At 49.0% G+C, this 70,105-nt stretch overlaps 2 protein-coding genes across 7 annotated transcripts; both read right to left on the bottom strand.

Moving 5' to 3' along the window:
- Nucleotides 1-5,895: 5,895 nt before the first annotated feature.
- Nucleotides 5,896-23,782, bottom strand: ZNF250 (zinc finger protein 250). Of its 4 annotated transcripts, none has more exons than XM_082720342.1 (6): nt 23,245-23,782; nt 18,298-18,393; nt 17,917-18,058; nt 17,623-17,736; nt 17,367-17,429; nt 5,896-7,273 (listed from the first exon to the last, which is right to left on the bottom strand). In XM_082720342.1, exons 2-6 carry the CDS (start codon nt 18,337-18,339, stop codon nt 5,949-5,951), a joined length of 1,686 nt encoding a protein of 561 aa, XP_082576468.1. In that variant the 5' UTR covers nt 18,340-18,393; nt 23,245-23,782; the 3' UTR covers nt 5,896-5,948. The 4 variants fall into 4 exon arrangements, with proteins under 4 accessions (XP_082576468.1, XP_082576470.1, XP_082576469.1 ...); XM_082720344.1 differs by having other exon boundaries at nt 17,917-18,043; nt 23,245-23,779; XM_082720343.1 differs by lacking the exon at nt 23,245-23,782 and adding an exon at nt 18,485-18,568.
- A 15,276-nt stretch (nt 23,783-39,058) lies between these two features.
- Nucleotides 39,059-56,765, bottom strand: ZNF16 (zinc finger protein 16). 3 transcript variants are annotated; one of them, XM_082713820.1, is made up of 4 exons: nt 56,429-56,765; nt 53,473-53,677; nt 42,160-42,256; nt 39,059-41,214 (listed from the first exon to the last, which is right to left on the bottom strand). In XM_082713820.1, exons 3-4 carry the CDS (start codon nt 42,197-42,199, stop codon nt 39,368-39,370), a joined length of 1,887 nt encoding a protein of 628 aa, XP_082569946.1. In that variant the 5' UTR covers nt 42,200-42,256; nt 53,473-53,677; nt 56,429-56,765; the 3' UTR covers nt 39,059-39,367. The 3 variants fall into 3 exon arrangements, with proteins under 3 accessions (XP_082569946.1, XP_082569944.1, XP_082569945.1); XM_082713818.1 differs by lacking the exon at nt 42,160-42,256; XM_082713819.1 differs by lacking the exon at nt 42,160-42,256 and having other exon boundaries at nt 56,436-56,765.
- Between the last annotated feature and the right edge of the window lie 13,340 nt (nt 56,766-70,105).

Genomic DNA, 70,105 nt, shown 5'->3' with positions numbered 1-70,105 from the left:
ATAAAAAAAAATAAATAAATAAAACCTTTAAAAAAAAAGATTTTATTTATTTATTTGACAGAGATCACAAGTAGGCAGAGAGGCAGACAGAGAGAGTGAGAGGGAAGCAGGCTCCCTGCTGAGTAGAGAGCCCAATGTGGGGCTCGATCACAGGACCCTGAGATCATGACCTGAGCCCAAGGCAGCGGCTTAACCCACTGAGCCACCCAGGCGCCCCCCAGGAGAATTTTTTAAAAAAGGTTTTATTCATTTGAAAGAGAGCATAAGCAGAGGAGAGGGAGAAGCAGTCTTCCCACTGAGCAGGGACCTCAACATGGGGCTCCATCCCAGGGCCTGGGGTCATGACCTGAGCTGAAGGCAGACGCTTAACCAACTGAGCCACTCAGGTCCCCCAGGAACAGGGAAAAGTTTTTAAAGGACATTGATGTAAATGCTTTCCAGAGTGGCTGTACCCAATAGATGATGTCACCAGCAGTGAATCATTGGAAACATTCACCTTCCATGTCAGGATGCAAAGTTGAGTGGAGCACAGTCTGAGTCCCGCACAACCTCCCTGTACTGAGTCTTGTAATTTCCACCTCTGCTTGCTAATTAAATGGGTATGACTCTGGCTGGTATTGCATTCGACTGGTTACTCGGGAAACTTGCATTTCTCTGTGTTGGTTTTAATGGGAGCCATCTTTCACATGCTCAGCCTTATCACTCTCTGCTAATGGCCCTGATACTTTCTCGTTGGGTTGTTTGTTAGGGACTTCTGCTCTGGGAGTCCCTTCCTCCTATTGGCATGGGTGTCCCTTCAGCCAGTGGCACTCCCAAGGGATTGTGCCCTTGAAAAGAGCCCTAAAGCCCCAGGTGAGAGGCTAGGGGGCAGGGAGGTGTGGTGGGCAGTGCAGTCTGAAGAAGCGTATGTAATGGAAATACCTGGGGGAAATACGCTGGTGGTTTTCATGGCGCAAAACTAGAGAACATGGTTTTACAAGTTTTCTTGGCTGTTTGGTTTTGGCTGAAGAGGGCTGGCACCATCCATTGGTGACGCGCTTGACAAGTGTCAAGCCCATCTGAGGACTGGGGTTCTCAACTGGATAGTCCGGTGTCCGGTGGGTTAACTCCTTGCGGCTGTCCTCGTGCCACCTCGGCTGAGCTGTCAGCCTGCGGTGACAGAGAGCCTTTGGGAGCCTGGTCATCTCGGCCCACAGGAGACTGTTAGGAATCGTTAATAGTTGTGGGCAGTAATAACCCGTCAGGAGATGAACTACTGGTGTCAGAGGATCAGACAGCTGAGGCCTGTTAGGGCAGCCTTGAGTCAGCACCTCTGGGTACAACTGGACACAGCTTACCCCAAACGTCATGGTAAGGCCAGGTCAGGTCGTGCTCACAGTGTGTGGTACCCATGCCCACATCTTTGTGGCTGCACAGTACACACCCCTGAAGCAGAGGGACCCAGGCAGAGCATCCGATCTGAGCCAGAGCGTCCCAGAGCTGGAGCTTTCCATAAGGGCTGTCCCACTCCTGTTCTTAGGGGCTGGGCCAGTCTTCACATGCCCCCTGGCGTTGGTGTCCTCTAGGCTGTCCTAGAGTCCCTGCTGGAGGAGCTGTGTGGGCTCTCATGCTGAGGAGGGAGTGGGTGCTTGCTCAGGGCCAACTCTGCCTCGCCTAGCCTGTTGCCTGCATGGTTTGTGTGACCGTGGGCTGAGCTTCTTCAAGATCCCTTGGGGCTGGGGAACGTTTCTCTCTCCTTGTGGTGAGTGAGCGGCTCCCCCGGCCTGTTGTTCTCCGTATGGCCCCTGCCTCCTATGACAGCTGCACCTGTTCAGTCGTGCTAACTTCCAGCACACAGACCACACGGAACTGGATGCCGGGCTGGTCTTCCTGTAGGTTTCACTTCATTTTCCCAGCCGCTCTGTGATGTCAATGGTGATATTCTCCTCTGCAGATCAGAAGCTGAGGCTGAGGAAGGTGACTGGACTGAGCTCACAGAGCACTTGGAGGTGGGCCTGGGATCTGACACCCTCCTCACCACTTGTGCAAAAAGGATTACCCTGACTCCAGGGGAGGGATGGTCTTTGTCCCAGGCTTCTGGGCAGCTGGACTGTCCTGCTGAGAGTCTTTGTTTACTCAGCTAGAGCCAGGAGCTCTGCAGGATCAGCAGGGCAGGGGCGTTTTGGCCGTGTGGGATCTACTGAGCCCGTGGAGAGGCTGGAGACTGGGTCAGTTATGAGGGTGGCCCTCTGTGTCCGTGTCGCCAAACCCCAAGAACTCTGAGGCTTCCCTTGTTGGCAGTACTCTGTGCACACTGTCACACATCAGAGGCAAGGCAGCAGTGCCGTCCGTGACTTTACAGAGGGACTCTGTTTTTTACTTTTCCTGGATTCTGCCACCATGCAATCCCTTGTCTGATTTCCACTGTGGTATTCCCTGTAATACACTGTAACCAGGTGTATATCAGGTTTCAAGGCAAGTTCGAGGAGTCCTAGCAGCAAATTATTGAACTTGGGAATCCCCAAATTCGCGACTGGTGCCAGAGGGGAGGGCAGCCTTGGGGCTCCTATCCCTCACCTGCTTTCTCAGCTCAGGGACTTTGAGGCATGAAACCATGTGTTCCCCAAACTCACCCAGGTGGGGCAGCACTACTCACACCCCCATCCGGGGATTTTCTGTAGCCCTAGAGCAAGCCCGGCTCCTGCAAAGGACCCTCATGGGCCTGTCCTCTGGGAGTGCTCATGCCTCCCTCAGGGCCATCTGTGGTCTGCATGGCACCTCAGTCTGGGTCCTGCTGCGCAGGTGTCTTTCTCCAGAGAAGCGATGGCTCCGCCCATGTCCCGGACTCGACGCAGCTGGGCTGGACTGTACTACCAGCGACACACGAAAGCACCTTCGTAGCTCTGTGTTGCTGGGTCACCTTTACTAATGGATCAGGAGGTGGAATGTTTTTGTTTGAAACGGGCACACTTCAGCCCTTTCCAGGCTCTCATTGTACTTCCCTTTATTGGGAACGGCCAGCGCATGTCCTCTGGCCACTGCTTCGTCGTCGATCCTTACGGCAGCCCCTGATCTCCCTTCGCCCACAAGCAGGTGCTCTAGTCAGTCCTTTTTTATTGGACAACGTCAGATCATACATAGTACACGGAAATAAAACTCTGGGTGTTTTCTAACTTACAGAAAATTTGAGAACTAAGTGTCAAATTCTTGGTAGCAGTAAGGAAAAATAAGAGAAGGATTGAAATGCGTAAGATGTAAAGACTTCCAAATAAAAATTAAAAGGTCCAAAATAAGCATGGAATGCTGCTGACCAGTGAGAGGTGGGCAGTAACGGCTGGCAGGCTATTAACAGGTGAAGGGAGGGGCACCTGGTGGCTCAGTGGTTAAAGCCTCTACCTTTGGCTCGGGTCGTGATCCCAGAATCCTGGGATCAAGTCCAGCATCGGGCTCTCTGCTCGGCGGGGAGCCTGCTTCCCCCCACTCCCCCTCTGCCTGCTTGTGATCTCTGTCTGTCAAATAAATAAAATCTTTAAAACAAAACAAAACAACAAAAAAACAGGGTGAAGAGATCCCAAAGGTCATTTAAGTGCCTGAAACCACTTCCAAACATGCAGACTGCCCGTATGTTCCAGCAGTTTCTGTGCTACGTCCTGATCCTTGGAGGGGTGAGTGACAAAAATGCATGGCCCAGGGATCCTCCCCAGGGAGAAGGGCACTGAGGCTCATCTCCCAGCCCCACGGACACCTGAGCCTGTGCACTCGCCAGCTAAGGGGTCAGGGACAGGTCAGCAGGAAGAAAAGGCAGAGTGGTAGTAGGTACACTTCTTTTAAGAAGGGCGAAAAGCGAACTATGCATTTTGCAGATTTCCCCAGAAACCCTGTATTTGGTGCATTTAACAATCCAGAATGACTTGTACCATATCACGTACGTTGTCCTGTGGCATATGCGGCATTTTCCCAAACAAGTATTTCTGTACATTGTGTTTACCTGAACTCTTACTCTTGTCTTGACTAGAACATGACTATTTCTTACTGTAACTCTCCGCAGGGTTAAGAATTGTGCCCCAAGTAGTGGTGGGCTCTGAGGGGCAGCCGCCAGCTACAGACTCTGCCAGCGGGGGGTGGCAGCTTGCCCGTGGGCCAGTGACTTCGGCTACTGTCTACACCTAACACCTGAGGACCTGAGGGATTTAGCCCCTCTGCCTTGCACCAGCCTGGACAGCATCTCCTTGGAGGTTCAGCCATCACGGAAGGAGCGTCTCTGTGAGTTCATCTTCTCTCTAGCATCTCCTTAGTGATCCCAAGTCCTGTCTACTTGTGGCTTTAGCGCCTGTTGTCCCAGCTGCTCTGCTCTACACATCAATGATGTCGACTCCTTTCAGGAGGAGCCCGTCTCCTCTCTGCAGTACGCCTGCTGCCTCAGCTTCCAGAGTTTCACCCGTGACGATGGCTCCTCCCACCTGCATCACACAGAGGGGAGTGTCTGTGCGTCAGTGCACCGCTGCGGACCTAAGGGTCACAGTCCTTCATTTCTCCCGAGAAGCTGTTTCCGAGAGGAAAAAACTTAAAAATTATGAATCAACTAGAGATGTCTGGGTGGCTCAGTCCTTAGGCTCGGGTCATGATCCCCGGATCCCAGGATCAAGACCCGCATCGGGCTCCCTGCTCAGCGGGGAGCCTGTTTCTCCCTGTCCCCCTGCTTGTGTTCCCTCTCTCGCTGCCTCTGTCAGATAAATAAAATGTTTTTTAAAAATTAAAAAACATTTCAATGTTTTTTAATGTGTCTGGGTGGCTCAATCGGTTAAAACATCTGCCTTCGGCTCAGGGTCCACCCCCAGTCCTGGGATGGAGCCCCCACATCGGGCTCTCTGCTCATTGGGGGGCCTGCTTCCTCCTCTCTCTCTCTCTGCCTGTTTGTGATCTCTGTCAGATAAATAAAATCTTTAAAATATTATGAAAAAAAAATTATGAATAAGGGAGCCTGGGTGGCTCAGTGGGTTGGGCTTCTGCTTTCGGCTCAGGTCATGATCTCGGGGTCCTGGGATCAAGCCCCGCATCGGGCTCCCTGCTCAGCGGGGAGTCTGCTTCCCCGTCTCTCTCTGCCTGCCTCTCTGCCTACTTGTGATCACTGTCAAATAAATAAAAATCTTTAAAAAAATTATGAATAAACAGATTCATTACAGTATATGAAAATGGATACTAGACACTTTTGCAATCAGGAGTAAAAAATAAAAAAGCCCTCAAATATAGGAATGGAAATTTCAGATAATAAAAAAGCAATTTGAATGTGATAATTTTAGGTTTTAAAAATATGTACCAAGGAACTGTCTTTTGAGTAACACAGTGGCTATGAGGTCTGGGCTCTGAGTGCAGAGCTCCCCTGCAACCCACACAGGGTCTGGAGGCCCCAGACATCCCACGATCTCCGGGGCATACGGTCTGTAAATCATAAGGCTAGGTTTTGAGGCAAAGATCCATTTCTGAGTTGAATTTTCACTTAGGACATTCCTTCTGATCTGGAATAAAGTTCAGACGCCAGCTGAAGCGTTTTCTGAGTTCACATCATTTCTCCCTAATTCCTCCTTAGGCGGTTTCCTTTGTTCACACAAAACAAGTGGTTGCACACACGCAGGGTTTCCAGCCGTCTTACACGGCGACGCTCGACGGCCATTCTTCATCCACACAACACTGCGGTGGTCTAACAATAGTGCAAATAACCCAAACGTTCGCGCAGCAGTTGGAGCAACTGTTGTCTTTAGAAAAGGCATGTCCTCTTGGGAGCGCGAACTTTACTCGGAGGCGGGAACGTGCTGCTGCGGCCCGAGCCTCACGCTCTCCCGCCAGCGCGGGCACCGACGGCGCCCGGGCCCGCACCCACGAGGGCCGCGCGACAGGCTCCCTCCCGCTCCTCCGCCCGGGGCGGAGCCCTCGGCAGCCCGTCCCGCGCGCGGGGGGCGCCCCCGGGGGGCTCAGGGCTTCGCGTGCACCTTCTGGTGCTGGATCAGGTGGCCGTGCTGGTTGAAGGCGCGGCCGCACTCGGCGCACTCGTAGGGCCGCTCGCCCGTGTGGATGCGCTGGTGCTGGATGAGCACCGAGTACTGGCTGAAGGCCTTGCCGCAGCGGCTGCACTCGTAGGGCCGCTCGCCCGTGTGCGTCCGCAGGTGCACGATCAGCGTGGCCTTGAGGCTGAAGGCCTTGCCGCACTGCGCGCAGCGGAACGGCCGCTCGCCCGTGTGGATGCGCTCGTGCTGCACCAGCGAGCGCCGCGCGCTGAACGCGTGCCCGCACTCGCCGCACACGTACGGCTTCTCGCCCGTGTGCACGCGCTGGTGCTGCGTCAGGTGCGAGTGCTGCACGAAGGCCTTGCCGCACGCGTAGCAGCCGTACGGCTTCTCCTCCGTGTGGATGCGCTCGTGGTTCATGAGCGTCGAGCGGTGGCTGAAGGCCTTGCCGCACTCGCCGCACTCGTACGGCTTCTCGCCCGTGTGCACGTTGTGGTGCTGGATGAGCACCGAGCGGTCGCTGAAGGCGCGGCCGCACTCGCTGCACGTGTAGGGCTTCTCGCCCGTGTGCACGCGCTGGTGCTGCAGGAGCGTGCGCTTGACGCTGAAGGCGCGGCCGCACTGCGCGCACTCGTGCGGCTTCTCGCCCGTGTGCACGCGCTGGTGGCTGCGCAGCACCGTGCTGTGGTTGAAGGCCTTGCCGCACAGCGCGCACACGTACGGCCGCTCGCCCGTGTGGATGCGCTGGTGCTGGATGAGGTGCGAGAGCTGCGTGAACGCCTTCCCGCACTCCAGACACTCGTGCGGCTTCTCGCCCGTGTGGATCTTGTGGTGCTGCGCCAGGTCCGAGCTCACGCGGAAGGCCTTGCCGCACTCGTTGCACTCGTAGGGCTTCTCGCCCGTGTGGATTCTGCGGTGCTTGCTGAGGACGGAGCTCTGGCTGAAGGCCTTGCCGCACACGCCGCACACGTAGGGCTTCTCCCCGGTGTGGGTTCGCTGGTGCTGCAGCAGATGGGAGCTGCGGCCGAAGCACTTCCCGCACTCGGTGCACTTGTAGGGTCTCTCCCCGCCGGGGACAGCCTGCTGCGCGGGGGCAGGCCCACCGCGGCTGGGGACCCGAGCTCCAGGAGGGCCGCCGGGGCTTGGGCTCACAGGGCGGCTCTGCTCGGCTTTGCACGGTCCGTGATCGGGCTGGCTTGAGGGTGCCCCCCCCAGGACCGCGGATCCTTCCTCGGAAAGAAACGGCTTCAGACTCAAATCCCTCTTCGGGTTCTCTCCCTTGTTCTCATGCTCTGAAACAACAAACCCAAAGTAAAAGTTAACTGCCCACCTACTCAAAACAGCAGAGCGCACGTCCCCAGAGGTGGCCCCCAGGCTGCCGTCCCTGAATGCACACGCCCTGTGAGCTGCCGTCGGGGAGAAAACTCACAACTGTGTCCAGTAACTAGAAACGTGCCCAGGCAGACAGGGCAGTCGGAGAGGTGTGAAAGGGCACGAGGCTCACAGCGGCAGGTGACAGGCCACTACTGCCCGAGTCCCACTCTCCCTGTCATCTCTGTTTTCTAAGATTTCCTGTATTTGAGAGAGATCAAGCGGGGAGACGGACAGAGGCAGACTCCCTGCTGAGCACGGAGCCCGATGCGGGACTCGTGATGGAGCACGGAGCCCGATGCGGGACTCGTGACTGCAGCGGGAGGCAAATGCTTAACCCACCGAGCCACTCAGGAGCCGCACCCTGGAGTCTTGACATGCAGAGCTTCCAGAAGCCGTCATCAAACCGGAACCCCACCCAGGACCACAGAATAGACAGCGGGCAGACAGCGACAGGAGGGCAGGTGGAGCTGGGAGACGAGCGTGTCCAACACACACAGGGCCCTAGGACTCGTGCGTGGGCAAGTGGGACCTCCTCTCCGCAGAGAATGCACCGGGAAGCCCGAGGAGACACACAATGGGAGACGTGCCACAGCTCGGCTGGAATGTGGCCTGCAGAGCAGCAGTGAGCACTGCAGAGATGTTTTTCGTGTCAGGTTGGGTACTCTCTACGGTGCGAGTGGGGGAGGACAGGGTGGCTTCCAAATTTCCCCCCCCTTTGGGGAGAGCTCTACGCCCAGTATGGGACTTGAACTCATGACCCTGAGATCAAAACCTGTGTACTCTAGCGTCTGAGCCAGCCAGGCATCCCTGAGAACAAGTGTTTCACATCTTGGAGACCAAGCCATTGAGAGGACAGGATGCCGGTCAGGGAAGGACCAAGACTTCACAAGGGACCTCAGGGCTTTGTGGGAGGACAAGACTGTGCTCAAGGAGTGGTCCTTACCAACGACCCCCAACAGGTGGCGCCGATACCATGTCAGGGCCAGAAGCAAGAGCCTGACTGCTGGCCCAGGGCGAGGCCTCCTGTGGGCCCTGCAGCCTAGGAGGCCACCTCCAAACACCCAGCTGCCACCCCCGGCTTCCCAAAGACCTCGGCCAGGAACAGCATTAAAAACGGGTGCACTTGGGGCACCCGGGTGGCTCAGTGGGTTAAGCCGCTGCCTTCGGCTCAGGTCATGATCTCAGGGTCCTGGGATTGAGTCCCACATCGGGCTCTCTGCTCAGCGGGGAGCCTGCTTCCTCCTCTCTCTCTGCCTGCCTCGCTGCCTACTTGTGATCTTTGTCTGTCAAATAAATAAATAAAATCTTTAAAAAAAAAACAAACCACAAAAAAACGGGTGCACTGGAGGGTCATTCTGGAACGAGAAGCCCCCGGGCAGAGGACGGCTGAGAATTCTCGCAGACGCACTCAGGGTCTACGACAGGCGTCGAGGGGCCTGCAGCCCTGAGGGCAACGTAGAGGCTGACCCAGCCATCTCGAGACGACGAGCTAGGACGGCGCCCAAATGGGCACACACGTGGCGTGCTCTTCGCTCCCCCTTCTCTCCAGAACTCACTTCCCTGGTTCAGAGGGCAGACCTGGGCATTCCCAGCTCAGAGAGCTCTGCTGTACTGTAATACAGCTCGCTCTGTATTGCGCTCTGCTCCCTCGTGCTCAGAGGCCGTTCCCAGAACAGCCGCCTGTGGTGGTCCTTCGCCTCCATCTGGTGGCAAGTATGTCTCGTTCTGTGGTTCTTTATTAGAAAGCGGAACAGAACCCAGTTGTTTTCCAACAGTGTCCTATCTAGACTAGCAAGTTCCCCACACCTTGCTGGTCACAGCATACTGAGATACAAGCTTCACTCTTTAATTAGTTCATGACTTGGTCCGGGAAGACAACTGTTACATAATGCGCCGTAAGGGAGTTCTGGCTGGGGCTTGGAGAAAGATTTGGGCCAAGGTGGTCAATAAATAAAATATGCTTGTTTTGATCTGTGTTGCCTTTTGGCGGCGAGGTTACCTTGGCGGGGGCAGGAAGACCTACCAAATGTTAATGCTTCTTGCAGAAGTCAGTGGCAGCCAGATGGAAGCAGACCCTCAGCAGAGGGTCATCTGAGAAGAGGCAGGAGAACAGAGTTGGAGACTTCCCTGAGCTAAGGGCTCCTGTAGAGGCTGGAGTCCCACTCCGGGCTTGACGAACGGGCTCTCCGCACCCACCCCGAGATTCAGCTGCACTCTAGACACGGACAAGGACCCCTCCATCTCCCAGTGCTCTCCAGGCTCAGGTGGGGGCTCTGCTCACCTCGCCATCTAGATGGCCCACCCGCACATCCGTGTCAGGGGTCCAACAGAGAACTTGGCTCCTTCCTCCCAGAATAGGCTCCTACTTCTCCTGGCTGGTGGGCTTCAGGATCCACATCTCTTTTTTGATTCCTTATCTTTCTTTTTCCCCATCAGTGTTCAAACCCCTAGTTCCTACGGTCAGACCAGCATGTGACAGCTTAACTTTTTTTTTTTTTTTTAAACCTTTTAATTTTGGAGAGAGAGGGAGAGAGAGTCACAAGCAGACTCCATGCTGACATGGAGCTTACTGTCATGTCCGTCCTGCCCAGCCCTGCCTGCTCATCAGTGACACGGGATGACTCCTCACCATGACCGACAAAAGCGCACAGTCTGATACAGAAAGTCAAGTGGAAACACTGACCAATCCAGTTACATTTCCCATGTCCCTTTTACTGTTAGTATCACTACTATTATACACGATGGAAAGCAGTGTTACTATACTAATTATTAGTTACATATTAACTGGAATGCCCCAGGAGGAAGAAAGCCGGGAAGAGTATCACTGCCTCCCTAACAGCAAGAGAAAGTCAGGTAACCTACAAAATCGTAACTTTCTTGAATCTGTCACAGAGCCGAGGTCATGATGGCAACCAAGTGACCTGAACCTAAGGAGAGACAGGTGTCTGCACGGGCAGACAACTGCGCTGAGGTGCCCGGATGAGAGGTAAAAGATGGAAGACAGGCCACCACCCCAGCAAGGAAGCAGCCCCTAGCTAAAACAGTGAATTTCCAAAGAACCACAGATGCAGGGCTCCTGACTATGGGCTTCTCCCCTGAGGGCAGGTCCAGAGGATGCCGCCTGTGGACCCACCTGAACCCTCCTCCTCCGCAAAGCAAATGCTGCCAAGTCTCTGCGCGAGAGAAAACAAACTTCTCATTTTAGGGCACAGATAAAAATTCCAATGGCTGGGGAGGGCAATCAAAATGATGCTCTACTCCTGAGGGAGAGGCAGGAAAATGATCATGAGCCCAGCAGGGAGAAGTCCGCTTCAACTAAGGGAAGGGCTGCGACCCAGGAACACAACAGTGGCGCACCCTCTCGTCTGCCCCAGCCTCTGGCCCAAAGGCCAGCAAGCCCCCGAGTAACCAGCCACTGCGTACTACTGCCTGGGTGGGGGTGGGAGCACGAAGAAAACCTGCTCTCGTGGGCACACCTGGGAGACAGGGGTCTCCCAGGAACCTCTGTGGTGTGATGAAGGCCACTCTGGGAAGAACAGAGCCCAGCCCGAGCCCTGACTAGACTCAGGCTGTCACACTACCAGCCCAGCAGGTCAGGTTGTTTGCAGAGACGGCTCACCTTGATGTCTACTGTCCTGACAGCTGACACTTGATAAAAAGTTACGAGACACCCAAGAGAAAGAAGACACACACACAGACTCCGAGACCAAGTGATCGACGGAACTAGAATTAGAGGTGGCCCGTTTGCTGGAACAATGTGAATGACCAGGTCGGGGGTTTCCGCAGACAGACACTGCGGGAGTCCAGCCGCAAATGCCCGATGTTGAAAAACACAGCCACACAAGGACGCCTCTACTGTGCTCATCAGTGGACCCAAGCCAGTGAGCTTGAAAATGGGCCAACAGAAATGATCCAAGAAGAAACAGAGGGCTGTTTAAATGGATTAAATGTTGTGTCCCCCACCACCAATTTACAGGTTGAAGCCCTAAGACCCCATGTGATACCTGGTTGGGCCTTTGGGAGGTGATCAGGGTTAGAGATCACAAGGACGGGACCCCCATGATGGGGTTAGTGCCGAAAAAGAGACACCAGGGAGTTTACTCACTTCCCACCTCCCCTGCCCCAGGCCTGCACAGGCCCAGAAAGGGGCCGTATGGGCACCAGAAAGCTGCTGCCTGCCGGCCAGGAAGAAAGCCCTCAGCAAAACCTGACTGCGGTTTGTCTCAGACTTCCAGCCTCCAGAGCTGGGAGAGTAAGATTTCTGATGTTTAGTCACTCTGTCAAAGACCTTTTGTTGCGGCCGGAGCAGACCCAACCAGTGCACGAAGTCTTAACCTACTGTGAAATGGCGTGAACTTCGTCTGAAGGTACTTGGTGGCTAGAGACGTGTATGTAAGCCCTAGAGCGGCCACGAAACATCGCGGTTCGGGACCTCTTCCTTCTCCTTTAAAAAAAATTGTTACTTTTCATGGTTCTATTTGATCTCCTTTCTTGGCTTCTTAGTTATAATACTTCTTTTGATTATGATGTAGTTCGGGGTAATTTTATCATGTAGAGGTGTAGAGTCCTAGATCTGAGTTTATACTTTTCATCAAATTTGGAAAAATTTCAACCATCATTTCTTAGAATACTTTCTCTAACCCCCTCTCCCTGTTTTGTTGGCGTCAGCTATACAGTAGGCCATTTCAGACTGCCCCCCAGATCACGAACACCCTGTAGACTTTTTTTTCTTCTGTTTCAGGACTTTCTAAATGACTTTGTTTTCACTAATCTTTTTTTTTTTTAAGATTTTATTTATTTGTCAGAGAGCAAGTGAGCGAGCACGGGAAGGGGGAGGGGAGAGGGAGAAGCAGATTCCCCAACGAGCAGGGAGCCTGACGCGGAACTCGATCCCAGGACTCTGGGATCCTGACCTGAGCTGAAGACACCCAACAGACTGAGCCCCCCAGCTGTTCCTCACTAATCTTTTCTTATGCAATGTCTAATCTGCCACTAATTTGACCCACTGAACTCTTCATCTCACTGTTTTCATCTTTAGAAATCAGAAATGGGTCTTTCACAAATCTTCCATGCTCCTACTTAATATGCTCAGTATTCCCTCTAGACCTTGAACACATGGAATAAATTCTTTGTTTGAATAGCCTTGTCTTCTATCACTGATGTCATTTTTGGTCAGTTTAATAGGACTTTTTTTTCCTTCTAATTATGGTTGTATGTGTGTGTGTGCTTTAAGATTTTATTTACTGGGGCGCCTGGGTGGCTCAGTGGGTTAAAGCCTCTGCCTTCGGCTCGGGTCATGATCTCAGGGTCCTGGGATGGAGCCCCGCATAGGGCTCTCTGCTCAGCAGGGAGACTGCTTCCTCCTCTCTCTCTGCCTGCCTCTGCCTGCCTGTGATCTCTGTCTGTTAAATAAATAAATAAAATCTTTTAAAATTTATTTATTTATTTGACACAGAGAGAGAGAGAGATCACAAGTAGGCAGAGAGGCAGGCAGAGAGAGGAGGAAGCAGGCTCCCTGCCGAGCAGAGAGCCCGATGCGTGGCTCCATCCCAGGACCCTGAGATCATGACCCGAGCCGAAGGCAGAGGCTTAACCCACGGAGCCCCCCAGGCGCCCCTGGTTGTGTTTTCTTCCTTCTTTAGATGTCTGGTTGATGTCAGATGTTACAAATTTTACCTTGTTTGATGCTGGATATATTTTTTAGAATTCTTTTTTTTTTAAAGATTTTATTTATTTATTTGTCAGAGAGAGAGAGAGAGCGAGCACAGGCAGACAGAGTGGCAGGCAGAGGCAGAGGGAGAAGCAGGCTCCCTGCCAATCAAGGAGCCTGATGTGGGACTCGATCCCAGGACCCTGGGATCATGACCTGAGCCGAAGGCAGCTGCTTAACCAACTGAGCCACCCAGGCGTCCCTGGACTATATTTTTTAAACGATTTTATTTATTTATCTGGCAGAGAAGAGAGAGCAAGCACAAGTAGGAGTGGCAGAGGGAGAGGGAGAAGCAGGCTCCCCGCTGAGCACAGAGCCCGATGTGTGGCTCCATCCCAGGACCCTGAGATCGGGACCTGAGCCAAAAGCAGACATTTAATGACTGAGCCACGCAGGTGCCCTGGTGCTAGAGATGATATACACACACAGATTTTTTTTTTTGGACAGAGAGAGATCACAAGCAGGCAGAGAGAGGGGGGCAGGGGAAGCAGGCTCCCCACCAAGCAGAGAGCTCGATCCCAGGACCCTGAGACCATGACCCAAGCCAAAGGCAGAGGCTCAACCCACTGAGCTACTCAGGCGCCCCTATTTCTTGAGCTTAGGGAGCCTGGATGGGGCTGTTGTTTAAGCGTCTGACTCTTGGTTTTGGCTCAGATCATGATCTCTGGGTCGTGAGATCGAGTCCCACGTTGGGCTCTCTGCTCAGTACGGAGTCTGCTTCAGTTTCTCTCTCCCTGCTCTTCCTCTCTCTAATAATTATTTTTTAAAAAGATTTTATTTACTTCACAGAGAGACAGAACACAAGCAGGGGAGCAGCAGAGGGATAGGGAGAAGCAGGCTTCCTGCTGAGCAGGGAGCTCAATGTGGGGCTCGATCCCAGCACCCTGGGATCATGACCTGAGCCGAAAGCAGACGCTTAACAACTGAGCCACCCAGGCGCCCCTAAAGTAAATAAATATTTAAAAAAAAAAAAAAAAAAAAAAAAAAAAAGGGACGCCTGGGTGGCTCAGTTGGTTGGACTGCCTTCGGCTCAGGTCATGATCCCAGAGTTCTGGAATCGAGTCCCCCATCAGGCTCCCAGCTCCACGGGGAGTCTGTTTCTCTCTCTGACCTTCTCCTCGCTCATGTTCTCTCTCAAATAAATAAATAAAATCTTTAAAAAAAAAAGAAAAGAAAAAATATTCTAGAGCTCAAGTATCCTTGGTTAAATTGCATCTGGTCCTTGCCTTGCACCTTTGAAGGATCAGACCAGAGTAGTGCTCAGGGTGCTTCCCCCACTAGTGAGCTCTCTGATGACCCCATGAGCTACAGGTTTCCTGCTCTCGCTATTGGGAGCAGACAGCATTCCCAGCCTTGTGTGAGCGCTGGACACTCTAAGTACTAGCCTATAGTTCTCTAGTCCTATAGCGCAGGGAGTTCTCTGCTCAGTGTATCACAAGGCTGAAATAAAGCGTTAGTCTGAATTCTTGTGTGGAGGCTCAGGCAATAAATGTACTTCAAAGCTCATTCTTACTGTTGTCAAAATTTAGCCCCTTGTAGCTATGGGACTAAGGTGACTGTTTCTTTGCCACTCTCGGCTCCTAACTGCTAAGTGCATTCCCTGCCATGTGGCCGTTTCACCTTCGAGGCGGCAATGATGCATCAAATCCTCCTCATTCCTGAGTCTGACTTCTGTCTCTGACCTCCGGACCCATATTTAAAGGGCTCTCCATTACTTAAAAGCAAAAGCTTAATATAACATAATCATAGGAGTAAAAGCCGCTTTCACAAACCTGGGGATAATGCACACAGGGCATGGACACCATGGGGCAGGGATCTGGGAGGTTCTGTGTGCCAAGAAAGAGTGTTCTGGTCTCTCTTCCTCTTCTTCCTTTTTTTTTTTTAAATTTTTTCCTTTTTATTTATTTGATAGAGAGATCACAAATAGGCAGAGAGGCAGGCAGAGAGAGAGAGGAAGCAGGCTCCCCGCTGAGCAGAGAGCCCGATGCGGGGCTCGATCCCAGGACCCTGAGACCATGACCTGAGCCGAAGGCAGAGGCTTCAACCCACTGAGCCACCCAGGCGCCCCTCTTCCTCTTCTTATGAAGACACCCTAACAAATCCAGGCCCTAGCCGTGTGATCTCACTCAACCTTAATTACTTCTATCAAGGGTTTGCCAGCAATACATTCACACTGGGGTTTTGAGCTCCAACAGAGGAATGGGAAAGGGGCACAAACGTTCATTCTATTCTGAAGACCATCTTAAATCCTGACTACTGTAGCTGCTACTCCTTCTAAAGAGGGGGCTCTTTCCTGGCACTGGACTGTTTCCATGCTAGTGCCAATACTCGAGGGGTCTTCCTACCGATCTCCAGAGTTCTCTTTGTCAGATGGACGCTTCTGTGGGACTCCTAGCCTCCCTGGTGTCTCTGGTCTCCTGACTATGTGTTCTCAAGTCTGGGAGACCACTGGCCTCTCCCGGTTTCCTCTCCCCACATGGTGATCTTCTCCAAGCTTTATGCTTAGAGCAGTTGTAGGGATCAGCCCTTTGTTTCCTGTCTCTCGGGGATTAATTTCCTTCACTGACTGACATCCACTGAGAGAAAGATGCCCAACACCGTGAGAGCTGTGGTTTCATAGATCTTGTTGTTTTTAGGTTGTTTCAGTTGAGGGGGTAACTCCCATCTCAGTTTACTCTCATCTTGGCTAAAGTAGAAGCCTTTGTGTTTTTGTTTTTTTTTAAATAGCTTTATCTTAGAAATTTGTATCTCTAACCAATAACTTAATTAGGCATATTTATGAGATTTTTATAATATCATAGTACCTGGTGTTCAATTTGTTTTCCTCTCCCAACACTATGTTCCTGATTCATCACATTGTTCCAAAGTAGTTATTAAACCATTTTCACCATGATTTTTTTTTTAATTAAAACACCAAAATTTATTCATGTATCTATTTTACTGCTGGTGGACATTTGGGTCACTCCCAATTTTGCACGCCTCTACGAAGACTCTTATGTATGTTTCTTGGTGCTCACATACAAACAGCCTCGCTGTGCACACCAGAGCGGAGCACTGGCACAGGGACCTGTATTTTCACCTTCATTAGAGAATGCCAAACGGGTTTCTAAAGGAAGTGTGCACAACATTTACACCCTCATTAGCTGCCTTACGGCTTCACCCAAACTCGACAGCCCCCCTTTTACCATTTCCCCCACGTTTTTCATTCTGAAGGTGTGACATGGTGAATCAGAATGGTTTTGATTTCCATTTTATTGATGAATAATGAGGCCGAGCATGTTCTCACATTTACTGGCCCTTTGGTTTTCCTCCTCTATCAGAACCTGTTCAAGTTGTGTGCCCGCTTTTATTACCGGATTATTTCTGTATTTTTTATTCCCTTCAGAACAATTATTGGGTGTATATAGTTACCAGTTACAAAATGGTAACACTAATAGGTTCTTCATTTAAAAAATCTGAGTTTACTGTCCTCTATCTGATAACATTTTGTATACATCTTTTTATTTTTAATTTATTGTTATTTATTTATTTAAAAGATTTTACTTATTTATTTTACAAAGAGAGAGACAGACACAGTGAGAGAGGGAACACAAGCAGGGGGAGTGGGAGAGGGAGAAGAAGGCTTCCTGTGGAGCAGGGAGCCTGATGTGGGGTTTGATCCCAGGACCCTGCGATCATGACCTGAACTGAAGGCAGAGGTTAATGACTGAGCCACCCAAGGGCCCAATATACATCTTACTTTTAAAAGGTTATACTATGTGTTTTTTAAACAGGGAAACACGGTTTAGTTGCTTTTTGACTTCTAAAGTCTCATTATCAAAACATAAAGCTAGTAAGCCCATTTGCACTGAAAAGTACCGTTTCTACCGTCTGAAGTTTCCTGAATAGGTAGTTTCTTCCCTGACGCCAAAGTAACAAGATGAGCAAGATGACCTTAAAAAGTTAAAAAGTAACTGTACGGGAGGTCACTCACTCAATGTTCCGTGTCCTCACACCCACGCATGACCAAACTTTCCTGCTCACAGACAGACTCAGGCTGCTGTCGGTGCGAGGCCGCCCTGTGCCCGCGTGGTGCGGGAGCCTAAGCAGAGCCCTCACGTTCAGAATGGTGGCTTCAGATTTGAGCACAGACTAGGGAAGAGTGTTTTACATGTGACAAGACAAAGGGAGAAAAACAATTGCACTGAAACAGATTTTTAATTTAGAAAACCCCTCCCCAAAGTCAGAACACACTCTGGTGAATCCTGAGCACTAATACCTGCAGGGACTGTACGGGTTAGAACGACGAGACACACACCTACCCCATGGACAGGGTGAACTGTCTTGTCGCGGACAAGCTGTCGTGTGCTCACGCCTGTAGCTGTCTGCAAAAGGAAAAGAGAGCTGAAGGGTTAGTAGGAACTTGCCATCTGCCGTTACAACCTAAGTGCAATTCACTGCGTTAAGCCTCTGCCAGAAGAGGCGGGACGTTACTCTGCTGTTTATCCCCTGCCAGTGCCCACAGCCACTGGGAACTGACTAACCCCGAGGGAAGGAGGGCCAGCTCATTTCACTCACCTGACCGGCCGCTCCCCAGGCCCCGAGTCTCCTCAGCCCCGTGCCCGTCCAGGACCCATGGCTCTTCGCCTCGCTCCAGCTGAGAGATCACACTGGGCTTCGATCCGGGAAGTCCTGCTCACGGGAGGGAAGGCCTTTTGTCAACGCAGTATCTGTGACCACCCGCACCCCACCCTACCCGAGTGACCTGCAGGCATGACAGATGGGACTGCCATTCCTCTAGAGCCCCCACCACAGGGCCCCCACCCCTGGCTGAGCACACAGACACAGAAGAGGCCTGCTGAGGGGCCATACCTAGCGATACCACGTTCCCATAGGTCTCCATCATCACGTGTCGGTAGAGGCCCCGCTGAGCAGGGCCCAGGCGGTCCCATTCCTCCTGGGAGAGGAGCACGGCCACATCCTCAAAGGTCACCTTGGCCTGGAATGACAGGGGCTGCTGCAGGTTGGACTAAGTCTCCACATCCGAGATGGAGTGGATGCAAGTGGAGATGCCCTTGGTAGGGGAAACATATGTGAACAGCCTGGCGGGGGAGGGTGGGCGATGGGGGAGTGTAACAGGAAGAGGCCACGGGGTTCAGACGCAGGGACACTTAGGCAACCACCTGGAGCCCTGGGCATAGCAGGGCTGGGAGGGAACCCAGAGGTGCTGCACAGGCCTCGAGGGCAGCTCACCTGGGGTCCTGCTGGCGGCGGCAGGAGCCTGGCCGCTGCCATGGCTGGATCGCCCGAGGTTTCCGAGGAAGATGGAGGTCAGAGGAGCCTGTGGGGCTGAGGAAAAGGGAGTACATGAGGGGCCCAGCCTTGCCTTCACAGACCCTAGCGCTGGGAGGCCAACCCCCAAACCCCCGCCACTTCTTACTCCACAATTCAGGAACAATGATCCCTGGACTCTGTGAGCCCCGCAAAAATCCTGCCTGAGATGCCTGGGGACACCTGTGCACCCTGGGAACCAGGTAGGCCCCACCGCAACCCGGCCAGGACTCAACAAGAAACACCCACGGGAACACCAGTCAGGACCTCCCCAGTGAGTGCTGGACACAGGTATAGCTGACCCGAGGAGGCACTTGGCTTTTTTTTTTAAAAGACTTTATTTATTTGAGAAAGAGAGAGTGAGAGCGCGCACAAGCAGGGGGAAGGGCAGAGCAAAAGAATCTTTAAGGAGACTCCCCACTGGGTGTGAAGCCCAACACAAGGCCTGATCTCATGACCGAGTCAACACCAAGAGTCAGACACTCAACAGGATGAGCCCTCCGAGCGCTCCTCCCCCTCCTCGTCCACACCCTCCCTCCTCCACCCTCCAAGCACGTTCAGAACGTGGCCCTGCTGCAGCAGGGCTGTTCCCCTGTGCACCCTCAACCCCACTGTGGGAACAGTGGCTGTTGCTGGCCTGAACCCCTTCCTGGCTCCTTCACAGCTGCTTCGAGGCTGGTCAGAACCCCTGCCTGGGCTTCCCTTCAGCTAGGGAGGCTCCTGACCTTTGGCCGGTTCTTGGCACATAACCCTCTCATCGAGGGCCTTCCTGATCCCCAAACCTTGAAGGCCTGTCTCCCGGTCCTGATTCTCCCTTTGTGTCCCAGAGCGGCCAGCAACCCAGTATTTGCTGATTAAGTGAATGAAATAAGAGCTATGAACCCATACTTCACTCTCTTTCTCAGGAAAGCCACCTGGCATAATGGAGACGAGTCGGATAGACCATTTCAGAGTGGGCACGCCCCTGGGATGGACACAGACCCAAGGATGGTGCCACTGCCAAGCCACAGTCCTTCCACACACAGGTCACACACCCCCTGAGAAGGACTTAAGCTGGGGGAGACAGCCAGTAGATGAATGAGACCATGGGACGCAGAGAGCATGTCCATAATGTCCTCCTTCAGAAAGAATGCCTCCAGGGTCAAGAAGTGTGAGTGCTTTGTCCTCACCTATAAAACAGGGAGACCACACCCTTCCTCCGCAGGCCTCAAGAGGCAGCAAGGTGCGAAGTCAGATGCTGCTGGGCTCGTTCAATTAAATTAACTCAAAAACCTAGGCTGTCAATCTGAGTGAGGCATGGAGGCCGGTGTACAAGGCAAAGCGCAAGATTCCCGGCGGGGCGTGGGGGGGGGGTGGAGGGGACAGTCCTAGAAAAGCACTGAAACAAAGGCTCTCTACCCAGGACGACCTTCACACGTTACCATGCAGGAGCACACACACTAGTATACTTGCTACTTTGGTTGAAGATCTGCGTCCTTCCAATGTGCACATGGTGAAACCCTAACGTCCAGCGGGGTCGTGTTAGGAGGTGAGGCCACTGGGAAATGCTTAGGTCATGAGGCCGGAGCCCTCGCAATGGATCAGTCCAAGAACCTCACAGAGCTTCCTCACTCCTTCCACCATGTGGGGCGCGGCAAGAAGTCTGCAACCCGAAAAGGTCCTCCCCGACCACGGAGGCACCCTGCAGCCTGCAGCACTTGAGAACCGTCTGTTTTATAGGTTACTTCGTCTACAGTATTTTACTAGAGCAGCCCAAAGGAACTAAGACATATTCCTGTATCAGATAAAGAAAAAGAACAAATACAAGAAGTGGTACCGACTAGTTTTGAACAAGTCTGTGACTGCACACAAAGATGCGCAAAACACTGTGGCCCCCAAAGCTGACAGCCGTCGGGCAGGTGAACAGAGCCATCCAGGGCCCAGAACTGGCACTTCCTGAGCTGCCCTCTCTTCCACCCTGACCCCCGTGATTCCGATGCCCACACCTCCAGGCTTTGCTCTGCGAAAAAACACAGGAGTTGTTGGTTTGTTTTTTAAACAAGGGAATGGAGGGGCAGGGGCGTGGGGGCGGGGTGGGGAGATTCTTGGGCAGGCGCCACACTCAGCACGGAGCCCAATGTGAGGCTTGATCTCACAACCTGAGGTCATGGCCCGAGGCAAAATCAACAGTCAGAAACAACGGATGGAGCCACCCAGGTGCCCCAACACGGGAGCTGAGACAGGAAGGGAGATTAGGTGGGCATGCCCAGTTCTGTTCAGACGGCCATGCCACCCCCAACACACGGCCAAGTACAAACGCACCCCTGGGGGGCCCTGCAGCAGTGCCCACCCGTCCATCAGCCAGTCATTCCTCAGATGCAGCAGTTTCATTTTTGGAAATGTCCTCAGAGAGCAGGGAGTAACCCCAACAAAACCAGAACAGATCCGTGTTCTCAGCAGCACTGGACGCTTCGTGGGAAAGAAGCCAGACTGCAGAGAAATTCTGTGCCAAGCAGGCCCCGGCTGTCCTGACGGTGGAGCAGCCAGCAACTAAGGAAGGGACCGTGGAGGCGCAAAGAGCTTAGAACTTAAAGTTTTGAGGTTTATGATCACTTTGTTTGGTAAGCTAAGTTTTAGGAACTCGTTGCCCTTACTGAATTCCTCCTGGGCTTGATGGAGAAGAACAGGCACGCCTATCTTCCAAAGACGTTGCCCACAGTGACAGGCCAGGACAGGCGCACCCCCACTCCCTGGTCTGGGCCGGGCAGCTCCGAAGATCTTCCTCCTCTGTCCTCACCATCCTCACCTCACCTACGGGCTTTCCTGCTGGAGTGAGTCCCGTGCCCTCCACGGGGGACGCATCTTCAGGAGAGACCTCTCTGAGCCATGTGTGAACCCAGAGCAGAACCCTGCAATCTTCCACAGAAAACGATCATGCGCCCAGACCCATAGCTTCCTACACACCAGCAAGACCTGGGCAGAAAATACATAGGGAAAAAGATCCTGTTCAAAATGACACAAGAAACAAGCTTAAAATAAACTTATTTCTATAGAAATGAAATGTAAATTCTCACTGTATCCACAAAACCAAGGTGCCCCAAGAGCCAAGTGGGCCTGGATGAAAAGGGGTGACACAGGAACCGGGCAGAGCAGGGCCACATCCGTATACACAAACGGAGAACAGGAGGCACTTCAAACTGCTGACGAAACGGGGTTCAGTAAATGGGGCTAGGACGAGCTAATGCTTCAGGAAAAGTAGAACGGGCCTGTGCATGAAGTTCAGCAGATCTCCCAGAAGGTAGAGGAAGGCCAAAAGATAAAAAAAAAAAAAAAGGGTAGAAAAAAATTGATCATCTCCTATCAAATACTACACGTCTCATGAATCCGGGCAGGCTAACGAATGAAGAGCAGAAATTCTACATCACGTTTTATAGAAACACGTTTATATTATTTCAGGTGGGAAGGGCCTTTTAAGCAAAGCACCAAAAGCAGAAATATGGGGGCAGAGACTTCCAGATCTGCTGCATGAAAATCAAGACCTCATGCACATCCAAGCCACCAAATTCCAGAATGGACCCCAAATCACGCACGAATTTAAGGCACGACAAAGGTGGTTTTCCAAACCCATGGAAAGATGAATCTTTCAATAGGTGGTGTCAGCAGCAGCAGAGAAAACCACGACGCTGGATTCCTCTCACCCCGCACCAAATCAACTCCAGATGATCCACCATTGCACAAGAACCCGAGAAAACGGGGGTTTGTTTTAAAAATGAACCTGGCAAGGGGAAAGCCCTTTACGACAACAAAGCTCGAAAGCCTTCGGAGGCAACGCTCGACCACTAAGAAGCCGAAATCTCTCCGACAGCCCCCAAGCGAGCACACAGGCACCGGAGCCCCGCGTCGTCTGCGGAGTTTCGGCGCCCACGGAGCGGAGCAGGGACCGGCCGTACCGGGGGCCACGAAGCACCCGACGTTTCCACCGCACCCAGCCCCGGGGACGCAAACTCCGACACCCCGCGACCACCGGGCGGGGCGCGCGACCCAAGGCGCCACCCTCCCCGCGGCCGCCCCTCGGCCCCGCGCCCGACGCTCTCCCGCACGCTCGCGCTGCCCCCGACGCGCACCGTCTCGCCTCAAGGCCGGGAGAACCGACGACGCACCGGGGAAGCGCCGGCGACGAGGCCGGAGGAGGCTGGTCTCGGCCCCTCCGCAGCCCCGGGAAGCCGAGCGCGCGGACGAAGACGGAGAAGCTCCGCCCTGGGGCCCAGAGACCCCAGCGCCGCTCGGACGCGGAGCCACGGCCGGCCGCGAGGTGCGGAGGCGCTGCGGGCTTCTCAGCCGGCCCTGGACTCCGGGGGCCCCGCGACACGCGGCTCACGGACCGCCCTCCCGGCGCCCGGGCGCGTCCTCCCCCCGAGGCCCCGCCGCCGCCCTGCAGCGCCCGCGGGGTCCGCGGTCCGCGGGGGAGGGGCCCGGGAGCGTGGCGGGGGCGCGCGGGGGAGTCTGCAGAGTCCCGCGGCCTGCGGGGGAGCTCGGGGCGCGGCGGCGGCCGCGGGGTGAGGGCCGAGGGCCGCGGGGTGAGGCCGGCCGTCCGCGGGGAGGGGCTCGGGTCGGGGCCGCAGCGAGGGGCCCGGAAGCGTGGGGCGGGCGGTGCCGGGGGCGCGGCGGCGGCCGAGCGCTGCGGGTCAGGGGAGGCGCAGGCGGGCCCTGGGGTGTGGCGGCCGGCGGGGCGCCCGGGGCGCGCGGAGGCAGAGGAGGCCGCTCGCGTCCGCCGGCCACGGGACCCGCGCCCGCAGGGAAGCGCCCTGTCCGCGAGGACGACCCGGCTGCGGCCTCCGTGCGGGTGGGGGGGTCCCGACCTGCCGGTGCCCGCGCGAACCCCCCACTCACCTTCCACGCCGCAGCCTCACGCGCGAAGGGACGGGCGCCCGCAACGGACCCAGACAAAGGGGACGCCCCGCCTCGTCTGCGCACCCGCCAATCCCGGGGAGGCCCGCCTCCTTCGTCCCCGCCCACACCCCCGGGCCACCAGTCCTGGCGTGCGACAGCCCCCAGCGCCGCCCTCGGCCCCGCCTTCCCCGCCGGCGCCATTTTCCTGACGGACGGCTCTGCGGCGCGCTCCAGAGCCACCGAGAGCGGAGACCTCCCGCGCGCCTAGAGAGGCCACCCCGCGCCCGGCCCTTGCGCGCACCGCACTTCCGGCGGTCCTGCCGCGGCTTGGCTTGTCGCTGCTGCCGCGGGTTTCGGGTGTCCGTCCCCACCGGTGCCCCGACTGCCTCAAGCGGGTGCATTTCCCCCTGAAAGTGCCTTCTCGTTGCTGTGGCCCGGGACCCGGCTACGGCCTGGCGGCGGTCGCGTGTGGCACGGCGGGCCCGCTCCGCCGCCCGCACTGGCGGTGACGGCCTTTCGGGTGCGGTTGGAAGCCCGCGCCGGAGGGCGGTGAGCGGTCCGGCGGGGACACCCCGGGAGAGGAGCCTCCGCGGCGCGGACTGGAACGCCCGAGGCGCGCGGACGGGAGGGAGAGCGGGCCAGGTCGCCTCTCCTGATGCGCCCGGGGACCTCCGGGCTTGGGCGCCCGGGGACCTCCGACGGGGTGCGGGGGTGCGGGGGCGCCGCTCGCCTCCGGCCGCTTTTGAGCTGCTTAGGCTGGGAGCTCCCAGCGGTGCACGGCGCGCGAGAAGGCAGTTGAGCTCGTGTCCGTGTAACCGCGGAAGCCCTTGCTGACCCGTGGCTTCGCCCGTGTCCCTGCCGGGCTCCCTCCTTCCGCAGCCGCACGGAGCAGGTGCTTCGTCCAGCTCCAGGTCAGTCCGAGAGACAAGGGCCCTGCGAACGCAGCTGCAAAAGCACGACCACTCCTCCATGTGCACCATCACGCTGGACCGTCGCCAGGTACCCGTGTCCGGAGCCTCCTGTCCGTCGGGCCGTTTCTTCCTTTTAATCAGTTCGCACTGATGAGGGAGCAGAAGACGAGCCGAGGACAGGCAGAAGCGGACGCCCCACGAACTGCCCGCCGCCGTGGGATGTTCTCCCGGAAAAGCCGAGATCGCAGCCCGGCAAGGCTTTGACCTGCGAGCACAAAGCCTTTCTACCAACGACCTAGTTTCCAGATACAGTCAAATGTCCTTGAAGCAGGCAGAGCGTCAGGTTCCTCCAAGAAGCTGCCAACTCCCTTACTGTTCACGCCTCCCTAGAGGGGAAAACACCCTTCACTTGACAATGGCTAGGACTAGGGTATCCTGGGAGTCTTCTTTAACATGCAGAAATCCTTTGGAAACCTCCCTTTTCCATACCTCCCCCCAGTTCCCAAGGATGTCATCAGCCACACCTCACAAACCCAGAGCGGATCTTTCTGCCCGCAGGTCCTAGAACTACCTTTTTGCACCAGAGGCGTCTCAAGCGTTCTTCTTGGCCTTGACTCTGGGCTTCACCCCACCAAACTTCCCCTGTATTCCAAACCCCACCAAAACTAGCAATGCATAATGCATTTGGTGGACAGACTTACATTTTGTAGAATCTTATTTATTTTACAATTTTATTTTTTTAAAATTTTTATTTATTTATTTGACAGAGATCACAAGCAGGCAGAGAGGCAGACAGAGAGAAGGGGAAGCAGGCTCCCCGCAGAGCAGAGAGCCAGATGCAGGCCTCGATCCCAGGACCCTGGGACCATGACCTGAGCCGAAGGCAGAGGCTTTAACCCACTGAGCCACCCAGGCGCCCCTATTTTACAATTTTAAATGTACTGTAGTTAGCATGTGTTATTTTGGTTTCAGGTGCATGTAGAGTATGGTTGTGAACATTCCTATGCTGGGTGTTCTAGCGAGCCAACAATTCTTACCTTACTCAGTCCTCAAGATGCTTGCGCTCTCAGTCCCCTTCTCCTGTTTCACCAAACCCCTTCCCACCTACCTGTTTGTTTGCTGTAGTCAGTCAGCCTTTTAACTGGGCTTTTCTTTTCTTTTCTTTGTTTTGTTTCTTAAATTTCACATGCGTGAAATCACATGGTACCTTCTCTGATTGACCTATCCCATTCAGCGTTATACTGTGCAGATCCATCCATGTTGTTGCAAATGGCAAGATTTTATTCTTTTTTATGGTTGAGTAGTATCCCATTGTAAATATTCTTTATTCGTCAGTAGGTGGACACTTGGATGGCTTCCATATTCTAGCTATTGTAAAAAGTGCTGTAATGAGCGTAAGGGTTGAATATTGTAATCAATAGCCTCCTCCTGCCTTTTTATAAAACCTCTTTGAAATTTATCAAATTCTGGTCATGCCTCCTGTGGAGTTTCTCATTTTTGGGATTTTTGCCTTTGCATTCTTGTGGTGTCTTTCTGTCACTAGGAGCTCCTGTAAACTTAGAGGTGGAGACTAATCAGATTTTGCATTGGCACACAGCACTTCCTAAGTGTGCATCATGCATTTCCTGTAACAGTCCTGCCTGCCTGTGTTTCATTAGGAGTTTGCAAGATGGCAGCATTCTGGTATTGGTATCCCTGCTGCATTTGTGGAAACAGTTCCAGAAAGACAAACTTCCCTTGGTTGATGAAGTTTCAGAATATAAGTGAGGTTCAGTGGGGTGAGGTCTGGAGCTGATGACCAAGAAAGAATTCTTGAGACATCTGGTGCAAAATGGTTTATTAAAGCATGGGGACAGGACACGTGGGCAGAAAAAGCTGCTGCCTTAGGGTTGTGAGGGGTGGCTGACTATATACTATGGGGTTGGGGGAGGTAAGAAAAAGGGAGGTTTCAAAAGAACTTTCATACACTAAAGAGGACCTACAAGATACCAGAGGCCTTGCGGTCTTGCCATCGTCAGGCTAAGGTTGTTTTTCCCCTCTAGCAAGGTATTAGCATAGGCTGGGAGATTCCTGCAAGAAGGTCATGTGTGTGCCCCCCAAACTACCAGTTGTTTGGGATCCATACAGGACAGCAAGTTGAATGCTTAATTATTGCCTTTATTTATGAGCTTTCAGAGTAATAAACTGGTTTTTTGTCATTCTTCAGAGGTGACACGGTAGGTAGGTTTCTTTCTATTATCATTTGAACTCAAAGACTTTAACATATTTGATATATTTTAATCTATTACAGTTTTAAAAATTAACACTCTTTGGCCAGTGGAAACCTCTTTAAGTTTACCCTGAGTCTTTTTAATACATTGTAATCATTGATCACATACTTGATTCCTAATAAGAAAAGATATTCCAAGTTCCTCTCCCATAATACCCGAAACCCTAGAATCAGCATATTTTTTTTCAAGAAACCCTAGTCCATCCCAGTGGGAAATGGCATTTGGAGCACACAGCTGGGGCTCTAGGAGTGCTTGTTGCCATCAGGTTGGTCATTAGTCTATGTCTTTTCAGAGGACAAATCTAGGGAAAAAAATTTTAATGTAAAAAACTTCATGAATTCACACTGATTTTTCAAATTCAAATTTAGGGCTAGGTGGTTATTAACGTCTTTATATTTGCATCTCTTTTTCTCTTGGATCCTGAGGTGCCTGGGTGGTTCAGTGGTTAAGCGGCTGCCTTCAGCTTAGGTCACGATCCCAGGATCCTGGGGTCGAGCCCCACATCGGGCTCCCTGATGGCGGGAGGCCTGCTTCTCCCTCTGCCACATCCCCTGCTGTGTTCCTTTTCTCACTGTGTCTCTCTGTCAAATAAATAAAAATCTTTAAAAAAAACTTGGATCCTGATGAAACCAGAGAGGGAGACAAACCATAAGACAGTCCTTTTTTTTTTTTTTGTAAAGATTTTATTTATTTGACAGAGAGAGATCACAAGTAGGCAGAGAGGCAGACAGAGAGAGGGGGAAGCAGGCTCCCTGTGGAGCAGAGAGCTTGATACAGGGCTTGATCCCAGGACCCTGAGACCATGACCTGAGCTGAAGGCAGAAGCTTAACCCACTGAGCCACCCAGGTGCCCCAAAAGAGTCCTTTAAAAAAATATATTTTATTTATTTATTTGACAGAGAGCACAAGGAGAAGCAGACTCCTCACAGAGCAAGTGGGGCTTGATCCCAGCACTCTGGGACCATGACCTGAGGTGAAGGCAGATGCTTAACAACTGAGCCACGCAGGTGCCCCAAGAGAGTCTTAATCATAGGAAATGAACTGGGGTTGCTGGAGGGATGGGGTAACTGGGGATGGACATTAAGGAAGGCATGTGATATAATGAGCACTGGGAATTGTGTAAGACTGATGAATCACAGGCCTGTACCTCTGAAACCAATAATACATTATAAGTTAATTAATTGAATTTAAATAAAAATGTTTAATAAAAATAAAAATCTTAGATCCTGATTTTCTTAGCACAGTCATTAACTTTATTATTTATATATAATTGTGTCAGAATAACAATGCCATTTTTACTAACAGTATGATTATTGAAAACAGTCTAACATTCTTCTGTGGTTCTTTCTGTTGTTGGGCTATACCTCCTTTAGGGTATCGCTCTGCTTTAGAAGAAAGTGCTTTGTTTCTGTGGAGTCAAGACTCTATATTGGTTCCTTCATTCCATTTGCTTTTGCTCTTTAGGGCGAAGTTTTTCAGGTTTTTTTTTTTTTTTTTTTAAGATTTTATTTTTAAGCAATCTCTACACCCAACTTGGGGCTCAAACCCACAATTCAGAGATCATACGATCCACTGACAGAGCCAGCCAGATTTCCCAGTTTTCAGGTTTTTTTTTTTTTTAAGATTTTATTTATTTATTTGACAGGCAGAGATCACAAGCAGGCAGAGAGGCAGGCAGAGAGAGAGGAGGAAGCAGGCCCCCTGCTGAGCAGAGAGCTCGATCCCAGGACCCTGGGATCATGACCTGAGCCGAAGGCAGAGGCCTCAACCCACTGAGCCACCCAGGCGCCCCATCAGGTTTTCATGTAACTTTGTTTTAGGGTTACTGCAAAAGAAAGTCCATCCAGAGAGGTCCAGCGCCTCTCCTTGTCCCCACCAACCTGTTACCTTCCTCTCCCTGTTGGCAACCATTTATTTAAACACCTGAGTAAATTTCAATGAACAGTAGCATCCTGTGCCTACTGTTCTGCATTTTGGCTTTTTTCACTTAACAGTATGCTGGAGACCTCTGACTAGCAGTGTCTAGGAATACTCCTTACTCCTTTTTGCAGGGGTATACTCACTGCCCTGCTAGTGTGTGGATTCGACAAGTTGGAATTACTGGACATGTGGGTTGTTTCCCATCTTTTGCTGTGAAAAATAGTGCTACAGGGCACCTGGCTGGCTCAGTCAGTGAAGCGTCTATCTTTGGCTCAGGTCATGATCCTGGAGTCCTGGGCTCGAGTTCAGCATGGGGTGGGGGGGGGGGTGCCTGCTCAGCAGGGAGCCTACTTCTCCCTCTGACCCTCCCCCATCAAGTGTTCTCTCTCTCAAATAAATAAGAGCTTTAAAAAATAGTGCTACAGGGCACCTGGGTGGCTCAGTGGGTTAAGCCGCTGCCTTCGGCTCAGGTCATGATCTCAGGGTCCTGAGATCGAGTCCCACATCGGGCTCTCTGCTCGGCGGGGAGCCTGCTTCCTCCTCTCTCTCTGCCTGCCTCTCTGCCTACTTGTGATCTATGCCTGTCAAATAAATAAATAAAATCTTTATAAAAAAATAGTGCTACAGTGAATATTTTTGTGCAGGTCTCCACATAGTTTTGCCAGTTTTTAATTTTTTTTTTAATTTTTAAAAGATTTTTATTTATTTATTTGACAGACAGAGATCACAAGTAGGCAGAGGCAGGCAGAGAGAGAGGAGGAAGCAGGCTCCCTGCCGAGCAGAGAGCCCGATGCGGGGCTCGATCCCAGGATCCTGGAATCATGACCTGAGCCGAAGGCAGAGGCTTTAACCCACTGAGCCACCCAGGCACCCCTAGTTTTGTAAGTTTAATTTTGAGATAGATTCCTACAAATTGTCTGGTGAGTGAGCATTTGTTTTGTTTTGTTTTAAATATTTTATTTATTATTTAAGAGAGAGAGAGTGTATGTGCACACAAGCAGGGGGGAGTGTCAGAGGGAGGGGGAGAAGTAGAGTCTCCACTGAGCCAGGAGCCTGTTGTGGGGCTCAGTCCCAGGACACAGGGATCATGACCTAAGCGGAAGGCAGAGCTTAACTGACTGAGGCCTCCAGGCGCATTTGTAATTCATTTTTGCTGGGTGTTGCCTAGTTCCCTCCTATAGGGTTGCACCATCTTACATTCCCACTGGTGATGTTTCCTTACGAACTTGTAAACAAATATTTTGTTAAATATTTGGAATTTTGCCAATCTGAGAAGAAATGGCATTTCAGTGTGGTTTCCTTTTGCATCTTTGTGGGTGAAGTCAAGCGTCTTTTCATATATTTAAGCCCCATTTTCACTTATTTGTCTGTGATTTGCTTCTTTTCATAGTTGGTGGTCTCTTCTCTCTGGTTTTAGAAGTTCTATTATGTTAACCCTTTGTGATATACACTGCAGATATATATTTTATTTTATTATTTATTTATTTTTTAAAAAGATTTTATTTATTTATTTGGCAGAGAGAGAGGGAGATATCACAAGCAGGCAGAGAGGCAGGCAGAGAGAGAGAGGGGAAGCAGGCTCCCCGCTGAGCAGAGAGCCCGATGTGGGACTTGATCCCAGGACCCTGAGATCATGACCTGAGCCAAAGGCAGAGGCTGAACACACTGAGCCACCCAGGTGTCCCTAAATTTTAAACATTTATTTATTTATTCAAGAAAGAGACAGAGCATGAGTGGGAGGGGCAGAGGGAGAGGGAGAGAGAGTCTCAAGAAGATTCTGTGCTGATCCCAGAGCCTGGCATGGGGTTTGATTCCACTACCCTAAGATCATGGCCTGAGCTGAAACCAAGAGTTGGACACTCAACTAACTGGGCCACCCAGGTCCTCCAAGCTGCAGGTATTTTTAACGCACCAATTTACCAATTGTTTAAGATTTAAAAATTACAAAGTAAACCCTGTATAGTCTCTTTTGATGCAAATGTACAAGTTATGATAAGCAGCTGGATTACAGAGAAATGGTTACAAAGAATAGACTTAGGACATCTGGGTGGCTCATAGGTTAATTGTCTACCTTTGGCTCCTGTCATGATCCTAGGGTTCTGGGATCAAGCCCTGCATTGGACTCCTTGCTAAGCAGGGCATCTATTTCTCCCTCTCCCTCTGCCTTATGCCCCCTTTAAAAAAAAGATTTATTTATTTGAGAGAGAAAACACACAAGTCACAGAGGGGCAGATGGAGAGAATATCCCGGTAGACTTCCACTAAGCATGGAGCTGTGTGTGGGCCTTGATTCCATGACCCATGAGATCAGGACCTGAGCTGAAACCAGTCACTCAACCGACTGAGCCACCCAGGTGCCCCACATTTTTCTAATGCTTAATGATAGAGTGTTATTTCTTGTATTTATTTGCCATATATTCTTTGGTGAAGTGTCCATTCAAATCTTTTTTTTTTTAAAGATTTTATTTATTTTATTTCACAGACAGAGATCACAAGTAGGCAGAGAGGCAGACAGAGAGAGAGAGGAGGAAGCAGGCTCCCCGCTGAGCAGAGAGCCCGACGCGGGACTCAATCCCAGGACCCTGAGATCATGACCTGAGCCGAAGGCAGCGGCTTAACCCACTGAGCCACCCAGGCGCCCCTGTCCATTCAAATCTTAACCCCATTTTCATTTGGGTCATTTGTCTTCTAATTGAGTTGTGGGACTTCTTTGTAGGATGGGGTACAGGTCATTTGTTGGATATATGTTTTGTAAATATTTTCCCTCAGGTTATGCTTTGCCTTTTCATTTTATTTCATTTTGGGGAGCAAAATTTTAAAGTTTTGATGAAGTTTTATTCACTGATTTCATTCCTTGAAATGTCATGCTCTTCTGTATCCTATTTAATAAATCTTGGCCAAAGTCAAGGTCACTAAGGTTTTTACTGTGTTCTTCTAGAAGTTTCTACTTTACATTTTGGTCGATGATATATATATTCAGTCCTTCCTACTCCCCCTTTTTTAGTTAGCTGATGATATCTTTTGACTTTTATAAATGGTATGGTGTAAGGGCTGAGGTTCATTTTGTTGGTATAAGGTTATTCACTAATAGTCCAAGCATTGTTTGTTGAAAATAAAGCCCTAATTTTTTAAAAATTTAATTTATTTTTTACATTTCTTTTCAGTGTTTTAGAATTCATTGTTTATGCACCACAACCAGTGCTCCATGTAATACGTGCCCTCCATAATACCCACCACCAGGCTCACCCAACCTCCCATTCCTCCACCCCTCCAAAACTCTCAGTTTGTTTCTCAGAGTCCACAGTCTCTCATGGTTTGTCTCCCCTTCCAATTTCCCCCAACTCCCTTCTCCTCTCCACCTCCCCATGTCCTCCGTGTTATTCCTTATGCTCCACAAATAAGATTGACTTTCTCTGCTTGACTTATTTCACTCAGCATAATCTCCTCCAGTCCCGTCCATCTTGATACAAAAGTTGGAAATTCATCCTTTCTGATGGAGACATCATACTCCATAGTGTATATGGACCATATTTTCTTTATTTTTTTAAGATTTTATTTATTTATTTTTCAGAGACAGAGGGAGAGAGAGCGAGCAAGCACAAGCAGAGAGAGAGGCAGGCAGAGGCAGAGGGAGAAGCAGGCTCCCTGCCGAGCAAGGAGCCGGATGTGGGACCCGATCCCAGAACCCTGGGATCATGACCTGAGCCAAAGGAAGCTGCTCAACCAACTGAGCCACCCAGGATTCCCTTTATTTTTTTTTTAAAGATTTTATTTATTTATTTGTCAGAGAGAGAGCGAGTGAGAGCGAGCATAGGCAGACAGAGTGGCAGGCAGAGTCAGAGGGAGAAGCAGGCTCCCTGCGGAGCAAGGAGCCCGATGTGGGACTCGATCCCAGGACGCTGGGATCATGACCTGAGCCGAAGGCAGCTGCTTAACCAACTGAGCCACCCAGGCGTCCCTGGACCATATTTTCTTTATCCATTAGTCCGTTGAAGGGCATCTTGGTTCTTTCCACAGTTTGGCGACTGTGGCCATTGCTGCTATGAACATTGAGGTACATATGGTCCTTCTTTTCACTCCATCTGTATCTTTGGGGTAAATACAAAGTAGTGCAATTGCAGGGTCATAGGGTAGCTCTATATTTAATATCTTAAGGAATCTCCACACAGTTTTCCAAAGTGGCTACACCAACTTGCATTCCCACCAACAGTGTAAGAGGGTTCCCTTTGTCCACATCCTCTCCGACACACGTTGTTTACTGTCTTGTTAATTTTGGCCATTCTAACTGGTATAAGGTGGTATCTCAATGTGGTTTTGATTTGAATCTCCCTGATGGCTAGTGATGATGAACATTTTTTCATGTGTCTGTTAGCCATTTGTATGTCTTCTTTGGAGAAGTGTCTGTTCATGTCTTCTGCCCATTTTTTGATGTGATTATGTTTTTTTTTTTTAAAGATTTTATTTATTTATTTGACAGACAGAGATCACAAGTAGGCAGAGAGGCAGGTAGAAAGAGAGAGAGGAGGAAGCAGGCTATCCGCAGAGCGGACAGCCCGATGTGGGGCTCAATCCCAGGACCCTGGGATCATGACCTGAGCCGAAGGCAGAGGCTTTAACCCACTGAACCACCCAGGCGCCCCTGATTATCTGTTTTTGAGTGTTGAGTTTGAGAAGTTTTTATAGATCTTGGATATCAGCCCTTTGTCTGTATTGTCTTTTGTGAATATCTTCTCTTATTCTGTGGGTTGCCTCTTGTTTTGTTGACTGTTTCCTTTGCTGTGCAGAAATAAAGCCCTAATTTTAAAATAATCTTTTATACATTAACTTTATAAATGCTATCTGTAATATTAGTTGTAAATATTTCCCCCAGTTTGTCTTTTTACTTTGATTGTGTTTAATCATGCAAATATTGATATCTGTGTAGTCAAATTTATCAGTTTTCTCTTATTGTTTCTTGATTCTGAGTCCTCGTACAATTTCCCTAACTTCTAGGTTCTACAGGGATTCATGTTTTCATCTACTACTTGTTTGGTTTTGTTTCTTTACATTTGAATCTCTTCACTTAGAATTTATTTTTCTATATGATATGAAGAATGGATCTATTTTTTTTCCCCAAATGGCTATCTGGTTATCCCAATCCACATATTTTGAAGTTTATCCTTTCCCCCATAGTCTTTTTTTTTTATATTTTATTAATTTATTTGATAGAAAGTGTGAGAGAGCGAGAGAGTGCACAAGCAGGAGAGAGAGGGAGAAGTAGACTCGCTGCTGAGCAGGGAACCTGATGTGGGGCTCAGTCCCAGAACTTCTGGGACCATGACCTGATCTAAAGACAGACACTTAACCAACTAAGCCACCTAGGCGGCCCTCCCTCATAGTCTAGAGGATTGGAGATGCCACCCTTTTCCTATATCAGATTTCCATATGGGAGTGGTCTTCTCAACTGATGTTCTAACACGTGGAAAGGCTGGGAGCCTAGCCCATGGGCACAGAAGACATGCAGAATAAGCCACATGGGGTACCTGGGAACCAGGCTGCCCTCATCCCTTCACGTTACTTCCAGGGAAGCCCAGTAGCCAGTAATGACTGTCTGGTTCTTGCCCGCCAAGCCCCAGGAGAATGGTCCAGTTCAGAATTTGCTGCTGTCATAGCTGCCCTGGCATGGCCTGCATTGTACTCAGCCATCAGGGTCCTATTCTCCCTTCAGACTCAGGAGTTCCCTCCAAACCATGGAGGCTTTAGGATTGGCACGTATCCTGGCCCTGCTCTGCACATACCATGCTCCAGAGTTTCCCAGCTTCACCTCATGTGGAGGAGTGCCTGCGGACATTGGGGGGAAACTCTTTCTTCCCCCTCACCAGTCTTTGACCCCAGAAGTTTCAGGACCCACTTGCGGGCATGAACTGTGGGGTTGTTTGAGGGAGATGTCCTAGGACTCTACCAAGCAACATGAATCTTTTTGCACAGTTTGTACCAGGCCAGCTACCAGCATTTAGGGCTGCTTCTATGTTGTCCTTAAAGGAACTGGGGTTGTTGGTTGAAGAGAGGAATAATGTCTGGGAGTGCAAATAAAAAGCAAGGAGAGCGTCCTCCCAATCTCCAGTTCCAGTGGTACATGGGAGAGGCAGGTTTCAGATGACCTGTGTGATCAGGGGCAACCAGGTTTTAGTGTAGGAAGTTGAGGGGAACCCCTGGCTGGCTTAGTCAGTTAGGTGTCTGTCTTCAGCTCAGGTCACGATTCCAAGGTCCTGGGATCCAGTCCCTCATGAGACTCCCTGCTCAGTGGGGAGTCTGCTTCTTACTCTCCTTCTGCCTCTCCCCTTGATTGTGTGCTCTCTCTCAAATAAATAAATACATAAATAAATTCATTCTTTAAAAAACCCAGGAAATTGAAGGGAACTTTCAGAGAAGTCACAACACAGACGAATTTATTGATGTCCATAAACCAAAGAGCTGACTGGAAGGTATGGGGGCCAAAGAGTGCTTAATTTTTTGTTTTTTTCCCCTTTCTTTCTTTCTGAAGGCATGGAAAGTTTTGTTACTTACCTAATGGAAGTCTCTGAGGAGAGTAGGGAAGGCCTCTCACTGTCTGAAATGGCTTGAGAGGAGAGGCCAGAAAGGGCTACTGATTTAAGGGCTTTATGTGGTCAGTGGTATGGTGGGTGGGAGGATTGCCAAGCATAGGCGAAGTCCTGTGTGGTTTGAATCTTCTGCTGGCATCAAAGGAGGGAGCCCCCAGCCTTCTTATCAGCTTGTCCAGATGTGGGCATGGAGAATAAGGGGGATGAGGTTCCAAAGCTGTCAGCAAGCATCATAAAATGGAACCAGATCATTCATTATAACTCATCTCTGGTATTTGATGACTGAAACACACCATATTTAATTGAATTAGTGCTTGTTTAAATAAGCTATCCAGCACTCTTGCAACCTGCAGCCTGAAGGTAGCAAGGAAGATGAAAATCCCACCGAATCCTTCTTCAAGAGCTCAGCATTGTTTCTGAGAAGTGACAAGAGTGCCTCAGCTACTAGAGGGGATGAGGGGGTCCTGGTGAGACCCTTGTACTTTGGTCTATGTATGGGTAGGGAGAACTATGACCTTGATTGGTATTTTGGGGACATCTACCTGTGAGGCAAGATTCTGAGAGTTCTTTGCCCTAAAAGGGGCAACTCTTAGGCAATGGCACAAGAGTTCATAAAGATGTACAGATGGGGCCATTCATTAGTCAGACCATCCAGGGCTAAGATAATTGCCTGGAATGTGGCCAATTGTGCTGGTGTTTGGATCTGGTTATTAGGGATGTCCTGATTAAGAAATCAGGAACAGAAGCTCCCCACTGAACCCCATCACCTGTGATGATTGGCAGTGCTGCTTGTATAGTCTGTGAATCACCACTGCTTTTCACTTAGTTCATCCCAAGAGGCTCCCTAGGTAGTCAAAGGGTCCGAGGGGGGCTGCCTTCCAACATCCTGGCGTCTGGTAGGGACTGGAGACAGGAAAGCTGCCCCTTCTGCAGGTGGAATATACCAGAGAGCCCAGGTTTGGCTTTATACTGTACCAAGGTGGCCTTAGCAGTTGGGAGGCCTTCCAATAGCAGTGGTTGCTTTACAGGCTTAATTTGGTTTGAATTAATCTCTTGGCTGTGCTGGGGGTGTTCTTCCCTAGAACCCAGAGGATCAGGATCCTTGTTGTGGTGGTGGCCATATTCAAGGGTTCTAGTGAGCATCTGCTCTCTGGAGTGTGGGCCTGACTTGGCATGTCAGCTAATGCCTCCTTGCAAATGTGCTCCTTCTGAGTGGTGGACACAGATCTCACATAGGGTATGGTCTCTCCCCTGAGACAGAATCAGCTGCAGCCTTGGTCTCGTGTGCAGGTAGGTCTGGGATCAGACACACAACTCCGGGCCACTTTAAGCAGGGCTCCAATCCCACACTGCTGTCTCTAAACATCAAGTAGTTATCAAGTGATTTAAGACAGCTACATCTGTAAATGCAAACAAAGTCTCTGTTTGCAGTGCAGCATGCAGCACGTGTGGCATGGCTGAGTGCACACTGGCTTGCAGATGATGGCCAGGATAGTGAACCAAAGCAAGAGTGGGAGGAACCCTGGGGTGCCATCGTCTAGACATCTCGCTCACAGTGCCAACTCCAATCCTTACCATTCATTACCTGCAGGGGGATGCCCCACCACCCCAATTTGGTTCAGAGGTCAAGACTGACAATGCCACACATGCCACAAAGGCATGAGGTTTATTACTTGGATACCTGAGGTCAGCAGGGGAGGGATCCCAGGGAAGATCCAAAGTGGCTTGAGGGGCAATGGAAGGGCATTGGCCTGGAATTTTGCTTGTGACTGGAAATGAGGTAGCAACACACCCATCACACCCCCTATCCGGCAGGGTTTGAAATCTGCTGGCACCAAGGCTTCTAAGACTTGTTGCCCAAGAACATTTCCAAGGACATCATGAAAGTCAAAAGAAATTGGAGTTGACAATTTGCTTTCCATTCTTTGGAAACATGATATTCTAAAATTAAAATTCCTCAGGCTGAAGAGAGCAGGCCCCTAAATTTTGGTCAATTTTGCCCAGTCACTGGGTAGGGACAAGGGTCCCATGGAGTTTGACATTCTGGCCTCCCACAGCTATGCGTCAGCCCCAGGGCGTGTGCCAACAGTGTGGGCAAGAAAAGGGGCAAAAGGAGTTGTGGAGGGAGCAACACAGAGAACATGCTTGCCACTAGAGCCTCTTCACACAGCAATGATCTTGTTAAAAATGTCGCTAAAAGCCTTCAGCATCTCCCATTTCACCCAGCATAAAAGCCAAAGTCCTTGTCATGGCCATAAGGCCTTTCGTGTTAGGGCCCATTACCTCCCACACCATCTGCTTCTCCCTCTGCTCACCCAGCTCCTAGCCATACTGACCTGTTTCGATTCTTGAACACTCTAGGCCTGCTTCTGCTCAGGGCCTCTGTACAGGCATGATGAGGTAAACTCTTGTTTTTCCCAGTTCCTGACCATTTTACTGTATGCTAACCCTACACACACCCAGAGTGTGGACACCGGGATTGCAACTTTAGTTAGTGATTTCCACCCTAAGCACCACCATGACCTGGGATCGTGGACTGTACTTCTCCTGGGTCGTTGTGCCCCCTTGCTTCCGGGATCTGCGTGTAATAAATCTTGCGAATTTAATTTCTTCATGTGACTGTACTGAGACTGTGTCTTCAATGACAAAGACCCCAGGGTTTTCATTTTCCCAAAGTGGGAGCTTGGATGCTGAGGAAGCTACCTGGTGACCTGTGTGGGTGGCTTGTGCCTTCTTCAGGAGGTCACATCTGCAAATTCCTAATTTACCACCCAATTCTGGCTTCCCAACAAGATCAGCTATTCTTGCTGTCACACCCCATCCACCATCTTCACTGGCCCTTCTCTCATTTGCTTCAAGTTATCTTGGTCAGCTATTTAAAGCAGAACCCCTCAAAACACCCAGACCCCATTTCCTCCTTTCCTTTCGCCTCATGATAATCATAATCATCCAGGCATTTTCTCTACCCACTGGAATGTGAAGTCTTCAAGGACAGGCATTTTTCTGTCTGGTTTCCCATGTCCCCAGCAAACGGCATGTAGTAAGCATCCCCCATGTATTTACTGGAAAAAAGGATGGAGTCCAGGCTGGACAAGGGGGAAAGTGAAGCCAGAGAGGGTTGCCTGAGCATGAGGAAGCATGAGGGTGAACAGATGGAGGTCTCCATGGGGTGGAAAGATGAGCAAGTGACTTGGCGGGTTAGCAGAGGAACGGTGTCAGTAAAACTGCAAATGTGGCACTTCTTGTCTAGGGTGTTTCCTTGGGAAGGTGGGGCTGAAGTGGAGGGGAGGAGATGAGCAGTGATGCACTCCTCTGATGGCTTCTAAGGGTAGGCAGCCCACTGTAGCCCAAGCCTGACCTGTGCACCCTTGAACCAACTCTCCCACACTTCCCTCTTCAAATCTCTCCCTCATTTGCAACTGATGGCTCTGCCTCTACTTTCTTGAAAGCACAAAAGCCAAGCCCCTACCTTCCTACCCTAACTGCAAACCTGACTACATCTGTCTGTTATGCCTTTCCTCCTGGAAAAATACAGGAGGTGCCTCTCTGTCCACCTACCCTTGGATACCTCCAAGTTGGGATGGTCTGGCTGGCATCAAGGTCCTCTCTGGTGGCAGATGTTTTGCTTCTGGGACAACTCCCACTGATCACTGAGAAGGGCATAGCTTTGGGGACTAAGGAGAGGTCAGTCCCCACCTACTAGGGGCAGACACAGGTGCTCCATAACTGGAGATGAGGGGGCATGGGAGAAAACTGAGCCTGGGAGCTTGTGAGAATAGGAAGGACATGGAGAGGGCAGGGCTCTGTGGGGCCAATGGCCAGGATCATAAGGCACAGGGACAGAGGGTGGTAAACAGCTGCTTGCATAACTGCACAGCAGCCCTGAGTTTGACTGTAAGAAAGCATGACCTCAGATCCTGCACAAAGGAAAGGCAGAAGGAATCTTGCATCTAGTGACTGCACAGGAGGGACAAGGAAGGGTGAGGAACTTGTAATGACTGCACACCACTTCTGGGGGAGGATGACTGTAGTCAGAGCAGAGAAACTCTTGACCTGATTTTATGTAAGAAGACTATCAATTATAACCATAGACAAAGAGTTCACTCTAATTACCAAAGAAAAGCATTCCTATGTTATTTAAAACCAAACGTTAGTTTACTTTTTTGGTTCTGTTTGATTATAGTAATAAACTCTATTTGTGAATATGATGCTTCTATCACCTTTCCCCTCCTAACAATTGTGGCAGTCTGATAACAAAATGTACAAGCAAAACAAACAAGAAACAAGAGGTCACAGGAAGCAGGAGTGCTGGCAGGGGAAGGAGGGTCTGGGCTTTGTGGACAGTGGGATGTGGGGGTAGAGGACAGCAAGTGCACCTGGCTTCAAGTCTGGGGGGAGGGTGAAGCTGGGACATGGGCAGAGGAGTTGGGAATGGAGCTGTTTCATTCCCTGGTGTGGATCAGCTGGTGTTTGACCAACTTGGACCGCTGGCTGAATGCTTTCCCACAAGCAGAGCAGTCATAGGGCTTCACACCAGTGTGGATCCTCTGGTGCTGGATCAGAACTGAACGCTGACTGAAGGCCTTCCCACACTCACTGCACTTATACGGCCTTTCACCAGTGTGGATTATCTGATGCTGAATAAGGTGTGAACTCTGGCTGAAGCCCTTACCACATTCGACACACGTGTATGGCTTCTCTCCAGTGTGAACTTTCTGGTGGTGTATGAGGTTTGAGCTTCGGTTGAAGGCTTTACCACACTGGTTACATTCATGGGGTTTCAATCCATTATGGATTCTCTGATGCTGAATCAGAGTTGAACTCTGGCTAAAGGTTTTTCCACATTCGGTACATTCATAGGGTTTCTCTCCAGTGTGAACTCGCTGGTGAAGGATGAGGTTGGAGCTCCGGCCAAATGTTTTTCCACATTCGCGACACTCATAGGGCTTGTCACCCGTGTGTACACCCTGATGCTGAATGAGGGCTGAGCTGTGACTGAAGGCCTTCCCACAGACGCTACATTCGTACGGCTTCTCCCCTGTGTGGATTATCTGGTGCTTTCTGAGCACCGAGCTGTAACTAAAGGCTTTTCCACACACATTACATACATGAGGCTTTTCTCCAGTGTGAATTCTCCGATGCTGAATGAGGCTTGAACTCTGACTGAAGGCCTTCCCGCAGTCACTGCACTTATAAGGTTTCTCTCCAGTGTGAACCCTGTGATGCTTAATGAGGTTGGAAACCCGGCTGAATGGTTTGCCACACTCACTACACTCATAAGGTCTCTCTCCAGTGTGAACCCTCTGATGCTTCCTCAGGTGTGAGCTCTGGCTGAATGCTTTCCCACACTCATTACACTGAAAAGGTTTCTCACCTGTGTGAATCCTGTGGTGCTTAATGAGATTTGAGCTCCGCCTAAAGGCCTTGCCGCATTCGTTGCACACGTACGGCTTCTCTCCAGAATGAATTCTTTGATGCTGGATGAGGTTTGAGCTCCGCCGAAAAGCCTTCCCACACTCACTGCATTCATAGGGCTTCTCACTCATGTGAGACTTCTGGTGCTTTTGAAGGCTTGAGTTCTGGCTGAAGCCTTTTCCACAATCACTGCATACATAAGGCTTCTCTCCGCTGTGGTTAATCTGATGCCTAATGAGGTGTGAGTGCACACTGAAGGTTTTCCTGCACTCACTGCACTGATAGGGTTTTTCACTCACATGAGACCTTTGATGATTTTTAAGAAATGAGTTCTGGCTGAAGGATTTTCCACATTCACTGCATATGAAGGATTTCTGTCCAGTATGGGTTATCTGATGCTGAATAAGATCAGGGTTTCCCCTGAAGGTTTTCCCACAATCACTGCAAATGAGTGGGCTTTCGGCTATGTGAAGGCCCTCATGGCTACTTAAGTCCATACTGTGCTGGAAGCTGTGGCCACACATGTCATACAGATGTGGCGTCTCTTCTGTAGGAATTCCCTGAGACACTGTTGGGTTTGGGCTCAGACTGAGGCTTCTTACAAAGTCATCACAGCCCAGCTCTTTTTCTAAGGGGCTCCTAAGGAGCACTGCCACTGGTGTGAAGCCTCCCTCATGGTAGAGTGACTGCACCCGTCTCTCCCTGTCAGGAATTCCCCAATCTCCCTCCATTACATCATCACAGAATTCTCCAAGCTCAGGTGCCTGGGAAAAATCACTGGTATAGTTTTCTGATATTTCCACTTGTGATTCCAAATCCTCAGAAACTTCTTTCTTCTGAAGAAATTCCTTGCCCTTAGTGCTGGTGTCCCAATCTGAAATGACAAACAAAGCCACTTGGAAGGGAACAGGAAAATACTGATGACACATCCAGGAATGTGTGACCCACTGGGAGTGGCAGTCCCAAATCTCTCAAGGGGACGAGAGAGGGGGCTGGGACGGCTCTGAGGGGATGAGGCAGCAGGGCCCTTCAACCTACAAGACTGATGCTCACCCCCATGACCCACATCTCAGGAAATCACCTGCAGCTCCCTACTGCTTTAAGTACAACTCCAGATGCCCCTCAACGGGGCATGTCTGTCTCCCTCTCCCACTCAGATCATCAGCAAGTCTACACCTCATGCTATATTGTTACTCACTGTAACTCTTTTGTCTTTCCCACAGTGTTTCTTGGGCCGGTATTTTTTTTTAGCACCAACTAACAGCATTCAGACCTTGCTTCAGGAGTCACCAGTAGGGACAGGTGCGCTCTCTGCTGGCAGGTGCAGAAAGGGACTGTTCCTTTCAGAGAAGCAGGGTACTTCTGATTGCATGGCAGTGGGGACTTACCTAAAACACCAGATTCTGTCCTGTTCAACAGAGGCGGCTTCAGAGACTGTGCACTGTCCTACCAAACCTGCAATTCTGACAGTCGTAGCTGGACAACTTTGTGCAACTTTACAATGGTAAAGCTGCCGTGCCCACCATTCTGGAGGCAGAAATGTGCACAAGGTTCCTCAGCCATCAGAAGGGCTCTGTCACCTCCCCTCTTCTCTCCCTCACATCTGAAGGAACAAGGAAACCCTCACTCCCCTGGATCACCCAGCTGAACACAGATCTTAAGTCTCTGTTTCAATCAAACACCCGGACCACTCTGTGGCTGTCTTTTCCTGCCTGGATGTTGACTAGCTTACCTGGCCTTCCACCCTCCCCTGCTGCCCACAGACATCCCCGTAACATCAGAGCACTCCAACATTCTCCCAGGCCCTTTCTTAACTCACCCTCACTGCTGCTCTTGTTCCCGGAGCAGGATGGATACATTCACCTTAGGATCTGCCGTGCTCGGAGCACTCCCCAGATGGTTCTCATGCTCCTTCACTTTTTTTTTTTTTTTTAAAGATTTGTTCATTTTAGAGAGAAAGAGAGAGAATGAGCATGAGGAAGGGGGAGAGGGAGAAACTTAAGCAGACTCTGCATGGAGCTGGACCATGATCTGAGCCACAATTAAGAGTCGGATGCTGAAGTGACTGCACCACCTCCCCCTTCACTTCTGTGCGGTGTCTGTGCAAACATGATTCACTGGGGACAATCTCTGATCATTGCCCCTCCATTACTTCTGTACAGGGCTCCCTGATCGCTCCCTGACAGGGCCCCATATCCCGGGACTGGAGCGACCCCTCATCTGGCCACAGTCAGTGGTGCTGAGTAGGCGGGTGGACACCCTTCCCCATACTTCGTTGGGCTCATTGCCCTCTGAATGGCCCCTCAGTTCAGGCTGACACTGCATCGTCCCATCTGGAAGGTCTAGGATCTAACAGCATTCTGTGTCCCTGCCTCATCTGGACACTTCTACTCCCTCTGGAGCCACCAGAATGACCTCAATGCAGACCTGGCCTGGTTACACACTCAGCCTGTCTGCCTGCCATGCCCACACATCTGGAAGCCCCTGCACACTCCTTGCCCCCTGCATGGAGTTTGTGTCAGACTCTCTCCTATGAACTCAGCCACACAGGTGCTGTGCTTTACCCTCCTGCTGACCCTCAGACAGGCCTATCATCATGTGCTGCACATGGGCTGACCATGTTCTTCTGAGTCTCAGAGCTCCCCAGCTCAGAAGCCCTGGGCCTGGGGGTGTCTAGGAAATGTCCACATAAGGCTAGGCTCCTAGGAGTAATGGGGGGAGGGCTCACTGAGGGCTGCAGGGACAGGGAGGTTGCTAAGGGAAACAACGGTCTGCACAGATTGGTCCAAAGACCACCATGCCCCCCAGAGCCCGCAGCAACTGACCCAGGGATCCTCGCACCTGCCTCTGGCTGGATATGGAGTAGGGGCCAGAAGGGAATAACACATAGGAGTCAATGGAGCGTTCCCATAATTGGTCACAGGGTACCCATTTTAGGCTTTGTGGCTGTATGGTATTGGTTATATGGTCTGCTTTGTTACAACCCTGGAAAAACCTCAAACCATTCTTTGTTTGCAGGCCGTTAAACAAAAACCCAACAAAAGCCCCCAACCAATCCCTGGTTAGCTGGATCTGGCCTGTGGGCCACAGTCTGCTGACCCTAAAATAAAATCACTAGTGTGGCTCAGGAGATGGTGGCAATGACTGGTTTTCAGCCCCACGCCACTGCTGACCAGGAACCTGTGGGTGAGGATGGTGAGAGGTCACTTTAGATTTATTAAATCTGATGTAGTTCTCTGCAACTTTACAACTGTTGGAACAATGATGAAAGTTTCTCTTTTGAAAGGAAATGTAAAATTGGAAATGTGGTTTCCCTTCTCTCTCTCTCTCTCTCTCTCACACACACACACACACACACACACACACAGTTGGGTTTAATGGGAGGTGCCTGGCTGGCTCCGTCAGTGGAGCATGTGACTCTTGATCCTGGGGTTGTAGATTTGGGCTCCATGTTGCCCATGTTGGTGCAGAGATTACTTAAAAATAAAATCTTTTAAAACAGCAAAAACTGGGTTTAAGGGCAAAGAAAGATTTGAAAACAAATGCAACTTCTTGCACCATCCTTACTGCCCCCATGACTGGTCCCCACTGCAGAAAAGAGAGAGGATTCTGAGTCCATCTAGAACACAACAAATCCCTTAGTATTTCCTGAGAGAAAGCAGTCACTGCAGACCTTTATGATTAATGGCTTCTGGGTTTATGGGAAACAGTTTAGGTAAGAACCCAGGTCAAAACCATGCTCATGGGAGTGCCACGCGGGCCTGTGGTGCACTGGCTGCTTCGGGAGGCACAGCAGTCATCTGACCTGGCACCTAACCCAGCCACCCGCAGCACCGAGGCCCAAGTGTCAGCACAAGCTCAGGTGGAGGCCCCACTAGTCTTCTGTCTCCTGAGTGGGTTTACACTTACTTTATTTACAGAGGCAAGATTTACAAACAAAATTGTTTAAAACATTGAAGTGGCATTTACTACATTCACAATGTTGTGCCATGACACCTCTATCTAATTCCAAAACAGTGCCATCACTGCAAACTAGCCTCTTAACTCATCAGTTTGCATCTCTCCTCCTGGACTCTTGGCAATCTGCACTCTCCATTTATCTATTCCTGATATCTCATATAAACAGAATCATATCACATGGAACTTTTAGGTGTAGTTCTTTCACTTTCACTAATGTTTTTCCAAGTTCAGCCACATTGTAGCATCTATCACTGCTTCATGCTCCCCCTTTTTTTGGTCTGAGTAATATTCCATTGTACGGATATACTGTATTTTCCACCAATGGACATCTAGGCTGTTTTCTTTTGGCACTGTGAGTAGTGCTTTTATGATCACGATGTATAGGTCCATGTTTGAGTATCTGTCTTCAACTCTTCACATATTTATCTAGCACTGCTGGGTCCTATGGCAATGGTATGTTTAAACTTTTGAGGGATGGCCAAATTTTATTACACAGTGGCTGGACCACTTCACATTCCCACCAGCAATGTATGAGAGTTTCAATTTGTCTACACCCTTGACAACACTTGTGACATACTGAAGCATTACAGCCACTTCAGTGGGTGTGGTTATCTCCTTGTGGTTTTGATTTGCATTTCTCAAATGACTAATGAATTTAAGCATCTTTTCATGTACTTGTTGGCCATTTGCATATTTTCTTTCAAAAAGCATTTTTTTAAAGATTTTATTTATTTATTTATTTTATTTATTTGACAGAGAGAGATCACAAGTAGGCGGAGAGGCAGGCAGAGAGAGAGAGAGAGGAGGAAGCAGGCTCTCTGCTGAGCAGAGAGCCCGATGCGGGACTCGATCCCAGGACCCTGATATCATGACCTGAGCCGAAGGCAGTGGCTCAACCCACTGAGCCACCCAGGCGCCCTCAAAAAGCATTTATTTATTTAAGTCCTTTGGCCATCTTAAATTGGGTTGTCTTTTTATTGTTGGGTTTTAAGGGTTCTTTATATATTCTGAAAGCTAGACTCTTACCAGAAATACAATTTGCTAAGGCTTTTTCCCATTCTGTAGGATGTCTTTTTACTTTCTTGATAAAGTCCTTTGATACCCCAAAGTTTTTAACTGTGATAAAGTCCATCTTACCTATTTTTTCCTCTTATTCCTAACGCTTTTGGTCTCAGAACTAAGAATCCACTGCCAAACCCAATGTTATGAAAATTTATCCCTGTTGTAAGACTTTTATGATTTCAGCTCTTTATTTAGGTTGTTGGGTCATTCTGAATTGTTTTCTGTATATGGTGTGAAGTAGGGGTCCCAGTTTATTCTTTTGCATGTGGATATCCACTTGTCCCAGCATCACCTGTTGAAAAATTATCTTTTCCTGCTGAATAGTCTTGACTTCAATTTTCTGATCAATTTGTCACAGATGTCTGGGTTTATTTCTAGACTCTCAATTCTATTCCATTGATCTGTGTGTACAGCTTTATGTCAGTACCAAATTGTTTTATTAAAACGTTGTAGTAATTTCTGAAACTGGTGAGTATGAGTTCTCTTGTTTTTCCTTTTCAAGCTTTAACTGTTTGGGGCCTTTTGTAATTCTGTATAAATCTGAGGGCTTTTCAATTCCTGCAAAAAAAGCTGTTGGAATTTTGATATGGTTTGTATTGATTTTGCAGATTGCTCTGGATAGCACAGATACTGTAACCCAATTAAGTTCAGTCCATGGACTCAATGTCTAACTATTTCTGTATTTGTTAATTTCTTTTATCAAGGCTTTGTAATTCTCAGGAAACAAGTATTTCACTTCCTTGGTTAAATTTATTTGTAGGTTTTTTCTTTTTAAAAAGATTTTATTTATTTGAGAGAGAATGAGAGGAGATATGGGGGTGGGACAGAGGGAAAGGGAGCAGCAGACATCCCGCTGATGAGGGAGCCTGACTTGGGGCTTGGTCCTAGGACCCTGAGATCATGACCTCAGCCGAAGGCAGACGCCTAACCAACTGAGCCACCCAGGTGCCCCTATTTTTCCCTTTGATGATATTTAAATGAAGTTTTCTTAATTTCCTTTTCAGATTGGTCATTGTGGTATATAGAAACAATTGATTTTGTGTCTTGACTTGTACCCTGAAACTTGGCTGAATTCATTTATTACTTCTTATACCTTTTTAGTGGATTCTACTGGATATTCTATATATGGGATCACGTCTTATGCAAACAGAGATTGTTTTCCATCTTCCTTCTCACTTTGAATGTCTTATTTCTTCTTCTTTCCTGAGTGCTCTGGTTAAACTTCCAGTGCAGTGTTGGATAGCAGTAGTAAGACGGGCATACTTTCCTCATCGCTGGGGAAAAGACTTTAATCTTTCACTACTGTGTATAATGCTAGCTGTGGGTTCTTCATGAATGCCCTTTATTATGTTAAGGAGGTTCCCTTGAGTTTTCCATGTTTTTCTTTCTCTCTTTTTTTAAATCACAAAGGGTGTTTGATTTTGTCAAATACTTTTCTGCATCAATTGAGATGATTATCATTTTCCTCTTTCATTCTATTATATGGTAAATGACACAGATTGGTTGATACCTTGAACTACCCTGGTATTCCTGGGTTACATCCATGGGGTACAATACTTTGTCTTTTTTTTTTTTTTAAGATTTATTCATTTGACAGATAGAGGTCACAAGTAGGCAGAGAGGCAGGCAGAGAGAGAGGGGGAAGCAGGCTCCCCGTTGAGCAGGGAGCCCGATGTGGGGGCTCAATCCCAGGACCCGAGATCATGACCTGAGCCAAAAGCAGAGGCTTAACCCACTGAGCCACCCAAGTGTCCCATAATACTTCATTCTTGAGTCACTTTGGTAATTTTTTTGTCTTTAGGAATTTCTCTTTCATGTAGTTTATCTAATCTGTCAGTACACAACTGTTAACAGTCTTCTCTTATACTCCTGTTCACTTTTTTAAGGATAGGTAGTAATGTCCACTTCTGATTTTTGTTATTTGTGTCTTCAAAGGTTTGTCTATGTTTAAAAAAATATTTTATTTATTTATTTGACAGAGAGAAAGAGATCACAAGCAGACAGAGCAACAGGCAGAGAGAGAGGGGGAAGCAGGGCCTGATGCGGGACTTGATCCCAGGACCCTAGGACCAAGACCTGAGCCGAGGGCAGAGGCTTAACCCACTGAGCCACCCAGGCACCCCAAAGGTTTGTCAATTTTAATCTTTTCAAAAAACCAACTTTTGATTTTGTTAATTCTCTAATGTTTTTTATTTAAATCTTCTCTAATGTTTATTATTTCCTTCCTTCTGGTAGCTTTGGGCTTGCTTGACTCTTCTTTTCATACTTCCTTAAGTTAGACGTAAAGTTAGGTTACTGACTTAAGATCTTTCTTCCTTTTATTTTTTAAAAATATTTTATTTATTTGACAGAGAGAGAGAGAGAGATCACAAGTAGGCAGAGAGGCAGGCAGAGGGAGAGGGGGAAGCAGGCTCCCCGCTGAGCAGAGAGCAGAGAGCCCAATGCGGAGCTCGATCCCAGGATCCCAAGATCATGACCTGAGCTGAAGGCAGAGGCTTAACCCACTGAGTCACCCAGGTGCCCTGCTTTTTTTCTCTTTTTTTAAAAGATTTTATTTATTTGACAGAGAGAGACACAGCAAGAGAGGGAACACAATCAGGGCGAGTGGGAGAGGGAGAAGCAAGCTTCCCGCTGAGCAGGGAGCCCGATGCGGGGTTCGATCCCAGGACCCTGGGATCCTGACCTGAGCTGAAGGCAGAAGCCTAACAACTGAGCCACATGAGCACCCCAGATCTTTCTTCCTTTTTAATGTATCCATTACAGCTAGAAATTTACCTTCTGGCACAGCCCTCATGGCGTATTTTGTTATTTGTCTGCAGGTGTTTTCTAATTACCCTTTTAATTTTTTCCTGACTCACGGATTAAGAATATATTGTTTTATTTCTATGTATTTGTAAAATTTTCAATTTTCCTGCTGTTATTGATTAGAGATAATAAGTTAAACGATTTCAGCTGTTTTTATTATGAAGAGTTGTTTTGTGGCTTAACATAAGGTCTATTTTGGAGAATGACTAGGTACACCTGAAAAGACTATGTGCTTCTTTGAGGAAGTGTATGTATGTACACACCTATGAGGTCTAATTGATTATTTACTTTTGTCCAAGTTCTCAATTTCATTACTGATCTTCTGTTGAGATGTTCTATCCATTTTTAGAAGTGAGGTACTGAAGTCTCCAAGTATTACTGTGTAATTATTTACTCCTCCCTTCAAATGTCTATGTGTTCCATATATTTTGGGGTTCTCTTTTGGCATGTAGATGTTTGTAGTTTATACCCTCTTGCTGAATTCTTTTACCCACACATAATGTACTTCTTTTCTCATTACAGTTTTTACCTCATTTATTTTTTCTGGTGTTACAGTAGAGTCGCCCCAGCTCTTTTGGTTACTATTTATTTGCAGGTGGTATATTTTATCACCTTTTACTTTTAAACTTATTTGTGTCTTTGGATCTAAAGTAAGCCTCTGGAGACAGTATATAGTTGGACTGTGCTTTTTTACCCACTGTGTTAATGTCTGCCTTTGGAGAGTTTAAACCTTTTATAATTAATTATTGGTAAGGAAGGATTTACTTCATTTTGCTACTAGTTTTTGGTATCTTTTACCATTTTTGTCCCCCATTTACTTTAATAATGTCTTCTTTTATGTTATTTTTTTTTTTTGTAGTGTACCATCTTAATTTTCTTCTTTCTTCCTTTCATGGATATTTTAAAGATATTTTCTTAAAATATAATGAGGATTACAATTAACATCCTAATACCCTAAAACAATATACACTGTTAAATGATTACCATCATAAGGTTAGTTAACACACTCATCACCTTATATAGTCTTTTTTTTTTTTCAGTAATGTCTACACCCAACATGGAGCTCAACTCATGACCCCAAGACCAAGAGTGGTATGTTCTAACAACTCAATCAGCAAGATACCCCCTTCTTTTGATGGTAAGAACTTTTAAGTTCTACTTTCTTAGCAATTTTCTTTTTTTTTTTTTTTAAAGATTTTATTTATTTATTTGACAGACAGAGATCACAAGTAGGCAGAGAGGCAGGCAGAGAGAGAGAGGAGGAAGCAGGCTCCCTGCCGAGCAGAGAGCCTGACGCGGGGCTCGATCCCAGGACCCTGGGATCATGACCTGAGCCGAAGGCAGAGGCTTTAACCCACTGAGCCACCCAGGCGCCCCTTTCTTAGCAATTTTCAAACATATAGTATAGTATTGTTAGCTCCAGTCACCACGCTATACATTACAACCACAGAATGAAACCATCGAGTTTGAACTGATAACAACTTAGCCAAAACAGCATAAAAAAACATTGCTCTCACACACCTCTGTTCCCCACTTCATGTTGTCACAAATGTATCTTCATATGTTATGACATAATTTTTAATTATTTTTATGAATTTGTCTTTTAAATCATTTAGGAAATAAAAAGCGGAGTTATAAACCAAAAACACAGTATTACTAGCTTTCACAGTTAATAATGCAGTTACCCGTTACTAGAGACTTTTATTCGTTTATATGGCTTTCAGTTCCTACCTAGTGTCCCTTCATCTTAACCTGCAGGACTTACTTTAGCATTTCTAAAAAGGGCAGTAATAATGGTAATAAATGGAAAGAGTGGTAATAAATGTCCTTAGGGGCACCTGGGTGGATCAGTCAGTTAATCATCTTCCTCTGCCTAAGGTCATGATCTCAGGCTCCCTGTTCAGCAGGGAGTCTGCTTCTCCCTCTCCCTCTGCCCCCACCCTGCTTGTGCACATGTTCTCCCTCTCTGTCAAATAAAAAAAAATCTTAAAAAAAAAAAAATCCTGAGCTTTTATTTATCTCAAAATATCTGGGAACATCATTTTGATGGGTAATTTTGCCAAATAAAGAATTCTTGGCTGACAGTTTTTTCTCTCTCAGCACTCTGTCATCCCACTGCCTTCTGGACTCCATGGGTTCTGATGAGAAACTGGCTGCTAATCTAATTCAGGACCCTTATATGAGATGGGTTGCTTCTTTTTGTTTTCGAGAGTCTGTCTTTGACAATTTGATTATAATGAGTCTTGATGTGAATCTCTTTGAATTTATTCTAGTTGGAGTTGAGCTTTTTGTGTAGAGTATAGATACATGTCTTTTTAACAAATTTAAGATGTTTGGGCCATTGTTTCTTCAAATATTCTTTCTACCTCTTTCTCTCTCTCTCTCTTCTGTATATCTTGGTTTGAGTGATGCTATCCCACAGGTCTGTTAAACCCTGTTCACTTTTCTTTAACCTTTATTCTTCCTGCTTCTGAGACAGAATAATTTCAATTGTTCTATCTTCAAATATGCCTGCTCAAAGCAGCTGTTGAATCCCTCTAGTGAATTCATTACAATTATTACACCTTTCAACTCTAGAATTTGCATATAGTTCTTTTAAAAAAAAGATTTTATTAGCTGAGAAAGAGAGAAAGCACAAGTTGGGGGTGAGGAAGGGAGAGGGAGAAAGACACCCCCACACTGAGCAGGGAGCCTGATGTGGGACTCGATCCCAGGACCCCAAGATCATGGCCTGAGCTGACGGCAGACAGTTAGTCAACTGAGCCACCCAGGAGCCCTGTTCTAGTTCAAATCTGTAATTATATAGTATAAATTATATATTTATAATTGTTTAAGTTTAAGAGAATCTCTTAATATTCTCATTTTGTTTGTACAATGTTTTCCTGGTTTCTTTTAGCTCTTTGAGCACATTTAAGAAAGTTGGTTTACAGTCTGTCAAATATCTGCTTTTTTAGGGACACTTTCTGCCAATTAATTTTTTCCCTTTGAATGGGCCAGCCCTTATTTTCCTTTTTCTTTGTATTCGTGGTAATTTTTTGTTAAAAACTGGACATTTAAATATTTATTGCAGTAACTGTAAGTCAGTCTCTCCTCCTCCAGGCTTTGCTGTTATTGATTGTTGAATGCTACAATCATTTGTTCATTTAGTGAGTTTCCAATTAAGTTTTGCAAACTAAAGCTACTCTGTCACGTGGGGTCACTGAGGTCTTTCTTTAGCTTGTATTCAGCTAGTGTTTTGACAGAGATTTCCTTGAATACTAACAGTAAAAGAAAAGTAATACACCTCTCCAGTGTATGTGCTGGGGTACTCCTTTAACACTATATGTACCTATTGTAGCTTCCTGCTTTTCCTGGCTTAGAGATGAGCCAGACAGGAAGTTATGATCTTCAGAGATTTTTTCTGAGCATATATCCTGTCTGGGGCATGGATGCAGTTTTCTGAATCTCCTGATATACAAGGACACTTTTGAATGGCCTCGCTTCCCCAGCTTTCCGTCCTAGGCTTTCGGTGGCTGACTGTACGATTAACTGATGTCCCAGGCAGTTGTGGGGTTTTAGTTCCCCTACAATGTTTTTGAACCCAGGGCTTTTGTGCCCCAAGTTCTGAGTATGGCGAAACAGACAAGCACTTGGCATCAATCCTTTATCCAACCCCACACAGGTCAGGACAAACGGTAATTTTTGAGTTAAGAACGTCTTTGCTGCCTTTGGAGCCAGGGGCCATGACATACATACATTCCAGTGTGTTCCCCACACTGGGAACAGAGGCCGCTCCCTTTAACTGCTATTGAGCCAGGGAGTGTTTGGGGCAAGAGCAGGTGAAAACACCACACAGCTTTCCTGCCACTTTTAAGTGGCCTTTTCCTGATTTACCATTTACCTGGTTGTTGTAAACCTCTTTTCTAGATTTAGATTCTTGACAAAGGTGGTGCTGGTACTTTCTGCTTGATTTTTGTTTTGTTGTCTTTTGATGTTTTTGTGAGGGACTGGGTATTTGGAACTATGTGCTCCACCATTTCGTTCCACAGTGGCTTTTTAAATATGAGTTACCATCAGCCTGGTGGTTTTTGTTGTTGTTGTTCTTTTCATTTTTACTGGGATAGGGCCAGTCCTCCCTCACCATTCTCAGCCCAGTATCCTGTGAGCCGCTTGGTTCACATTCCGCCTCTGCCTGGGGGCAGTCAGCAGGCCTCTCTCTCAGAGCCCCTTCTTAGGACTTCACCACGTCTCTCACCTCCTAACTCTCCTGCTCCAACATACCCAGGACTGCCTTGTACCACCTCTGCCTGTTGGGGGAGGTCATCAAGAGGACGTGACCTCTGGTGGACTCCTGAGCTGGATGCAGGTGACTGGAGGCTCCTCATCCTTTTCCCTGTCCTTGAACGTACATTCTGCTTGCCTTCCCTGCATCCAGCAGGTGCCCAAGGACACAGCGCCGAGACAGTGATGTGATGCTGTGACCCTCTAAACAGCATGTGTGATTAACCCTGGGTAAGGCCACATACCAACTTTTACGATGCGGCAGGTGGGTGCTGGGATCTATCACAGCCGCCTACGATGAGCCTCTTCAAGAAGTTCCCCTGCTTATTAAACTGTCACGTACCAGCCTGGGTGGCCTGCCTTGTTCTTTAGTCTGTCTTTCCCTTCCATATACAGAGGCCAGTTTAAGTTAAACCTGGGAAGTCCATGAGGTTTGCAAACCAACACTGCCATCAGCCCAACCTTCCCTGGACACAGAGTCTGACTGGGGTATTCTGCCCAGATGTCCTGAGAATGACCATAGGTCCCATGTAGTGAAGAGTGTCCCCTTGTAAAACAGCCCCATCAAATCCCAGTAAGGAAAACTAACACTGAGTCACTATCCTTATCACTGCTAAGGGGTCCACAGAAAAGGCAGGCTAGTTGGGGGGTCTTCAGGAAAGGCCTCTCTACAGTTCTAAAGTGGATGGGACTGGCAAGGCAGTGTGAATGCAGCCAGAAGGGAGTAGGATCAAGGCCTGAATTAGGGCTGTACCCTAAATGCAGGGGACTACCACCAGCCTGGTAGCTGGGCTGCAGGGCTCAGCTGGCAACCATCGTTGTCACACCCCTCTATGCCAGGTGGGGGAACACAGTGTCCTGCCCACACCCCGAGAGAGCCTGGGGCCAGGCCAAATTCCTCTCTGATCTCTAGCCTTGGCCCTCAAGTCCATGGGACACCCCATCCCTAATCATGACATGGTTGCCTCCTGGGGCTAAACAGAGGGTGACATGGCCAAAGTCCCTCCAGAATAAGGGCAACCAGTGCGGAACCTGCTCCCAGTACCTGGCTGCTGATGGTGAGGGGGGGTGGTTCCTGGCTCAGTGTAGCCAAAGCAGTGGGGATCACAGAGCGCCGATCCAGCGTGGGTCACAACGGGTGCATCGCTCACACAGGCCTGGGCTGCAGGGATCCAAGGGGATGGTCCAGGAACTGAGGGCTCCATTTCGGCCTTTTCAGATCGAGCTCTGAGGCTGGGCATGGCTGGGACCTGGAGACCAGCAAGGGTACAGGTGAGTGTCTAGAAGAGGTCGCTCTGGGGAGCCATATTCCCACCAGGCAGGGGTCTCTTCCATCCCCATAGCCTCAGACCTGATGCAGACCTGGTGCTAGGTCTCAGGGAAGGGGGAAGATGCTGACCTCAGGGCAGGGTGAGCACAGTGTCCTATGGGCACCCCTAGAAGGGCCCCAGGCTGCCAGGAGAGGAGAACAGCCCCATAGAACCCTCACCCATGGTGGGCCCACCCCTCATTTCTGACATTCCTGAAGATGAACCATCAGGTCCATTCAAGGCAGAGCAGCAACTCCAGGAGTTGGGCAGCAGGGGCAGCCTTGCTTCAGATGGGCACATGGCATCACCACTGTGTCTGAGTTGTGCCCTCCTGGCTGCATCACAGTGAGGTCTCCACCATCCTAAGCTGTCTTCCCGTCTACGGCCATACCACCCTGAACGCGCCCGATCTCGTCTAAGCTGTCTTCCCACTGCATCAGTGGCTCCCTCCCAGGCTCCTCCTTCTCTCTCTCTTCACGTTGGTACACCAGGGCTCACTCTGAACCTACACCAGCGTCCTCAGTTAAGGAAGGCGTCAACACCCTTGTCCTGTGAAGATTCCCAGGGCTCACTTCCAGCTCTAAATGCTCCTTCTGAGGGGATACATGATACTGATACATGACCGCATCCCCATACGGAGGAAATTAGTTATTTCCCCCACCCCTCCCACTGCCTGGTCTCTGCAAATGCCCTGCTCAGTGGCCCACCCCTATTGTGGCAATACCCTGTGGCTCCTTACTCACACTGCACCACTGACAGGTTCTCATCACCCTTCCGTCTCGTCAGGGTGGAGAAGACAAGTAAGGAAATGCTGGCGGAAGTGCACAGTGGACTCTGCCTGCCTGCTGGGTAAGATGTAGTATAAGCCCAGTCAGTTGTTCTGTTTTTTGTAATGCAAGTGCCTGAATTAAGCTCTGATGCTGAAGCACCTGCTGCAAACAGGCATCTATTTCAAAGATGGAATAAGTGCCAGCCACTGGCCTAGACAAAGAGCCAGGGCGCCTCCCCTGACTGAGCCTCCATTGTTTCTGAAATCTTGGTTGATTCCGATCACTGGCCACTTGTTATTTTTCTCCTCCTGTGCTTTAAATTTCCACTCTTACGTTTTACTTTATTTTTTAAAAGTATCTTACTTACTCATTTGAGAAAAGAGAGCGTAGTGCACCAGTGTGGGGGAGGGGCAGAGGGAGAGGGAGAAGCAAACTCACCGCTGAGCAGGGAGCTTGATTTAGGGCTCAATCCCAGGACCCTGACATCATGAACTGGGTCTGAAGTCAGATATTTAAGCAACTGCCAGGTGCCCCTGCACTCTCAGGTTTTAAATTCATCAATAAAGAAGGAGCCTACGAAACCCCAGGTCTCCGCCCTTGACCTCAATAAAAGCAGACATCCAGGCCAGTGCACCTCTGTCATTACCAGCAACCTCACCGTGTGGGCCCGGGTGTGTTAATCTGCAGGTCCTGTAAGTACTAAACCTTTATTTTTTGGAAAATTTCCTAACGGTTGTTGCTGAAGGGCATTTTGCAATCATAGCAAGAACCACACGGGTTGGTCCAACCAAATCACTGGTCTTTGACAGGCTGAGACCATCTGGAAAAAGGCAGCAAGGAGGAACGGCACCCTGGGGCAGGCCCGCATTTAACCAGGCCCAGGGCAATGCCTGGTTAAAAAGGTAGGACACGAGGCAAAGGTACTCAGAGGCAGGGTCACTGGGGTGCAGACTATCAGAGGCCACGGCTGCCGGACAGTGAGGCACCCGCCACGTTTCTGTACTAGGACAGACACAGGTGCTCAGGGGAACAGCACAGACAAAGAGTCACAGCAGGGAGAGCACGGACTTAAGGCGCCGGCCACGGAGCAGCGGAACGGAGCAGACGTTGCTTCTGTGGGGGGACCGTCACTCTCCCTCTCCCAAGGGGAGTCTGTCATTTACAATATTCATTCACTTTATTTTAAAATTCGTGAAATTATTACCGCTGTCACTGAATGGGGTGACATGCTCAAGATTCAAAGGCAAAAAAGGATTGATGGTGAAACACTGCCAGCCAGCTCCTCTGCTCCCCTTCCCAGGTGCTCACGTAGCCTTCCAGAACAACCTACGCTCGTTTCACACCTTGTTTTGCTCACCCGGTGTATGCGGGATCGCGCCCAGGGAGGGCACAGGCTGAAGCTGCGGGAACAGAATGCCCGCCAACACCCCTGTGCCCATCCCGATCCCTGGAACCCGCGGGTACGGCCCGCTGCCCAGCAAAGAGCCCTGGCGAGGGGATGAGCTCACGACCGGAGCCCCTGCGACTGCGGGACGCAAGGTCCCTGCGCAAGGGCGGGGGCCGCAGGGGCTCCGGACAGGCAGCACGACGACCTCAGGGACCGGACTCGGCCAGCGGGCCTGGGAGCAAATTCTCCGGCTCGGAGCTCGCCCGGGCGCTCAGCAGCGACGACCGGCAGCCCCAGCCGCCGCCGGCCCCGGGAAATACTGCCGCGGCTCCCCTCTCAGCTCCACCCGCAGGGGGAGGACGGAGCCCCTCCCCGGCCCGCGAGCCTCGCCGCCGCCTGGACCGGACTGGGCCACCCGGGGCCTCCAGGCCGGGCGGCAGGCTCGCCTCGCACGCAGCCCGGCCCGGTCCGCCGTTCGCCCCGAGTCCCGGGGCCCCTCCTCCACCCCAACCGCCGGCGCCAGGCAGCACTCACCGCGCACCTGCCCCGCCGCCCCGCGGTCCCGCGGCCGGGCTCCAGGGCGAGTCAGGCTCCGCCGTCCCGGGCACGTCCCGACGCTGGCCCTCGCGCCCGCTCCGGAGGCGCCCTCCGAGGCCCGCTACCCCGCCCCGGACGAGCAGCCCCCGCCCCTCTGCCCAGGACGTCCTGCCTAGACCGCCGGAGGCCGGCACCCGCCACGGGGGCATCGGCGTCCCGCCGCAGCGCCGGACGCAACGTGGAGGCTTCCCCTTCGCGAGCGCCGCCCCTCCGGGGACCGCTCCGCGCCGCGCGCAACGCCCAGGACCGCCGCGGCGCGGCCCCGACCCGGGCCCCGGAAATCCCTCCCCCGACTTCCGGGCCAGCGTCGCCGCTCTAGGCGGCGGAGGCCCGGCGACTTGGTGCTCTAGCGCCGCTCTAGGCGGCGGAGGCCCGGCGACTTGGTGCTCTAGCGCCGCTCTAGGCGGCGGAGGCCCGGCGACTTGGTGCTCTAGCGCCGCTCTAGCGGCGGCCAGAGCGCGCTGCGGCCTGGGCGCGAAGAGGCGGGCGTGAGAAGCAGCGGGAAGCGAGGTGGGCCGCGGCGGTGGGACGCGGGGCCGAGTTCCCGGAATCGGAGCCCGCGGCAGCTTGATGGAGGCAGGAGGGCGCACGGGGCCGAACGGAGCCCCCGCTGGTAAGTGGGTCGGCGGACCGGTGGACACACTCGGGTTCCCTCGCGACAACACGCGTTTCGGGGGCGGCTCCGGCACGTGCGCCGAGCGGGTCCCGCACGTGGGCGCGAAGGACACGCGCGTCTGGGGCGCTGCGGGGCTCAGGCGTCTGCCCGCCTGTCTGCCTGCTTGCGACCTGTGTCTGTCCAAGAAACCAGTCAAAAATCGTAAAGAAACGATTCTCTTTAAAAAAAGGGTAAGTGTGTGTTTTAAAGATTTTATTTATTTATTGGACAGACAGAGATCACAGCAGACAGAGAGAGAGAGAGAGAGAGAGAGAGAGGGGCAGGCTCCCCGCTGAGCAGAGCCCGACGCGGGGCTCGATCCCAGGACCTGGGGATGATGACCTGAGCCGAGGGCAGCGGCTCAACCCACTGAGCCTCCCAGGCGCCCCAAGAATAAGTGTTTTAAGATGCATTTGACAGGGAAGATTATCAAAGTTAGAAATATGTAACAAAAATTGGCAAAAACCCAAGTATTGGAATTTATGAAATGCTGTGTACATGACCTGTTGGTAATGACCGGCCTAGCTGGAGGACGGCCGACCGAGAAGCAGCGGGAGCGAAGCCCTTCCTGCTCACACCTGTGGGGCCCCGTAGAGAGCGTGAAATAAATAAAAGCCACTGAATATTTTTCAGAGAAAAATATATAGTGTATTCATAAAATAAAGGAAAATTTCAACTTTTACTGTTTGCAGGCGCTGCATGGCTCTCAGGGCAGCTGTCCTTTAACGCTGATCAGAGTCACCAGAACCAGTTTCTGCTCCAAACACATTAGGTGTCGGTGAGCAAGGGGCAGGCGGGCTAGGTCGGCAAAAATGGGGGGGGGGCTGTGTGATCAGCCTCACCCCAAATCCCTGAAATGCTGAGGCATAAAGACAGCAGAGGGGAGGGATGTAATCAGCCCTCCTGGTTTGTCGTAATCACCGGAGAAGAGACATTCAAAGGAGAAGTAGTCATGGTGCTATCATGGTGACGTCAAGAAGTTTTAAGCTCCCTGGCCAGTTTTCTATAAAAGACCATACAAGCACCCCTGTGGCAGCCCATTTGGGACCCCTCTCACTCTAGAGAGCTTTCTGTTCTCACCTTCACCTTAATACACCGTGACTTCACCCCTCCGCAGGATTCATCCTTGGCTCCTTGAGACAAGAACCCTGCAACCCCGCAGCACCTGCTTCATTCATGAATAAGGTAAAAGGGAACATTCCACACATAAAGAGAAGAAGAGAAGAGTAAAACAAACCAAAATCTCCCTGGTTCCCTTGAGGTTAAGCTCCTACAGCTCTGCGTGTACTAAAAGCTTAAGATAACACTGTAACTCTAAAATGTCTTCTAATTTGTAAGTTCTTATGTTAAAAAAAAAAAAGTATATAACCTGCACCAGATGTTCCTCTCCCAACCAGCACTCTCTTCATTGGTTTTTGTTGTCATTTCATTTCTATTTTTTTATTTTGTTAAGAATTTTATTTATTTATTTGAGAGAGAGAGAGAGAGCATGAGCTCTCTCATGGGTCAGAGGGAGAAGCAGATTCCCTGCCAAGCAGGGAGCCTGATGAGGGGTCCCAGGACTCCAGGATCATCATCTGAGCCGAAGGCAGTCGCCCAACCAACTAAGCCACCCAGGTGCCCCTGTTGTCATTGTTTTAAGTAGACCCCATTCCCGGTGTGGAAGAGAGTGTTCTCTTCTTTTTGAATATTTTGTATTGGGGTGGGTGTCCGAACTTGGGCTCAAACAAAACTCTCATTAAGAGACTCTAAAAGTTGTATTAGTATTGCATCAATAGCATAAATATATTGCCTTAAATACTTTTTTGTTATTGAAGAAGACAAAAGGGTGATCTTCAGAAGTTAAGAAAAGGAAAAATGCATTTCTTTGTACCAGCAATAATCAATAAGATAATGTAAGAAAAAATGAAATGTACTCCATGACAGCAACGGAAACTAAAAAACACTGGGTAATTAATTAAGAGCACTCAAGACTTCTCTGGAGAAGACTCTGAAACTCTAGTAAAGGACACAGAAGATGATCTTAGTAAATGGACAGATATTTCTTGCTTTTGGATTAGGCAACTTAATGTTTCTTTTTTTAAAAAAATATTTTATTTATTTATTTTGACAGAAACACACTGAGAGAGGGAACACAAGCAGGGGGAGTGGAAGAGGGAGAAGCAGACTCCCCACTTAGCAGGGAGCCTGATGTGGGGCTCGATCCCAGGACTCCGGGATCATGACCTGAGCCGAAGGCAGACTCTGAATGACTGAGCCACCCGGGCACCCCACAGCTTAATATTTCAAAGATGTAATTCCCCCCCACCAAATCAACCTAAAAAGGGAAGGGGAAGATGTCCTATTACTATGGAGAGAAGAACTGACTGACAGCAGAAGAGATTGGTGTCAGACTTTTGCGGAGGTAGAAATCCAACAGATGATAAATGTGGCACAACAATCAAGGGCAAAAGAGTAGGTTCTTTAGTAGAAGCATTGAGAGCGTGAGTTCCCGCGAAGAGAAAAACAGAGCAGATCTTTCCTTAACAATGCACACAATGGTAGCCTCTAAACGAACCAAAGACCTGAAAGGAACAGAAATGAGACTTGCAGGAAAAATACACAGGACAGCTTGTTGAGAGATGCTCTGCTGATCAACTATCAGAGAACGGCGAACTAGAGTCAGTGAGATGCTAACACTTCACGCTGGGGGGCTGGAGAAGTTAGAAGCCTGGATATCACTAGTGTTAGCATTTGAGGTTAAATATTTTTCTCTCATGTGAAATCACAAATTTGTATGGCTGGTACCCCAGGCAGTGATCAGGGACCTGAGTCCCCCCCCAAATGAGGATGTTCTACCTGGTGACTTGAAGGAGAGGAGGAGAATGGATAAGAGGGTAATGAGCTGTGTCTGCCACAGTCTTTACATATGGTTACCTGCCGTACCACGATGCAGCCTGTGGTCAAGAGGAAGACCCCAAAGTCCTGTCCAGTCCCAAATGCTTCTCAGCCCAGTCACTCTTGACATGGTACCGCCTCTGCATCAGGTCCTGTCACTGCGGGGCAGCTCACGTGCCCACACATACTCAACCCACAATGTGGAGAAGGAGGAGAATGGGAAACAGTATTCATTCATAGTAACATTCAACTCTGCTTGGCAGTGCCCAATGGTACGTCTGACTTGTGGTTATTTAAATAAACTGTGTGGCATTTGAATGCAAAGTTTTCACATACCTGTAAGCAAGCTTTGCTGTCATCTCTGTGCAGGGTCTGCAGAATCCTCCCATGGGCACTTCTGCATGAATACTGGAGACCCTCTCCCTGGCAGGGAAAGGAGCTCTGGAGCAGCACCCTGGTACCCAGACTCAGCGCTGGGAGGAGCTCTCTAGGTCTCATCAGGTCTGACTTGGCTCTCTGAGGAGTGGAGTGTCCTTGTTCATAATCTGGATGCCCATCTGCAAAGGAATGTGGGAGGCTGCCCTAGCTGCTGCCGCCTGACTTTGCAGAGGCTTCCTGATTGATAGCTAAGTCCCTGGCTCAGCTTTTCACATACACACTTCCACTCAGCTCCACATGCTGACGTGACAGAAACACAGCCCCATCTAGTCATGGGTTTACGTCTGAGGACTCTTTTATTTGTTGGCCTCTGTGTGGTCACCATCCTTCTCTCTCTCTCTCTCTCTCCAGCACAGGGTGACTACCTTGAGGCCACCAGCACTGCCATATATCCTTCAAGTATTTATAGAATAACCTTCCACAAGTGAAACACAGGGCTGCTCTCTATGGGGTGGGTTGCCTTCATGTCTGTTGGATCTGGGTGGTCACAAGGGCTCTGTGCTTAGAAGGGCTAACACTTGGTTTAATGCTGGATTGACCCCTGTCATATGGCTAAGAACTCTGAGTATTTGAGAGGGATGTGGGTCACAGACTTGGCTGTCTCTTCAGACCCTTTCTTTCTTAAAGCTTCTTGTGGGGTTCAGAAGAGGCTGGCATTTTCAGCCTTGTGGGGCCTTCTTATCAGAGTCATAGACCACAGGCCACAGGTAGAGGGAAACCCCTTGTCCAGCTGTCATGTCCTCCATCTGCCTTCCTCTAGCTCAAGTCTCTCTAGGTGGGCTTTGCTTAAAGTGGCAAGAAATAACCAACACTTGCCAATGTTCTGAACTATTTTCAACTGCTTCCTCTAGGGCTATAGTTTTAGTCACATGCAGTCTACTCCTAACACATCACAAGCAAGAGCCACACCAAATGCTTTTTCATGCATAGCAAGCGTCACCAGGTTTCTACCTATAAAATCTCTGTCCTGACTGATTGACCATTAAGCCAACTCCACATGGATTAGTTCTGTTGTGGCCCCAGCCTGCTCCCAGGTATCGAGTTCTGAATTAGTTAGAATAAAGCTCAGTTGATGTAAAGGGGCTCAAAACCAACATTGGCTTCAGCAAGGCCCAGGGCTGTTTCTGTCTCCTGTGACAGTCCACATTGAGTGTGGTGGCCGTCCTCCTGAGGCTGGAGGGACACAGGCCATTTCAACCTGAGGATTCCACCCTCCTCAGCACACTTTCATGGCTAAAGATGGTGCACTACTATGTTCCATTTCAGCCAGCAAAAAAGGTGTTTTTGAGGATACACCAAGAAGATGTGCACTTTCCTTCTGCCTATGGCCCACATGTCATACGTCACTGCAGCACAGCTCAGAAACATCATTATTTGCTTGGATGGGAAAATGCTCAGATACATTTCCATCCCTATAAGGGACAGAGAGAAGGGACGGTAAGGGACAGACAGCAGGCTGTGTGCATCTACGGTGAAAGAAAATAACACAAACCATGAAGCAACATCAGAAAACATTGGAGGGAAACATCTTTATAGATGCCCAACACAATGTCTTATGAAAACACAGTTAAAAACCCACCATAATGTGCCCAAGGGAAAGAACATTTGTATAGAATATGGTAGATCACTGGTCCCATGTTCTGTCCAGTGTTCTTCTCAAATGGGCCTCAAGTTCTTGTTGGGAGCTGGAGGTGTAGGTTGGGTCAGGAAGTCAGTATCTCATGGCCACAGGGAGTTTCTCAGTTCAGCAGCTGACTTTCTTGTATAGTGTCAGCACAGTTATCTTTGTGCTTTTGTGTGTGTGTGACTTTCAGATTGACTGAAAAATTATGTTTTTCATCAACCTTATAATAAAAATATTTTATTCTAGACCAATTCATGAGGTAGTGGCATTTTTACTATAATAAATTGATTAGAGGTCTGCCTATTAGCACATAATAGACATCTAATCAATTTATTGAGAATAAATTATCTAATAAATTTAGAAAGAAAAGAAAGGGGAAAAACTTAAACTAAGAATGGACCATAAGAACTTTTATAAATTGTTTTTCACATGACAAACTACATGCTGAAGCCTGAAATCTTATTTTTTAAATTTATTTAAAAAATATTTTATTTATTTATTTGACAGAGAGAAGGAGAGAGATCATAAGTAGGCAGACAGTCAGGCAGAGAGATGGGGAGAAGCAGGTTTCCCACTGAGCAGAGAGTCCAATGCAGGCTCGATCCCAGGACCCTGGGATCATGACCTGAGTGGAAGGCAGACACTTAACCTATTGAGCCACCCAGGCACCCATGAAGCCTGAAATTTTAAAAATATTTAATTTATTTATTTGAGAGAGGGAGATAGCAAGAGAAAACATAAGCAGGGGTGGGGGAGAGGGAGAAGCAGACTCCCCACTGAGCAGGGAGCCCTATGTGGGCCAATCCCAGGATCCTGGGACCACGACTTGAGCCAAAAGAAGATGCTTAACAGACCAAGCCACTCAGGTGCCCCCAAAGCCTGAAAATTTCTTTTAATGGTTGATTGCAACAACAAAAAAAGCCATAAAACCAGGTAAAAGCAAAAATGAGGAAGAAATCAAGGAGACCATAGCTAAAACTTGTTATGGATTGAATGTTTGTGTCACTGCCCTCTAGATTCACATGTTGAAGCCCTAAACTTCAACGTGATAGTGTTGGGAGGTAGGACCTTTGGGTGGTGATTTGGGTTAGATGAGATCATGAGGATGGGATCCTTATGATGGGATTAGTGCTTAAGAAGAGGAAGAGAGACCACAGTGCATTCACTCTCTCTCTTTCTCTCTCTCCCTCCCTCTCTCCCTTTGCCCATCTCTCTCCCCCAGTCTCCCCCTCTCCTCTTCCCTCCCTGCCACCCATGTGAAGACAATGAGAGGTTGTCAGACTGTAAGCCAGGAAGAAAGCCCTTACCAGGGAAACCAAATTAGCCAGCACCTTGACCTTGAACTTTCTAGCATCCAGACTGTGGGAAATAAATTCCGTTTTTTAAGCCAATTAGTCAGTGGTGTCAAGTTATGGCAATTCAAGCTGACCAATAATGATTTTGGTACTGAATAATGGGGTGATGAGTAACAAAAACCGAAAAATGTGGAACTGGGTTTAGAACTTGACAGTGGCAAGAGTTTTGCTAGAAATGTGGATGTTGAGGGTGATTCTGGTGAGAACTCAAAAAGAAAATGGGAGAGATATAGAGAAAGATTCTATCTTCTTGGAGAATATATAAATAATCATGACTAGAATATGAGTAGAAATATGAATGGTAGAGGCCATTTTGATGAGGCCTCACATGGAAACAAGGACCACATTATTGGAAACTGGAGGAAGGGTGATTCTGGTTATAAAGTGGCAAAGAACTTGGCTAAATTGTGTTCATGATCTAGTCTTTGTGGAAGGTGGATTTGTGAACGATTTTTCCTGCTAGGTCTTCAGTTTGCTTGGAACTTATCACTTCCTTATTCCTTCCAATTCTCCTTTTTGGAATGGGAATGTCTATTCTATGCCTTTCCCACCATTGTCTTTCGGAAGTACATAGCTTATGTGGTTATATAGGTTTCAGCTGTAGAAGAATTTTGCCTCAGAACAAGTCATATCTCAGGTCTCATCTGTTTCTGACACAGATGATATTTAGATGAGACTTTGAAATTAGTCTTTAGAGTTGATACTGGAATGAGTTAAGATTTTTGGGACTGTAGGGATGGAATGACTGTATTCTGCATGGAAGAAGGACAGGAATTTTTGCGGGCCATGGAGGGAAGGCTATGGATTGAATGTTTGTGTCCCCCAAGTTCATATGTTGAAGCTCTGGCCCATATGTGATAGTATGTGGAAGTGGAACTTTGGAAGACGATTTGGTTACATGAGGTCAAGAGAATGGGACTCCCATGATAGGACTAGTATTCTTATAAGAAGAAGAGGAGTATGCTCTGCCCTCTCTCTCTCTCTCTCTATCTATCTATCTATCTCCTCTCTCTCTCTGTCATGTGAGGACATGGTGAGAAGGCAGCCATCTTCAAGTCAGGAAGAGGCCCTTTATCAAGAATCTGATCATGATGGCACCCTGATCTTGGAATTGCCAGCCTCTAGAACTGTGAGAGATAAGTGTCTGTTGTAAATCACATAATCTATGGTATTTTGTTATGACAGCCAAGCTGACTAAGACACTAGTCAATTTTGCTTCAAATCTGGGTCTTATAGATTTGCCACATTTAACTACTTTTCACAGACTAGAAAATTTCATATGGCATAGAGTCAGCACACCTGAGTTCACCAGATATCCTTTCTATATAAAGGATAAGTCTTCTCAAGTTGGGAGAGCCAATAAAATGATGAATATGTTTGAAAATGAACATTAAAATTAATAAACTTTTAGCTATATTGACTAAGAAAAGAAGAAAAGACTCAAACTATTAAAATTAGAAACAGAAATGGGGATATTACTTCCAATTTGACAGAAATAAAAAGGATTATAAGAGAGTGCTGTGAACAGTTGTGTGTCACCAAACTGGATAACCTGGAGGAAATGGAAAAATTCTTAGAAACACACAAGCTACTAAGACTGAATCATGAAGAAATAGAAAATGTGAACAGACATAAAATAGGAATGGAAATACTAACAACAACAACAACAACAGCAAAAAGCCCTGGACCTGATGGCTTTATTAGTGAATTCTGCCAAACATTTAAGGGAACATTAACACCAATTCTTCTTAGACCTTCCAATACATTGAAGAGGAGGGATCATATCTTAACTCATTCCATTAGGCCAGCATCGTCAATCTGGAAAGTCTACATATAGCATGATTCCAACTATAGGTCATCCTGAAAAAGGCAAAACTATGTAAACAGTAAAAGTCAGTGGTTTCCAGGGATAGAAGGGAGGGGGTAAATAGATAGAGCACAGATTTTTAGGGCAATTAAATACTCTATATGGTCCCATAATGATGGTTACATGTCATTATATAGTTGTACACATCCAAAGACTGTAGGACAGCAAGAGTGAATCGAAATGGCCTTTGCGTGAGTATGATGTGTTCATGTGGGTCCATCCGTTGTAACAAATGTTCCAGTCTGGTGGTTATTGGTACTGGAGGAGGCTGTGATGCGTGGGAGTTTGAGGATATATGGGAACTCTCTGTACCTTCATCTCAACTTTCCTATGAACCTAAAACTGCCCTAAAAAAACACAAACATCACTCAGGGAAAGGAAAACCAAGGCCCAACCCACAAAAGACATGGATTCTTGTCTTTGTCCATCTGTCTGTCCGTCCTTTCCTTCCTTCCTTCTTTCCTTTCCCTCTTTCTTTCTAGTACACACTACTCCCAGCATGGAGACCATCACAGGGCTTGAACTCATGACCCTGAGAACAAGACCTGAGCTGAGATCAAGAGTCAGATGTTTAACTTAATGAGCCACCCAGACACCCTCCATTCTCACTTTTCTAAAGCAATTGCTGGTACAGAGGATCATTCCCATCAGGGATTCTTTGATGAAATGGGAACATTATCAACCTGTGAGAATGGGTTCACCACAGGGCACAGGTCAGGTGAAGCCTAGGGCTTCTATCCAAAACTCACAGCCCATGTTCTTAGTGTGGTGGAGAGGTCCAGGGTAAAATCTGAATTGTGGGTGGACTCCTTAAGAGAGTTCAGGACCCCTAGTGGACAGGATTCATACTGGTTCATCCTGCCATCTCAGGTGTCTGTGGGTCAAGCTTCTTCCTGAGTCAGGGCTACCTGGAGGCCGGCACTGAGCTGGAAAGACTGGCCACAAGTGATTCCATATATCCCCAGAAAGCAGAATCCATAGAATGAAGCTCAGATGTTGCCCCAGTTCTGAACATCTGGGCCTCTTTTCAGCAGGGGACATGGAAATGTCAAGTGAGGACAAATGCACAAAATGCTCCGTCATCTGGGTTGGACAGAAAAGGATCAGTAGAAAGTGTTTTCATCACCTTTAAAATGAGTAATATGGAAACATAGAGATCTTAACTAGGTTAATGTAGATAACCTCATGCTTGCTGCTTGATTAGAACGAGGTCAGCAAGAAACAGGCTCCAAACTCTCTCTTTGTTTTTTGTTTTTGTTTTCTTTTTGGTCTTTCAGCAGGAACTCAGAGGCAGACAGAAGTGAGTAGGGGCTTTTAAAGGTGAGACTCTGCTGGCCAACCCTGGGCTTCTACAGATTTGACCTTTGTCTCCCTCTCCACCAGGCCCAGGTCCCTCAAAATGGAGGATGCCAGTTCCTAGAGCCAGTCCTTCTCAGAAATCAGAGTTCCCTAAGGAGCTCATTGGGGGAAGAGAGACCTAGCACTCCGCTTGCTCTGCACTACCCTCTGTGGGGATAACACAGTGATGGAGCCGGGAAGGAGTCTTACCCTCTAGGGACAGTGACACATAGTGGAAGAATTCTTGGATGTTTCTGAGGCAACATTTGGGGAACCTGGCTTTGGATAAGTTGTTAAGGCCCTTAATTTTTCAGACTTCTCCTTTGAGAAGGCACTTAGTCCTACATGACCACTTGGGATATGCATGTGGAATGACCCATCAGTCACAGACTAAGCCTTACTGCTGTGGCTATTGATCCTTTGACCTTGGAAACTAATTCCTGGGGGCACTCAAGGTTGGATTTTGAAGTACCCTATGCCCAAGAAGACATTATGTTCAGGCTCCCACAGGGTACTTTTGTACCTCCCTTCAACACTACAATCTGTTCTCTTATTTCCCGGCTGTAAGGCTCACTGGATAGACCCTAAAGTGGCAGTGGACAGCCCTCCCCCTTGGAAGAGTCATTTGTGCCCTGTTACTCCAGGGCTCATCTCTCTAGCTTCCCCATGGATTACCAGGGCCTGTGCAGCATGTGGTTGACCTGGGAGCAAGAAGCACAAGGAAAGGGAGGTGCCCAGAGCCATGAGGTGAGGGATAGAAGGACTATCAGAAATCAGGGATGTGGGGAAAGGGGATACTTGCCAGCCCTCTCTGGCCTGTCTGCCCCCTTCTCTCCAAGATGCTCTTCTCGCCTCTGGTCTCTCACAGGTAACTGTGCATGTGTCACTTTGAGAGTCAGAAGGTGGGAAGGTCTATTGGGTGGGGTCACTGCACACTCCTCATGGCTCCATTCTGAGGAGCCCCTCGCCCGTTAGCACCAAGAGTTTGGCTCCCTCATAGTGCCTGCTACATCACCACAGTCCCTCTCAAGTGTGCCCCATTCTCAGTTTGGGGCCCTCAGTGTTCCTAGTTGCAACATCACACTCTCCTCAAGCAGTTCCTCCTTTTGAGGGTCAGACTCCATCGCTCCAGTGTCCCCACTGTGCCTCTGAGACTTCACTGCAGACACATGCACTCAACCTATTAGACCTCAGAGCCTGAGCTCTGTGATCTCATGCCTTCCTGTGGACTCTGCTTAGCTCACTTCCTTTTGCACCCTTCCTCTCGACCCTTACGTAGTCTTGCTCCTGAATTGACCCTAGTCCTTTCAGCTTGGGGTGTTTGCAGAAGCTTGTCTGTGCTTGCCACACGTATGTGGTCATGCCCAGTGCAGCCCGGCTCCCGCCTCGGTTCCTCCTCCCCGCAGGGCTTGGCATGCAGTTCCAGTGGATATCCTGGGTTTTAAATCCTGGGACACTTTTAGTCCTTTTAAAGGACTTCCATTGAATTTGATGCAGTTATCACCCCAGCCTTTAAGTTTCTCTTTTACTTCAATGTTATCAGGATCCTGATTTTAGTCTGATTCCACTAATGAGTTCCATCTCTCATTGATGGACTCCATTTCCTCTGTCTGCCCTCAATGATGCTTTCGCCCAGGCCCCAAACTTCTGCCAGTCTAATGACTCCAACATGGCCCAGAGCACCATCACTTCCTCACCTCCTTTCACATCTATCCCCATACAAGAAAACACCAACTTTATCTTGGCTGATGTACTCAGACACTTAAATAAGAAATGAGGGGTCGTCCTTGATCTTATTTCTTCCTCACTGTCTAAATCTGTCCAGTCACCTAGTCCTTCTAATTTTACCCCTTAAGCATTTCTGGCACTTGTGCCTTCTCTTGAATGCTTGTCACAAATTCACTCCTGTATCACCTTTATCTTGGTTAATTCTAACCCTTTCAATCTTAAGTGACTTTATCTGCCTACCCCTTCACCTTGCTTACCCGTTTATCTACCATAGGTTCAGTTCCAATCACCTTTACTAGAATCAACACATTCTTCTTGTTCACTCCCACCAGTTAAATCCCATAAACCTTTATGTGCATCATCCCTACAATCTCCTCATTCTTTTCCCCACCAGCAGGCTCATAACAGCCACTTCCCTGCCTCTTACCTTAGCTGTTAAAACAACATCATCCTGACTTGATACAGCTTAAATACTCTCAAAGCTTTCAATTCCCCTTTTTATAGCCGGTGCCCAGTCCTGGTCCCTAGGGTCATGCATGGTGGGGAGTCTCAGCCTCAGCCTCTGCCTCTGCTTGCCTGGGACTCTGCACCCAGCATGAGAACTGCCCCTGTGCCCACACTCACTTGTGCTTATGACTGTCCTGGCCCATTTCTCTCCCTTCCTCCTCACTTTTGACCAGTTCCCTAGGCCCACTGAGACTGGGTCCTCCCTCTCTTGCTCTTTACTTGGGGATGGAGGAGAGGGGAGATGACATTACTGCTCCAACAGCCACACATGGTATTCGCCTCGAGAAATAAGGGAATTGGAGCTGTACATTCCCATGTGGGTCCTGAGGGAGGGCTGTGTTCTCAGAATATATTTTTGAGGAGTGGAAGGGGGTTGTTTTTAGCCATGAGTTTGTCCACTTAAGTGGTGTTCCCTTCATCTTGGTCTTTTGTAGGGACTTTTTGTGGATGTGTTCTTTCAATTTTTAAAAAAAATATTTTATTTATTTATTTGTCAGAGAGGGAGGGAGAGGGAGGGAGCACACAGGCAGGGGAAGTGGCAGGCAGAGGGAGAAGCGGGTTCCCTGCTGAGCAAGGACCCTGGGGTCATGACTTGAGCGAAGGCACATGCTTCACAGACTGAGCCCCCCAGGTGCCCTGTGTGTTATGTTGAAGAAATTTGGAACAGATGATCAGGACCAGAGAAACTGTGTTGGGGGAAACAGAGAGATCTTGGTCAAAGGGCATAACCTTGTAGTTACAAAATGAGTAAGTTTGGGCATCTAATGCACTGCATGGTGATTATACTTAATAGCACTGCACGCTGTACTTGAAATTTGCTGACAATAGATGTTAAGTTTTCTTTTTTTTCTTTTTCTTTTTTATTTTTTTTAAAAGATTTTTATTTTTTTATTTATTTGACAGAGAGAGATCACAAGTAGGCAGAGAGGCAGGCAGAGAGAGAGGAGGAAGCAGGCTCCCTGCTGAGCAGAGAGCCCCATGCGGGACTCGATCCCAGGACCCTGAGATCATGACCTGAGCCGAAGGCAGCGGCTTAACCCACTGAGCCACCCAGGCGCCCCAGATGTTAAGTTTTCTTATCACACAAAGAAAGGCATGGAAAAACTGTGTGAGGTGATGGACTTGTTAACTAGCTTTATTGTGGTAACCATTTAGCAATGTATAAGTGTATTCAATCATCACCTTGTATACCTTAAATATATACTATTTTTGTTAATTTACCCCA

Source organism: Mustela nivalis, assembly GCF_964662115.1.
Source record: "Mustela nivalis genome assembly, chromosome: 2".
In the NCBI taxonomy this organism is placed as follows: Eukaryota; Metazoa; Chordata; class Mammalia; order Carnivora; family Mustelidae; genus Mustela; species Mustela nivalis.
This window is presented reverse-complemented; position numbering and strand designations above follow the sequence as displayed.

What these genes read in the sequence shown, in the direction of transcription:
- ZNF16 (XM_082713818.1), bottom strand. Translation starts at nt 53,668, where the DNA reads ATGCCCAGCCTCAGAGCTCGATCTGAAAAGGCCGAAATGGAGCCCTCA. An exon ending in CCCTCACCATCAGCAGCCAG is followed by an intron (nt 41,215 to 53,472) that starts GTACTGGGAGCA and finishes TTGTCATTTCAG; the next exon opens with ATTGGGACACCAGCACTAAG.
- ZNF250 (XM_082720342.1), bottom strand. Translation starts at nt 18,339, where the DNA reads ATGGCAGCGGCCAGGCTCCTGCCGCCGCCAGCAGGACCCCAG. An exon ending in CCTGGGGAGCGGCCGGTCAG is followed by an intron (nt 17,430 to 17,622) that starts GTGAGTGAAATG and finishes TTCCTTTTGCAG; the next exon opens with ACAGCTACAGGCGTGAGCAC. An exon ending in CAGTTCACCCTGTCCATGGG is followed by an intron (nt 7,274 to 17,366) that starts GTAGGTGTGTGT and finishes TTGTTGTTTCAG; the next exon opens with AGCATGAGAACAAGGGAGAG.